The 72,089-nt window shown below is 41.0% G+C and overlaps 2 protein-coding genes across 3 annotated transcripts; both read right to left on the bottom strand.

The window, feature by feature from the left end:
• Positions 1 to 18,443: 18,443 nt before the first annotated feature.
• Positions 18,444 to 22,743, bottom strand: LOC133899590 (iron-sulfur assembly protein IscA-like 2, mitochondrial). 2 transcript variants are annotated; one of them, XR_009906376.1, is made up of 5 exons: positions 22,389 to 22,743; positions 21,702 to 21,832; positions 21,407 to 21,515; positions 20,392 to 20,468; positions 18,444 to 18,791 (listed from the first exon to the last, which is right to left on the bottom strand). XR_009906376.1 is itself a non-coding variant. In XM_062340590.1 (4 exons), exons 1-4 carry the CDS (start codon positions 22,557 to 22,559, stop codon positions 18,729 to 18,731), a joined length of 474 nt encoding a protein of 157 aa, XP_062196574.1. In that variant the 5' UTR covers positions 22,560 to 22,735; the 3' UTR covers positions 18,444 to 18,728. The 2 variants fall into 2 exon arrangements, 1 of the variants encoding a protein (XP_062196574.1); XM_062340590.1 differs by lacking the exon at positions 20,392 to 20,468 and having other exon boundaries at positions 22,389 to 22,735.
• A 12,980-nt stretch (positions 22,744 to 35,723) lies between these two features.
• On the bottom strand, positions 35,724 to 42,207 carry LOC133898806 (coatomer subunit delta-1). The gene is made up of 12 exons (XM_062339554.1): positions 42,049 to 42,207; positions 40,902 to 40,962; positions 40,687 to 40,726; positions 40,107 to 40,330; positions 39,411 to 39,653; positions 38,727 to 38,895; positions 37,598 to 37,902; positions 37,041 to 37,227; positions 36,817 to 36,970; positions 36,327 to 36,389; positions 36,132 to 36,228; positions 35,724 to 36,037 (listed from the first exon to the last, which is right to left on the bottom strand). The coding sequence occupies exons 2-12, from the start codon at positions 40,902 to 40,904 to the stop codon at positions 35,948 to 35,950; spliced, it is 1,575 nt and encodes a 524-aa protein (XP_062195538.1). The 5' UTR covers positions 40,905 to 40,962; positions 42,049 to 42,207; the 3' UTR covers positions 35,724 to 35,947.
• Positions 42,208 to 72,089: the final 29,882 nt, after the last annotated feature.

Here is a 72,089-nt window from a genome sequence, read left to right as displayed (position 1 = left end):
GAAATGTTCACTGAAATACCTCTATTTTATTAAATATGATATAACTTGTTAATCCATAATTAAATATTGAAATATCCAAAATTGGTCAATCAAACTTTGTTCAAGCATGAAATACTTATTTAGCGCCAATTCTTTTTTAATATTGATTAAGCCTTTTAAACTTGATTAATTTCTACAGATATTAATAAAAATCATAAAAATACCTTTTGCCATGTTGAGTACTTTCCTCATGTGAGTTTGTTTGAATTACCTCTTTTAATTTTAGATTTAAAAACAGCAAGCATGTAATTTGGTTAGTTAAGTGGGAAAATGAACTCCAATTCATGTGATTCTTCCTCTACATTCATAACCTCATGCACTACATCTCTACCAAATTTCATGTCATTTGGATCACAGCTCATGACATTTCATTCATTCTCATTTCGATGCACTTTATTGCTTTTAGAGAACAACATCGCAGAGTGTCACGAGATTGATCCCGAGGGTGAATGTGCTATTTAATTTTGATATGTTATCGCTAGATGTATGTCATGCATATAAGCGTTGAATAATTATGAAAAATTCTAGGGATGGAACCAATAAACACTCATTGTAAGCAGACATGAAAGCATATAAATGATGGCTACTCCAACCCGAGCCAATTGCCGATAGGAGATAGCGAGGTAATTTATTTGTTGGTAATTGCAAAATCTTCTAGATATTATGAATTTGGATTTACAATAATGATATAATTGTAGATGGATGTACGATGCGAGCCATGTGAGCGTAGAGTACAAGAACGGCGTGGAGTATTTCCTAGTAGTAGCTGTGGCGTACAAGTCAAATACACAGTCTTAATACATGTGATGTCCATGCGTCGATTGCGAGAACAAGAATCAGTTCTCCACTACTCAACAGATACACCCACTTAATGCCAAGGGGCTTTATGTTTGGCTATACCCGTTGGACCGAGCACGGTGAAGATGAGATCATACAGGAAAGGCATGCAATACATTGGAAGAGAAGATGAAGACTTGTGCACCAATATACCAGCTGACGAATACACCAATATGTCGTCTGCCAGAGATACGTTGGTCAATGATGATCTAGAGCAGATGTCGGTTGATGCCAGCAACGATGATCTGGAGCAGATGTGTGATGGGCAGGGAAACTTCACCAATGAAAGAGAGTTTCAAAAGTTTCAGCGTATGGTAGAGGAGTCTAAAATACCATTGTTCTCGAGCTGTGAGAAGGAGCACACAAAGTTGCATATCGTGCTTTCACTGCTACAATTGAAGGCAAACAACGGGTGGTCTAATACAAGCTTCACATAGTTGTTACTATTCTTAAAGAAAGTGCTTCCAAAGGGAAATGTGCTGCCAGAAAACATGTACCAAGCCAAGCAGGTTGTGTGCCCATTGAGGTTCGAAGTACATAAAATACATGCATGTCCAAATGATTGCATGTTGTATCGCGAAGACCCGTTGAGGTTCAAAGTACATAAAATACATGCATGTCCAAATGATTGCATGTTATACCGCAAAGAGCATGCAGACTTGAAAGCGTGTCTTGTCTATGGTGCAGCACGGTACAAGCGTGATGGTGATGATATTGATGGTGAAGGAAAGAAGAAAATGCCCCCCGTCAAGGTGATGTGGTATTTTCCTATAGTCCTCCATTTGAAGCATTTATTCGCGAACAAAAGGCATACCGAATTGATGCAATGGCACGCCCAGGAGCACAAGGATGATGGAATGCTGAGACACCCCGCTGATTCTACGCAGTGGAGAAACATCGATAGGAAATATAAGAATCCCTTTGTAGAAGATGTGAGGAATATAAGATTTGGGTTGAGGAATATAGTCCTCCATTTGAAGCATTTATTCGCGAACAAAAGGCATACCAAATTGATGCAATGGCATGCCCAGGAGCACAAGGATGATGGAATGCTGAGACACCCCGCTGATTCTACGCAGTGGAGAAACATCGATAGGAAATATAAGAATCCCTTTGTAGAAGATGTGAGGAATATAAGATTTGGGTTGAGTACGGATGGGACGAATCCATTTGGCAACATGAGGAGTAGTCATAGCACTTGGCCTAGGACTCTATGTATGTACAACCTTCCTTCTTTGTTGTGTATGAAGCGGAAGTACATTATGATGCCGGTGCTGATACTAGGGCCGAGGCAACCTGGCAACGATATCGATGCCTACCTGAAACCATTAATAAAGGATCTTGTAATACTGTGAAATAATGGTCTGCAGGTATGAGATGAATACAAATGAGAGAACTTCACCCTACGTGTAATGTTGTTCGTAACAACCTAAGATTGGCCAGCCCTTGGTAACCTATTGGGCCAGATTGTCAAAGGCTACTATGCATGTGTGCATTGCTTGGATGAAGAACAACCAAAAAATGATGTACCTAGGTCATTGTAAATTTTTTCGCAAGGATCACCCATACTGCAGCAACAGGAGAGCTTTTGATGGGAAAATATAGACTCGATCACCTCATAAGTATTGCACTGGGAGACAGGCATATGAGATGGTAAAAGGACTTAGGGTTATCCTTGGAAAGGGACGGAGGAGTACACCGGTTCTAAAATCTAATCTTAGAGCTCCTATGTTAAAAAAATCTGTTTTTTATAACTTAGCTTATTGGCCAGATATGGTGGTTAGACACTCAAGTGATGTCATGCACATTGAGAAGAATGTGTGTGATAGCTTGGTTGGTACGTTACTAGACATACCTAGCAAAACAAAGGATACACTCCAAGCATTAAATGACCTAAAACATTTGAAACTCAGACAGGATCTAAATCCCAAAGATATGGAAGAATGTGACAAATATCTTGGTCTCGCTAGCTACAATTTGAGCAAGGCAGAGAAAATTGCAATGTGCAAGTGCTTGCATGAAATCAAAGTTCCATCTAGTTACTTTGCCAACATAAAGAGACTAGTAAACATAAAAGATTTAAAATTAACTGGCATGAAGTCTCATGATTGTCATGTGATGATAACACATATGCTTCCAATTACAATTAGAGGTATTCTACCACTAAAGATCTGAAACCTAATTATAAAGTTGTGTTCATTCTTCAACGCGACACCACAGAAGGCCATCAATCCAACCAAGATAGATAAGCTGCGGAAAGACGTGGTCAAGACTCTATCCCAGCTTGAGGCGTGTTTCCCTTCATCATTTTTTTGATATCATGGCACATCTCATTGTTCACATTGTGAAAGAGATAATGATTCTTGGCCCCATGTTTCTGCATCAGATGTATCCTTTCGAGAGGTTCATGGGAATTCTGAAGAAATATGTTCATAACCGAAATTGACAAGAAAGGCTGAATGGCCGAGGGCTGGGCAACCGAGGAGGTCATTGATTTCTGCGTCAACTACATTAATCTCAAATCGATTGGTGTGTCTGTATCTCTCCATGAGGGGAGGTTACAGGGGAAAGGGACGATAGGTTCAAACTCATTCTACACTAACGACCCCATTTTATTCACACAAGCAGATTTCACAATTCTAGAATAATCAGTTGTAGTGAACCTGTATATTGAAGAACACCAGAAGATTCTACGCACCAATAACCCAAGGAAGTTCGATGTTTGGATCACACGAGAGCACTGAGATCATTTTGGTGCCTGGTTATGTAGACATGTGATGGATAAGCAGATAGGGTGTGTTCAGTTAAATGTGTTGGCTCACAGACCATTAACTACAACCCTCACATTCCATTGATATGACATAAATTGCTATACATTATATATGAGAGCTTAGGATAATAAGAGCGCCAACCAAAATAGGGGTATCCGAATAGATGCCTATGACTGCATTGAAAATAGGAAGATCTACTACAGATTCATAGAGGAGATCTGGGAGCTCGACTATGGAGTGTTAAATGTTCCTCTTTTCTAGTGTCAATGGGTCAGACTCCCAATGGGCGTGAAGATCGACAAGTACGGTATAACTATAGTGGACCAAAAACTCATTAGATATAGAGAAGAACCACACGTACCTGCAAAAGATGTTATGCAAGTCTTCTATGTAAAGGACCCAAACCCGGCTAACAAGGAGGAGCGCCATGTGGTTCTTCAAGGAAAAAGAATGATTGTCGGAGTGGAGAATGTCATCGACGAGGAAGACTACAATCAATTCAACGCGCTACCTCCTTTCGGAGAGGACGTCAACCTAGGTCCCATGGAATACACCGATGAACCTCCCTATGTACGTCGTGATCATAATGAAGGGCGAATCATTAGAACAAATTAAGTAGCTTTATTTACATATTAATGAAGGATATTAATTACTATGCATGAATTTTTTTTAGATGCAATTGTACCTCACTTATGTTATGAGCTTCAATTTGTAGCTTATGGTGGAAGATGTCTTTATTATTGAGCATATTGATTTTTCATTTTTAATGAATAATAGCACAAGCACTATTTCTATGTATTACTATGTACTAATGAAGGTATCTTTACTATTGATTTACATTAGCTATAGTTATGAGCATATTTCTTTTCAATTTTTAATGATTTAAAATATTTATCTATAAAATTAAGATATATAGGAAGCTCCAATTATATTTTTTAAATTAATTAGCAAGCTCCAACAATACTTACTTTCCATTTTTATTGAATTACAAAAGTTAATCATGAAATTTAGGTATATAACAAACTTAATTTTGGTATATAGCAAGTTCAAAGTAAAATAAATATGTATTAGGATTAGAGGTCAAAAGAAATGTTAATAAATGCAGATAGTACAGTCACAATCGGATACACTTGAGTACCGTAGCGGTTAGTTTGTTTGGACCTAGGGCCACAGGTCGCAGGTTCGATGCTTATTCTTATCACCAAAAAAATTTGCTTCACTGCGCGCCAAGGGGGGCATTTCACTGCTAGCTGACTTCATGGGCCGGTAGTGAAGGTGGGGTTTTCACTATCGCTGACGTTATGGGCCGGCAATGAATCACACCTTCACTGCAAGCTCATCCTATGAGCCAGCAGTGAAGCAACCCCCTATATAACTGATGCGTCACCTCCACTCTCCGAACTTAGAAAAATTTGCCCCCTTCCGCCGAATTGCCTCCCGCGCCATCCCAAAGTGCCGTTGCCTCCACCTTGTCCTCGCCCACACTGTTGGAGGACCACAATGCCCTCCTCGATGTCGTCGTCCTCCTCCTCGACGTCGTCGTCATCCTCCTCCCGGACGTTGTTCCCGTCCTCCTCGATGCTAACCCTATCCATCTCCCAGAGGTCTTCGCCGAGGAGTAGCACCCTGTCACCACTGTGTCCTCCCCCTCCATCATCATCACCCGTGCCGATGACCCTACTGTCCTATCCCCCTCAGTCTCCTCCCCCTCGGTCTCAGTACACCGCCACATCCTTGTAATCTGAGCTCAGGGTACTGAGATATGGTTTAGTTTGGTTGGGTTTCATCTCCCTAACACTGTCATTTTGTTCCTGCGGTACTATAAGAATAGATGATATGCAAATTGATTTGATTTTCAAGTAAATTGAGAATGCTCGATGATGAACTAATTGTTTGAGATGCTCAATGATGAACTGTTAGCTTGAGATTCTCAATGATGAACTGTTAATTGGAGATGCTCGATGATGAACTATTAGTTTGAAACCGGGCTCTAAGCTAGTAATGCAACAAATATTGCACTGTCTGCTGCTTTTGTCCGGCCTATATATTGTCCAAGATTTTACTGTTTGTCACCTTGAAGATGATGTACATGCTCTGAGCTAGTAACTAAGATCGCAAAGTAGTGCTTATATATAGGAAAAGTTTATGATATATTTGGGGATCACTATATTTTGTCAATTTTTCAGTCATTTTCGTTGGAAGCATTCCATGCAGATGCTACTCAGTGTTGTCCACATCTGCCTTATTGGGCCTAGCTGCTATTATCAATTCTATTTCAATCATGCATGGTTTCATGGGCCACTGTGATTCTCATTATAGAGTAACCAACCACTTGTTAGGAATATAGTAGTACTAGTATGCATGCTGGATGATTGAGATTCTCCTATAAAGTCAACAATCAACATAGCTTGTAAATAATTGGTGACATCTGCCTCTACATGCATGTCATCTGTTTTATTTGGTACTTCTTGATTGCATTATTAGGGGATGGTTATTACACATGCACCTTGCACGTCTTTTCACTATCCTAGTCGAGCTTGCAGTCGTATATAATTATCTCCATAATCTGATTTGGATCAATCAAATAATGGACTCTTTGTTGGATGGTGGTTGCATATGATGGTGGTGACTGATTTTTGTTTTGTTTGTTGCTACTGCACATTGGTTTGAGTTTGCTTTCTACTGTTTGATAGCCATATCCATAAAATCATAAATTAGCTCTATTTCTGGACTAGCCGGTAGAATCGATTTTCCTTTATGTATGCTTATATGTATTTACATGTCATTCCTGACTGAACTGTTGATGAAAGAAAAAAGGCATTTGCATTTTCTTCCATTAGCAACCATGATACCTCTGCAATCATTTTTGCATATTTTTTTAAACTTAGGACTGCTATGACATGGTATGTTGTCCATCGTAATCAGGAAAGTAGAGTGTTCTCTAGTTGGAAGGCATGCCACGCACAAGTTAATGGATTAAAAGGAGCATGTTACAAAGGATACATGTCCAAACATGAAGCGGTTGCGGCATATAACAATCAAGTCATCCAAACCAAGCTAAAATTGGCTAACTTTAAAAATAAGGAGAAGAAATGTGATTTCACGTGTAAAGATGTCGTAATCATAGTTCCGGTTATAATCATCATTAATTTGCTATGTAAGATGATGCGACTTGTAAAATCAATGTGTCACTTGTCAGTATCTTTGTGTATATTTGTGCCTATTTTGCTATGTAAGATGTGTTTTTTTGTTAAATGTGGTTATAATGTACTCAATTACAATATTGTATGTGAATGCTTTCTATCTATCGACTTCTTCCTAATTATCTCACTCTTTCGAGAGGCTCTCTCCCTCCCTCTTCGTCTTTCTCTCTATCTCCCTCCTTCCTCAACTCTCTATATGTAGAATACTCAACCGCTCGTCATCATCGTATGTAGAACTCTCACGAAGGGATGGCACCACCAACCACCGATCCAGCCCAGGTACCAGAAGGAGATGTAGTGCCACCGTCAAACATTGAAGAATGTAGCCCGAGCCACTACCTCAACATGGACCAAACAGACGGCTATGGAGGCGATGTGGTAATTCATAAGTAGATGAATGCATCTGTTGTACCTATTATTGTATAAGTTCTCAATAATTTTTTCGCTTATGTGTAGATGCTTGATGTTCCAGAGGGTCATGAGTATTTCCATGAGTGGCATCATGTCCGAGGTCCCTCGAAGGTGCCTACGGGACGATTTGTCATCACGGAGGTCTCACCAGCTGGGGAGCCAACTACACCAGAGAAAGTTCTGGAGCTGTACAAGTTAGCTTGTGGAATAGCTGTTAAGGATCACGTACCTATCAGCTACAAATTGTGAACTGGCGAACGAGGTGAGTCGCATGTGGTTCCTGATTCAATCAAGAATGACATCTTGTGGCCTAAAATATTGGAGAAGTTCTAGTTCCCTAAAGACACAAATATGTAAGTAGTTAAGCATAAGATGTTAATGATCATGGGCCTTTCATTTAAGAATTAGAAGGGCACACTGAAGAAAACCTATGTACAGAAAGGCACAACACCAGATTTCAAAAAAATGGCCACAACTGAAAGATCATTGGCAAGCCCTTGTGGAGTACAAGTTGTCAGAAGAAGCATAGAAGGAGTGAGGTGAACAAAGCAAACTCGAAGAAGAACCTTTACCCTCACAAAATTAGCAATCGTGGGTACGTGAGAAAAGAATAGCGGTGGCAACAAGAGCTAAATGAACTACGAGAGAGAGGTGCCACACCTAAGATGAAGGACTGCAGCGAACGATCAACGCACTTCCTTCGTGAGAGAGGTGCTTTTTACTTGTCTGATGGAAGTTTATACTTTACAACCTCCAATGACCAAGAAGTAATACAAACTCTTGCAAAAAGGCTTATGAAAGCCCATGTGTAGTCTTCACAAGGTTCTTTCAAGCCAGATAGGGATAGGGACAAGCTCACCTTGGCACTGGGAAACAAGGAGCATGATCGTCACACATGAGGCATTGAGGTGATGGGTCAAAAGAGATCCCAAGCAAAGCAAGATGCAGAACAAGAGGCAGAACGAGTTAGGATGATGCACATGCTTGAACTTACGCTACAACATGAGTGGTAACACACAGACAAAAAAAATAAGACAAGCAATACAGGAAGCCATCATGCATGAACGGGGCACCATTGGCAGCGTCTCCTAATGTTATGCGCTCTAGCCCCGGTGGTCATTGGAGTAGCTATGTGTCCACGAGAGTTCTGAGAGCTGAGTTCATCATTTATCTCATGGACCACATCACAGCACGGACACCATGTGAACCACACATTGGTGCTAAGAACATTACCATCAAGATGGCTTCTGGCGTGGCTTATCCCCGAGGCTCCCATGAATTTTTGCACGGATGTCCGATACTGAAGGGTTACACCCTGGTCAAAGCAGACGAGGCAGTTAATCATTACCGTCTTATCGAGGTGTACTATCCCGCAAAGGAGGGGGCAAACTCTATAGGAGAGAACGAGCACACATTCATCGTATGGGAGAAGGCCTACATAGTGTTTCCACCAGGGATAGCCCCCGAGAATCTCTACTCTCCACTAAACCTCATGTCATCATCGCCTCATAGATCTCCCTCTCCTCAGCCATCTCCTAGAATAAGTCCATCTCCCCAGCCTTCTCCTAGAAGAAATCCACCGCTCAAGAAGCTGGCAATCATCTTAGAAAACACGATTAGGTTCCGCAGCATCAAAGCATACAACATCATTTAAGAAGTCAGTGCGATCTGAGAAGTTGGTGGAACCCACGGATGTCTATTCACTTAATCCCGAGGAAATCAAAAAGATTGTGGACACCAGTGTTGCTCATTTCCATCTTCTAGCACCTTCACCGAAGACTGTTGTGCCTGAACATAGCTTGAATTTTTTTATGATTATAGCCAAAGTTAAACCGACGGGGACGGCTTCACATAAGCCACCAACTAACTACAAACGCATCAACAAGAAGCAGGCTAAGAGCAAATCAGGTCCAATCGTTTAGGATGCTCTAGGCATTGGGGACTTCCTAGCAGATTCAAGATTAACAGTAGAAGAACTAGCATAGCTTACTGCGAGAGAAGATATCCCAAAGTTGGATATTACATGGCCATTTGAGTTGATCAAACCTTTGGTCAAACTAGATATAGAAAGAAACCTTACAACTCAAATGCACTGATTATATCAATGGTACTTGGAGCAGTCCAGGATGCAGGGTTTTGAGGCATTTCTTGTAAGATACAGAGATGAATATTTCCTCAATAGGGACGGCTTCTTCTGGGTGAAATTCAAGTACTTGTATGAACTGTACAAGGAAGATGCCTTCGACGTGGCTATAGTCAGAGCATGGACTATGTAAGTGACTTATGCATATAATTCATGTTATATGATCTTGTAACTTCAAGTTGCATGGCTAACTTCTCTCTTTCGTAGAATGGAGATCCACGCATACATATAAGAATTAGATAATAAAGTAGGATTCATCGATTCTTAGCTTATCAATGAGGAACTTGTAAGGGAGAGTCCTGACTTTACGGAGAACTACTTATTGAAGTGTCTGCTTTACCACCAATACAAGAAATTCATACTCTTACCCTATATCTTTGAGTATGTGTTTGTGTGCTAGGGCATTCTCCTTTTATGGGCAAGATTCTAGTACTAATTTGCTATGATGACATATTCCTGTAGTTTTCATTGGATCCTCCCTGTCATCTATCCAGACTTAAGCAAGATCATTGTCTTGAACTCACAAAAGAGATATAAGAAGATTTATCAAGATACTGCAAAAAGAGTGTTACATACGTTCCATTCAAGAAGCAGTATGATGTAAAAACTGAATTTCTGGTACACTAGGGAATATTCATGACTTGCATTTCCTACTAAATAAAAAGGTTCAATTCATTCCACTGATGAATCATTTCCTCTTGAGTGCATGAGGCAGCCACCAGGCAACAATCTTTGCGGGTTATATGTTCTTACTTTCATGCATGCATTCAGCGGAGATGAAGACGCTGTCAAGTTTAATGATGTTGAGGTATGAAATTACATATCGATGTCTTCTTTTCAATTTCTATGTGTTCAAGGACTAATTCTTTTGATTCTTTAAATGTAGCGCTTCAAACAACGCACAAGTGTGATACTACCGGCAGAAATACAAGACATTCAAGAACAGATTGATAGGTTCTTCATCGGATATGTTATCAACCCAAATGGTGAGTTTTATGAACAGATCATGCCGTCGACGCGTGAGATATCTTCATATAATACCATACTCTAGTAGAGAGTATGCAACAAGGAGGACGTCTACCAAGGGGCTTGACAATGTATATATCATCAAATGACACCATATTAATGAATGAAATGAATTACTATGTATTAATGAAGGACATGAATTACTATGTATTAATGAAATTGTCTTCATTATTGATTTACATTAAATATGGCCTCATTGTATGTATGTATTGATTACTGCCAACCAAAATCACCAGCCGGCAGTGATACCCAGAGCATCACTGCCGGCTGAAGCCTTCAACCAGCAGTGATAACCCCCTTCACTGCCGATCATTCGGGCCGACAGTGATAGTTGGGGGCTATCACTGCACATTATCCATTGCCGACACCAAAACCAACAGTAAAGATGGTTTTGGAGTCGACGCTGATAAGAGTTTTTTATGTAGTGCAACAAACTATTCTCTTATTGGTTGCATGGCCAAAATAAGGCAGTCTTAGAAGCGCATGCTAGCAACAAGGCTGTCAAATTGTCATTGGATATGAACACTCAGACGGCGGTGTTTTGCAACTGATTTCTTTGAGGTGACTAAGCACTTGGAAGGAGTGAACTGCTACAGGTATTTCACCTCTTCAGGAGGTAAGGATGAAATAGGCGAATGTTGAGATTTATGCTTTAGGCATCAAGGCAGGAGTAGCAAGCAGAATTAACAAATTTGTCACTACCGCTCGAAATTCGTGGTAATCAAACTTACTGCTCTTCTCCGATAATATAAACCGATTGTTTACCGAATTTGAATTTAAAAAATTAAAACAAATAAAAAATAAAACAAATCAGAAAAATCCTAAAAAAACTAGAGACAATTCTAAGAACTTATGTGAAAAAGATTTTCAAAAATAATGTTGTTTGCATCATATTCTATAGGGAGGAAGTTTGAAGAAAAAAAGAAAAAAGTTGAAGCACGCAGCTCATTTATTAACTCATGTTAAGGAAAATCTTAACATACAAACACATATTTTTCTTATTTAGGGTGTATCGTAAGAGGATCTCTAAAATTAGTTTCACTTCAATTAGATTTTTATTAATTTCTCCACAATTTTTACAAAGCTCAGAAGCATAAAGTGAATATGCTAAGAAACAGCACTTTAATTAACTTTTTCATATCTATCATTATTTTCCTACATAAAGCATAGTATAAGTAAACTAATAAAAGTGGCTTCACTAATTTTGGAGGTGTGATAGGTTAGTTATGAATTAATCTATTTGCAACACATTTATACGATCCTGCATGTTACAATAACTATTTCATGAGTTCATGTATTATTAAAAGACATAAGATCATGTAAGAAGACTAACAAAATTGGTTTCATGATTTTTGGATTAGCAAAGAGTAAACTATGCATTTAACTTGGTTTAACAAATACATTTTCTCACAGAAAATATTCAACTTTTTTATGAGTATAAATATTTTTATCATATAGATCATATTACAAGGAAACCAATAAATTTATTTCACTTGATTTGAAACTCAGATGAATTAGTTATTGATTTTACAAGGTTCAGCTATTTTTTTAGTTTTTTTTTGTTGAACATCACTGAAATTCAAGAAAACCGCTCGATAAATCGCTAAAACCGAATGTTTACCGAATGGTTACCGATAAAATCGAGCGGTTACCGATAATGCGGAAAATGCGCTCGATAAATCGGTAAAACTGCTCAGTAACTGGTGAAGACCGAGCGGTTACCATTCGGTTGATTCGATCCGAATTCTCACCGAATTTCAAATTTGATCGATTGAATTTGAGCGAATTATCGCCAAGTTTCGAGCGGTTATCGCGATAACTGGAATTTTTCAATTACCGTCGGGTCTTGGTTTTCTTGCTCCAAACGGTTTTGTAAACTTTGGTAGCAAGAAGCGCACAATTAGGCCAAGGCAGTTTCCATGCTTGTCCTCGGCGGCTGTGTGTGGTTCTCTAATCCTGCGGATTACTCTATTGTACCTTTAAGCACAATAAAGAATCTACTTACCTATAAGCAAAAGCTAAAATAAGGCACTTCAAAACACCAACATATTTCATATTTTGAGCAACTGTCATAGAGAAAGTGGTGTAACCACGATAGTAACACCTCACAAACAGCTCGACAAGCTTGTAGTTAAGATAAAACACACATGCTACATCAATAGCGTGGTCTGCCAGTGACCTGAGAGATGTGGCAACACGGGACAAACAAATGACACAAGTCAAAAGTGCAAACAACAACAGTAGAACTTTAAGATCAGTCAAGTGCTCTAAAAGATCTCTTTAAATAATTTAGAATATGGCAACAATCACTACTAAAAAAAGTTCATCACTGTTGGTTCAAAAATTGCATTACTATCGGTTAAAAACCGACAGTGATTGTACATATTACTACCGATTCGTAACACAAACCTGCTGTGATATGTCGGTTCTTGAGCTTATTCTAACGATTTGTATACTTATCACTATTGGTTTCAGCTATGAACCGGCAGTGATACTCAATCTAGGACAAAAAAAAATAAAAATTAAGCATTCGGGGCATTAATTTAACTAAGATTAATATTACTAATCACCATAATAATAAAGTTTATATCACACTAATCTATTACTGTATACCAAAAGCTAATGTCATGCACGGCCACACGCAACTACCGACATGATACTCAATCCAAGACTTAAAGTTGTTGTTATCGTCGTCGTCACCGACCTCCTCCTCCTCCTCCTCTGGATCCTCCTCCTCCGATGAGCTCGACCAGGGCTTCTTCACCGAGTCACTGGAGTCCGAGGTTGTCGGCAGCTCGTCCGACGACTGCGCCAGCAGAGCCTTCTCCTCCTCCCCGGATGATGGTGCGAGTGTGGGAGGCATGGCTGGAGGCGGCAGTGGAGTTTGTAGCGGCGGCGGAGGCAGTAGCAAGGGAGAGGGTGAGAGCGAGAGAGATAATCGAGTGTGAAGACGAGCAGTGAACATTTGAAGGCACTAGGAGAAGCCGAGCAGGCGCGCATGTGGATCTCCATATCTTTAGTGGTGTGGTAAACGATTTCTACTTGTAGTGAAGGGCCTTCAACTTTATCATGAGGAACTTCATACGAGGTAGAGGCATCAAGTGGGATCTTCAAGAGAATCCTTCTCAGCGAAGCAACCAGGATGACTAAAACTTTTGAAAGGGAGAGTGTTAGAAATTGTTTGAACAAAATGAATTTTCATAGGCAAGTAAGGAGAGAAGATGAGAGGTCAGAAAAGCTCAGTGGTGGGTTTTTCAAAATAGGCTTTTAAAATATGACCTTATGATACGACCATTCTTTCTAGGCTTACGGTCCTATAGTCAATATAGCTCTAATACCACATTTGTCACACCCGGTTTCAACGACCAAAATCAGATGCGGCTTATATGTGCTCAAGATGTTCAACACACATAAGGACGTGACAGGTGAAGTAACAAAAGCAATACTTTTATTAAATAAACGTTAACTCTTACAGTAATTGACATATATTATCTTCTATGAAGATATTTGTAGCGGAACAGAAACACTGGTGCCCAACAACACCGCAGGCAACCGACCGGGAGACACGGGCCTAGAACGTCACAACCTCATCCTGATAGTCTTCAACATCTTCACTCACTAAGAAGCATCACACATGTCGCATGGCATAGGAAAAATAGCAAGTGTGAATACATGACACGCTCAGTAAGTGTCTAAGAGAATAATGATATGCAAGCTTATAATTGAATAGGCTAACACACGGGTTTATTTGCATAAATGCGAATAAGGTAAACAATTGAACTTTAAAAGTATTGAACAATTATTAAGTAAATGTAACCCAATTAAACTTACCAATAACCCACTCACAAAAGTAATTATCATGTTAACCATATTCACCTTGTACCACCGGTATCACCAAACCATAACCAAAACCAGAACCATAACCCAAACCATCTAATCATATGAGGATCCAAGTCTCCTATAACCGTGGGCATGGCTGTTCTAACAGTTTTACACTCTGCAGAGGTTCTCCAACTTTTAGCCACGAGTCGTGATATCCTTGTTGTCTTGTTTGCAAGACACTTAACACACACCAGTGGTGTGCTGCCAGCGGAATCACCATGAAGTATGGTCCATCAATCAGGTCCTGGTACTCCAATGAATACCAGTTAGGTGCCTAATCAATATGCTAAGCCTTATGCATATTGGCCTCATGTTTGGTACGGTATTTCTTGGGTTGTCGCTCCACGAACCAGTCCTTACATGCGACACTTGGGAAAAGACTACTCAACAGGGAGATAACCATCGTAAAGCAAGGGGGAGGGAAAACAGATGTCACAACCAACCTAACCAAGAGAATCTATCTGCCTAGAACATATCCACAAGCCCACTGTATTTACCATTAAATACACTTACCATTACCATCCTACCATTCTTTGCACAAGTCCTAGGGTTTCATATTACTATATCAAGTTCACCATCATTATTGCATATGTCCAATAATCATGTATAAGACACTTTCCAACATCTTGACAGCATGGCCAAGCAAATCTACCCATAAACGACACCTAACCATACCCCACTTAGGCTTCAAGGGATGGTAAGGGAAAAACTATATAAACCCTAACATAAGTGACTAACCATCATATTAACAGACACTGCATGCAATTTGTAAAATAAAATATTTAAAAACATAGGCTCAAGATGATCAAGGAGTACACTTGCCTTTTACCCAGTAATGCTCAATGTTGTCGAAATCTTAGTCTTGAGATCCGTCGAACAGATCTGAAGCGTTATCGACTAATCGCGGATTCTACCGACAAATAAAAATAGCATCGAATAAATACCAAATAAACTCCAAATTGCAAAAATAATAGGATCTTTGTTTAGGCTGAACAAGGAGAACATAATTTGACTGAAGTTTTTACAGGGAAGGATAAGGTTGTAGGGATCCAGATGTTACTAAGGGAAAACTATTGTAAACATATGTGAATTCGTACTTGAAATTAGCAAGGTTGGATAGATCATTTTTTTTAGGAAAATTTGAGCACAAGAATCACTCAAATCGACGCTAAAACAAAGAAGATACGAAGGATCAAAGTTCCGGGAGTTTTTCTATAAAATCACTGATTTATTGGAATTTCTAGAATTATATTTGTACTGGAAAACTTGGGATTACTGATTGGGCAAACATTGATGACTTGGCAGGACTATTGGACATGGCATGTAGGCCGATTGGCTGATGTGGCGATGACTTGGCCGAACTATGTGGCAAGCAGTGCTGACTGGGTTTATGTGGACACATGGCAAATTCTGGTTGGCTGCCGAAAGGATGTGGCTCAGATCTAATCTCAACATTTGATCTTGGATCGGATGGCTGGTGAGCTTGGGCGGCTGACTAACGACACAGAAGGGCGGTGACGGGCAAGGCACAGTGGCTCTCGATCGAGAGCACACCAGATCAGCACTCTGGCTCATCGGCTATGTCAGTGTGCAGAGGAACTCGATGAGGGGAACTCGACGATCTTACCTCAAGTGTCGGTGGTTTCGAGGAGGCAGAGAGTTGGTCTAGCAACAACGTGCGACGGTGGTGACTCATTGGCATCGGTGGAGGAGGCATTTCGGTGCACAATGGTCGACTGCAAGCGGCGATACAGAGACACGGAGGCTCAATCAACTCGTGTGCAGTGTCGACGAGGGCAGCAGACCACCAGGACGGCCTGGCAACAAGCGGTGGGGAGTTCGAGCAGCCAAGCAACGCGGAGAGGGTGCTACGACATCGAGCTCGAATCTGTGAGCTGCGGAAAAGGGGCGGCGTGATCTGGGGAGGGCATAGGGCCATCTATTTATAGGCGGGGCTAGAGAGGGCCTGGTTCGAGGTCAGTTAGGATACGTCAACAGCGGCGGCTTCCACCCAAACTTTATATCTTCGTTTGAACCTGGTTCGGTTGGGGATAAGGCGGCAGCAGGTCACGGGAACCACACGGCTTCGATTTGGCAAGTTTCAGGAAGACCTCCCATCCAGCTTTGGCGCAGAATCGACGGGCTTCGACGGCCTACGCATCGATCTTCTGGTTGAAGACGGATCTGACAGGTGGGTCCCACGCGTTAGCAGCACTGAGTGAAGACAGGAAACTGGTTGGCGCGTTTGGCTGGCTAGGCCTGCGGCATGCTCGCGCTAGAGAGAGAGAGGGGCGAGGAGCGGGCTGAGCAGGCTGGGTGAGGGAGAGAGGGTTGGGCCGGGGTTGGGGTTAGGCTAGGGTTTTTATTTGTTTAGGAATTTCCACAAAAGGAAGATAGCAAATGAAATTCAAATAAAACTTCAAATGAAGCCTAAAAATTCTAGAAAATTTCAACAAGCTTTTGAAAACATTTTAGAAGCTAATAAAAACATTTTAGACTTACGAAAGCATTTTGATATTTTGAAAGTTAAAATTCAACTCAGAAGAATTCAAATAAATTCCAGAGGAGCTGAAATAAAATCCAGAAAAAACCAACAACCCAAAATAAAGCCTAAATGCCTATTTTAGCATGAATGCATTCAACCAACTATAACCTAATTCAAATTTGAATTTGAATTTAGAAAATAGGATTTTTCCTATTCTAAGTATTTATTCTATTACTATTTTTAAAAAAATTTAGAAATTCGAGAAATCTGTGTGTGACACGACACCCAACAAACAGCAGCCGCCAACTGACGCCCTCCGCATGTAGACAGCAGCCAGCCAGCCGACGCCCTCCCAGGCCCTAGCTGACGCCCGATGCCTCGCCTAAGCCTTCGGCGACGCCCTCCACGGCTCCACCTCGCCTGATCTGGTGAGTTGTTGCCGGTTTGTTGCACCTCTCTTATTTGCTTGCCGCACCTCGCCTGATCTGTATATGCAATGCAATAGCTGTCGGCTGAATGGCTGTCGGCTCCTTGTTTGCAATGCAATATCTGTATATGCAATAGCTCTCTTATTTGCTTGCCGCACCTCTCTTATTTGAAGTTGCCGCACCTTGCCTAGTGCCTCCTGAATGGCTGTCGACTGAATGCAATAGCTCATTAGCTCCTACCTGATCTTCTTATTTGTATATTCAATAGCTCGTAGCTCCTGTCCGATTGCTGAATTCCTGCTGAATGTGTATTGTGTATTGTATAGTACAATGTGTCTAGGCTAGCTCTTGATGGCAACTTTAAGTAGAACATGCTACCTCATTATTATGTCTTCTAATATATTCTAAATTGAGACTTTTAAATATGTTATGTAATAAAACTCAAGTAGATCATAGTGCTTGCAATAATTGCTGTATTTTTTAAAAAAATTGAACATATCTATGTATTAGGTTTTGTTGATAAAAGTCGTATCTCTGTACGGGTATCAGCCCGATACCGATACCTGTATCCGTATTGGTGTTGTATAGTTCCCAAGTAACTTTGGGCCAAAACTAACAAAGATGGAAAAAAGATGGCAGTGACCTTATTTGCTAAGAGCTGATTAAGTAAATCAGCTATAGTCAAGGGTGTTACCTCATTCTTGGCTTTCGCCATTAGATAAAGTTGGTTAAGAGTAATGGTAAGTGAGAAACAAATAAACACAGCCACAGATTTGAAAAAGAAACAGTTTCTGAAATGAACACTGGTAGTCTCACAAGATGTCAAGCTGAAGGTGTGACTTGTGCTCAACTCTGTCATGCAATCCACATCAACAATAATATTAGCAACATATAAAAATGAAATGCTATTATACTAGTGTGCCATATAATCACAACTTGGTATAGTGTTACAAAGAAATTAATGGTACCAATAACTTTAGAATGGCATAATTAACTACAAGGCACATCCCAGCATCAGACAAGGAAAAGTCTGAATAGGAATAAAAAGAGAATGCTCCTGGTTTCCATAGGAACACAAACCACACTGAACATATATTATTAGGGAAGGGTATCAATGGCATTACAATTTCTCAATCAAACATGTGGAAATGTATTGTTACATGCAGAGATAGAACTATTGAGGATTGATACTAAAAAATTCCCAAAATATCAGTCATATCAGTACAACAAAAGACTGTTCTTATTTAGAATTTTGGAAGAAGCAACAAGATCAATGTTAAAGGCCCGAGGATCACATGTACATAAATTTGTCATCACAAGATTAGAGCGATACATATAGGAACAGAATGTTTGTGATGATATTTTTAACAAATAACAAAATTCAGAAAGAAACATCTTCAGAACTACCAAAAATACCAATTGTACACCCAGTATCTAAAAGGTATATTTTGCTACAGAACACTATTTCCAGTTACCCATCTCTTCAAGATAATAAAGTTGAAGCTATTTGACCATAAAAGAACTCTTGCAGCTGCAGCCCCCAACAGCACTAGGATTTGTTGAGACCTGGATATAGTAAAGGCACATATAAGTCATAATAAACTTACAGAATACAAAATGTTCCCGAGTTGAAGTTTACAATAGGCATGCTGGGGTTTTTTTTTTTAAAAAACAACAGTCATGCAGAATGTGTAGCATGAAATTAACAAAAGTGGCATGGTAGACAAGCGAAGAACTATGTGTCCCTAACAACCAAAACCCAGCCCTCCACAAACCGCCAACCTCCCGGCAAAGGGTAATTGTGTGCACATTCAAAATGATCAACTTTAAAAGCAATGAGAAATGGAACCACATAAAATATCTGTGCTGGGAAAGTTGAGTCAAACATGAAAGCACTAAAAATTGAAACAGCTCATTCATTTCAGAACTCTGTATGATAGACCTCAAGGATTGAAAATAGACTCAGACGATAGCTATTGGTAGTCTTGTTCCAGAATTTTTGTCCACATCAGAGCAAACACCACTATTCTAATGACATCATTTACAGGCAGCAGCATCATATGACTGGAAAACCACAATCACAACAATCACAACGAGAGCCATATACTACAGCAGCCAGCCAATGAAGAAACAGCCTGCCTGATCAGAAGCAAAGCAGAGGCAGATGGAGGTGACACCTCCACAAACGAAAGGAACATCCAGCCCCACACCACCCCACGGCGGTGGGGGAAGCCTCCCATGGAAACAAACCAGCCTCTTCTTTCCTCTCCGTTCCAACCCCCCCCCCCCCACCCCCAACCCAAAAAAAAACCCCAACCTCTCGTATGCAGATGTGTGTTCTCTCTAGCAGATCTGGTCCCGTAGTACCGCCCCCCCCCCCCCCCCCCTCCTGATGTTAAAAGAAGAGGAAAAGGAAGAAAACAGAAAGAAAGATGAGGTAGCCTGCCCATCCAGCCCACCTAAAGCACTTGCCCAAACCCTCCTCTATTCTCACACTAAGGCACGCAGTCCCCATCTCTCTTTCCTCCCCACTTTCTCTCTTTCTGCTCCAACGCAAAGCAGCACCGCCGGCCAGCATCACACACCAACGACTAGCAAATCGATTGCCTATGGACTGCTTTTTTCTCCAATACAATCAGTTTTGCTGGAGACCACCTAATTTGCTTTGTATGCTATTGCGCCCAACTCCGCATGGTCTGTTCGGTACCAGTGGCAGATAGTCCTCTTCAACACAAGCCCCCTCCCAGATCTTAGCAACGGCAAACTCCTCCATCTCCGCCTCCTCTCCTCTCACGTCCCCATTCCTCAATACATCCTGTTCCATGGTATGTCCATGTGGCAACTGGGGAGAGACCCAACCAGCAATGGGACAGCGACCCCATTTACTTTTGACTTAGTCATTCCAGTGTTGTGGAACGCAAATTCAAACTCATGTGACTGTTCTCGGTGGCACCTAGTCAAGTACAGGTGAGCCTGTGAGCACAGTGGCATGGGTGTCAGCAATTAATGCTGCTGAACTTTGAGCAGCGAGCTAGACCCCTTGGCCTCTTGCACGAATTGGTTAGCTTTGTCATTTGATAGCCACACACGGAATGGGTGATTTTTGTGCCTGGTGAGTGTTTCCTTGAGTGGTTCTGTCACCCATGTTAAGCCAGGTTAGCAATACCTTCAATCCACACCTTCTCCCGAATCTTTTTGTTCTCATTCTTCCCCTCACTTTGAAAGGTCTCAAACGAGTAGCAACTAGACAACCAGAACATAATACAGTGAGTTGTGCAATGTGACAGAGTGTCACAGGTCAATAAACTGCTATGTGCAACGGCTAGATGAAAATAGGTGACAATGACTATAACTATCCAGTGCATGTCAGAAAGCAAAGTTGCTTGTTGGCAGATGCTGTACTGTGAACAGTCTAATGTGGCAAAGCTAAAGCAAGATCCAGCCTGGGTAAGATTCAAATTTGAAATTTAAATGAAGGTTGTCCTTTAAGAGACTATAGTTTTCTATTTCTTTGTTTCCTATCTTGTTCCCTTGCTTTCTACCACCTACAAGGCATAGCCTTGTGTTCTTGACTTCTTGTAACATAACAAGTTTTGAAGCAATACAAGATGTTCTGGTGAGCTAAAATTCCACCATTAAGTCATCAAGGGGGAAAAAAAAGGAAGAGTCATATAACTGTTCTTTGTAGTACAGATCATGGAGAAATGAGAAACAAACACAGAACTTTGACTATATATAGTTTACTTTTAACAAAAATGAAAGATGTATTTTTAGGTCCTTGGAAAGGTACCAAGAGGTGTTATAACTTGGGAGGTACCAATTTCCGGTACCTTCTAAGTTATAATTAGTGGTACCTCTCCAAGGATGGTAAAAAAGCTCAAAATGAAAAGATCAAGTCAACAGAATTTCCAAATCCATCTTTAGGTGGCTGGTAGTTCAGTTGAGCATTCTTCCAAGTTTACTATTTTCTACTGCATCAACTATCAAAGAAATATGCAAATGAGCTGAAAGGTGTTCCTGAATGATAATTTATTAAAATTAAAATAGAAGCTATAAGAACCTTCAAGATTCAGCAAGTTTTGAGCTAACTAGTCTAATATGCAGAAAAAAAAAATCTGAATTAAGGTGCCCTTGATAAAACGTTGCAACTAATGAAATGAAGAGCCAAGCTTCAAACTAACCACGAATGCTGAACGTATAAGTTCTTCCTCATAATCCACAGTTGCACCTTTCACAAAGTCATATGAGATGTCATCCACGACTAATTTAACACCATCAGTCTCAAAGACCCTACAAGTAAATTACACAATTGTTGAGGGAAAAAGAAAAGAAAACTCCAATTTATTGAGGAGAACTACAGATTAGTCACAATTGCGATGCATATTAAATTCATAGGCTCCCAGTGAAGCTTAAAGGAATGATTGAATGAATAAAAAATCTAGAAAAACAGTCAGAAACTCAGGATAAATGACTTACCTGTCATCTGAATTTTTCTTGTCATCGAGACAGAAAGAATATTGGAACCCAGAACATCCACCAGCTTCAACGCTTAACCGCAGCATCTTACCATCAGCGGATGGTTCTTTAGCATGTAATTCTTTTAATCTCTGCAAAGTGTTAAATTGCTAAGTGCAATGAAAATAGGAAACTACTACGGATAATAAAGGGGGAAGCATGACAGGAATGTATTCGCTTTCTAGAACATCAAAAGCACATTTTAAGTCAACTTGGTAGAAAGTACCTCATAGAAATGGAAGAGTCCGAAATTTAGCAATTCACAACTCAATTCGTCATAATATATCATCGCAAATTTAATTCAGTTTGCAAACACATATCATGAGTCTTACGTGGTACTATTCTGTATTGGTAGCTCGGGATGAACCAGGACAATTTTCTTTTGTTGGATCCACCCTCCATCGCAAGAGCAACAAAATTAACACTAGGCATTACGGATCGGAACCAATTTAAGCTGGCACCAAAAACTACACAACTATTATATAGAATGCAATTGTAAATCTGAAACAGAAACCGCAACTTCTCTATATTGCACGGTCTCTAACCCAAGACTAATCTTCATCATACCAAGAAACTTAGAAACAAGCCTTCAGATTTGTAAAACTGCAGCGAAATGGCCTATGGTTAGGTAGTAGGGGGGAGACGTACCCGAACGCAACCCTCCGTCATGCGCACGACCTCCGGCTCCCCCGGCGACCGCGACGCCCGCTCGGCAGAGACGGCGGCGGGGGAGGAGGAGAGCAAGCGGTGGTTGGCACGGACGCGGCCGCTGGCCAGAGCCGCGAGGCGGCGGAGCAGGGGCCGCGACGACGACGCCATCGCCGCTGCCTACGCGGCGGCGGTGGGGGTAGCGGAGCGAGGCGAGGCGGTGCGGGGCGGAAGGGGAAATCGGGGTTGGCTTGTGGCGGAAGTTGTGGGCCCCACGCGAGTTCTTTCTTTTCTAGCGTTGCAATGCTAGTTTGCTACCTTCCGGTTAACGGTGATTGCTGAAAGGACAAGTGGATTCAGGCAGCTAAAGGTGATCTCTTTTTTCTCCAGGAAGCTGGTCACCGAAGTCATGGATTGGATGCAGATGCTCCAGTAGACCAGTAGTGCTGGTCCCGTAGGCCGTAAGTTAAGAGTCGATGACTTGTTGTGGTAAGTATTTCATGGCTATATTTCTAAGTTGTGAGAATATATATATTAAGTGATTTATGATGAAAACATATATACCAATAGCAATGGCTTAACATATGTAATTTAGAAATGTGCTTAGAATATGATTGTCGGAGGATTTAAGTCTAGTCGTAGGGATCCCGAGAGACTCCTTTTTAGAGATTCGGCCGGAGATGATCCTGAGTATGTTCGTCGGAGAAATAAATAGGAATGAATACAACTGCCGGTGGTGGTGGAATGACCTAGTGCAAAAAGAAGTAAATGCACCGGAATTTAGATAGGTTCGGGCCGTACGGGGACGTAACACCCTACTCCTGTATGGATACTATAAATGCCCTGAGGAAGTCCCTCAAGGATGTTGCTGGTTACAAGAATGTTGGTCTATCTTAGAGCCTGGGGCTTTTTGTTCTTTGGCCTGTCTCGTGCTGCTCACTTCTCAGCCGTGTTTCTCTTGTGCTGTGTTCTTATCTATGCTTGTGCGCCCTCTCTTTTTTCCATACTTTTCCAGGATGCATTCAGCTATACTTGCTTCTGTGCCGACGACTGCTCTAAATACCCGCCGGCAGCAACGTGCCCTGGACGGGAGGGAGGGCACAAGTTTCGAGACACCATAAATGGAAAGGGCATCATCATTTCCTCTGGGCGAAGTGACCGGGGGTGGAAAATGCGGCACACGCCCGGTCATCCGTTACCATAAATGGCCTGGCGACGGGCGCCGTGGAGGGGGCCCACCGGGCAGCCGCAGAGCGGCCCGGCGTGCCTGCCCTGTCTTGTTCCCCTGTCACAGCAGCGCGGCAGACGAAACGCCTCGGCCCTCACGACGTTATCATGAGACGGGCCGGATGGCACGGGACGGGACTCGTGCAATTAATAACCCCACGCCTCTCTGCCAGAACGTGGCAGGAACTGACGCTGAGCGCGGCAGGAGCAGTTGGAGGTTACAGGCCACGCACGCTCTTTAAATGCGGCATCAGGCCTTTGACTGGCTGACACCTCATCGGTGGGCCCCTCGGGGGCCTCTGCCAGGGGGCTTTCTGGGTCGTCGGGGTACCGAGAGCTCGGGGTACTGTTCACCTCCCCGAGCACTCTCTCCCGAAAATGCTCTTTCTTGTCCTCGGGGAACCGAGTGCTCGGGGTACTGTTCACCTCCGCGAGCACTCTCTCCCGGGCACACTTGTACGGATCCTCAGGGAACCGAGTGCTCGGGGGTTGCTGCACGCAGCCCCGAGCACTCTCTCCTGGAACTTCCTTCGGTGGGTCCTCGGGATACTTGGGTGCCCAGGGCCACCGCCGGCGGCCCCGGGCACGTTTCTCCTATACTTAGCTCTCCTGGTCGTCAGGGGACTATGGTGCTCGGGGGCCACCGTACACCTTCCCGAGCATTTTCTTCCCGGTACTTAGATTTCGTGGATCATCGGGGAACTGGGGTACTCGGGGGCCACGGACTGCAGCCCCGAGTGCCTTCACCCAGGACTTGATCTTTTCTCACCTTGCGGGAGAGACTCCGCGGGATGGCGCCATGTGGCGGATGGCTGGCCTGGCCTCGGAATTCGGGGACCCCCGGTTCCTGATACACCGACAATGATAATAGAAATGGACAGCGTTCTTGTTGATCTATCAGGAAATCAGGCATGTAAACATTAGAGACCTCACTAATTTTAAAATATATCAGAGAGCTTAGTAGGAGTTGTTCTTTTTTTCAATTGATATACTCTAGCTCATCATGACCAGAGGATTTTGTCGCGCCGACATTGCTGGGATCGATAGTATATTGGTAGCCGAAGTGTGTATCGCCATCGCTAGGACTTACATCATGGAGAAATTGTGCACGCTGGAGCATCCAACAAGTCGAGGTTTAAGTGTTCTACACGTCGGATGGTCTGGTGCTAGAAATTGTGCACGTCAAAGGTTCACCGGAGTATTTTCTAAAAGATTCCTTCAGTTCAATGGAAGATGAAATTATACATGCCGGACGGTTAACAACGGGATGATCTGGGCTAAACGAGATGCTTAGTGCCAAACGATCAAGGAGGGCCGGATAGAATCAAGGATGATCCTAGATGTATACATGGAGAGCCAGCAAAGCGTGAAAAGATAGATGAAGATGGCGTGTTAAGAAAGTCAAGCGAAAGTAATACCGGTGCAAGTGATAAGGTGTTTCGAGGGATCAAGAACGAGAGAAACTTACCAATGATCGAGATGGCAAGAGGAAGTACACATGTTATCATAAAAAAGGTTACTTAGGAGGGAAAAAAGCTAGGTTACTTTAGGAGCAAGAAATGTAGATTACTTGAGGGGGTAAGGAATATAGGAAACTTGGTATCCAAGGAAGCTCTCATGGCCTACAAATACGAGGGAGGACTGTGAGAGCCTCTTTGAGCTAGCCATCTGAGAGTTGTGTGCTAGGATTCTAGAAGAGAGAGAAAAGTGCTTAGCCTATGGTTTAGTTGAGAGATGTGTATCCTAAAAGACTTTATAATCTGCCGAAAATAGGGTATTCCTTTGCAAAAAAATAAATATTTTATTTACTCTTACGCTTGTGTTTATCTTCTTCTATCCTCTTAGCTCTCTCGCATGATTGCAAGTTTTTTGATTTTGTTGTGATTATTTGAGAATTGAATTTTTGCATCGTGTTGAAGTTATTCTTCTTGTTGCTAGAGGGATAATAATCTTCTATAAGTTGGTCTTGACCCATTATTTACCCCTAGATCCATCACCTTGGAGAATTTTTTGACCCGGTGTCTAGTTCTTTGGGTCTAAGTATTTCTTCTTTCAGGTGCAAGTTTGTTTGAGCTATGATACTTAGAATAGTTTTATATGAAACACAGGGTTCAAATCCATCCATTGGAGCTATATTTTTTTACAGAGATTTTTGGTGTGATTTATTCTTATTTTCTCCTGGTTTCAGCTTCCGCGTTTTGATTTGAGACGTGTTAGGTAAAAGATTAGGATAAACCATCTAAAAATTTGATGAGATTCCTATCCACCTCCTCTAATCACGTTCCTCAATCCTTAAAAAGGAAAGAAAATGCCTTGTCAGCCTCGCTCCCGTTCTCCCTAGTCTCCACTTTCCCCTCCCTGATACTACTACTACCACACGAACAAAAACGAAGTCGTCAGCTCATGTTGTGGCGGAGGACCACACGATTGTGGTGGCACAACTCCTGCCGCTCGCATCCCCAGCGCCCTGTTGCTGCCGTCGAATTGTTGCTCAATCTTGTTCTTGTGTCCATGTTGTGGTGGGAAGGGTGGTACCAACCCGAGTAGTCGAAGTTACATTCTCTTAGAAAAAAAGAGCACTCTCTCCAACGCTCCCTCTGCTACAATGCTAAAAAGGTGATTTCATCGGAGCTCTCCACCACAGGCTAGATCCGGTCCCTCTCCTCCTTCTTCGACTTGTTTCTGGCGTTGGTGAGAGTGAGGGACCCATCCTCTTGTACAAAAGTAGTTCTTAGGTTTAGTTTTTGTTAAATAAGCTGAGATCAAGCTGGTCGCCGTTCATCGCCGTGCTCATGCAAGGTGATTTGTCTCTTCTACGATGCTGGTGAGGATATACTTTCGTTTGTCTTTGTTTTCTCTAGTTGTGTTGCCATGATGGTTTCTGTCCCCGTCGATTTCCTCCCCAATGGGCATCCCCTCCCCCCTTTCTTCTTCTTCTTTATTTCTCTAGTCAAGGTACAACAGCGATGTTCTCGCTGCTGCGTTGTTGCTATTGTGTCTTGCCATGGATGTTGGGTTCCTGGTTTGGGTTGATCGCTGCAAGCTCATCCCCACGGGAACTTCCCTTCGGTCGAATCCAGTGATGCTCCCTCTAGATCTACGACTGTGACCCTCATTACCTCAATGAGCGATGCTCGATCTAAGGCGACGGCTGGGAGGACCGCCAGCCAGTCAATCTACCAGCACCGAGAGGCAGTTTCCCATCTACAATGCGGTGGTTACTCGGTCTACCGGTCACACCGCGAGGTCCCGTTGTGGATGGAGGCGTCCATGGTTGATGTCCAGTATCTGCAACCTAAGTGGAGTCCATCTTTGTGCTTGGAGCTTCACGATAGTGGTGAGCAGTTGCCTTCGTCATCGTTAACAATGCTCTCAGAAGGACTGCAATAAAAATTATCTATTTTTTTTATGTCCTTCTTGCCTGCCTACATGGCTTCTTTGTAATTTCTACTTTGGGCAAGAGCCCTCTTGTAAAAAGGTAGTGTACCTTCCAGAGTAATGGATATCTTAGCCCTAAGGGGCATTTACCCTTCAAAAAAACAACCGAGTAATCCTCTCTTCCTCCCCCACCCCACCCCACACACCATTTTCCTTTATTTTTTTAATTCCCTCGACGCGAATGGAGTTTGTGATGCGATTTTCACCCTGTTTGGTTGCTCAGTGTTGAAATCGAGCCATACTCTCCTTTCTCTCTCCTGACGGTTTGGTTTCACACCACATTGGAGCTGCTCTTACACTTTTCACATGAATAAGTTCTTACACTTTTCACATGAATAAGTTCAAATTCCCGTAGGATTCCATTACTATGGTAATTCAAAATTTTGACTAGAAAAGGGAAAATTTCCTACGAAATGTGGTACACTGACAATATGGACGAAAATATGCTCTCCCGTTTCAGTTATCATTTCCTCCACCAATATCATTACTGCTATAGATGATTTTTCCACTCCCAATTTACTATTTCTTGTTTCCTACTGCATGGATCATCGGTCCTTTGGGAATTTCCATCAGACTTTTTGCCAAACTTTCTGGGTCATGGGCAGAGTTTACAAATACGTTTGACTTCCAAAAACCGGCCCACAACGATTACCGTGAAAACCGCGGTAACCGCACAGTAATTCGGTAGAATTCGGTATAAACCCAGTCGAATTTTATCAAATTTTTTGAATTTTGAATTTGAACTTAACCGAAAACCGATCGATTTATGAATACGGTGCAGACTAAATTGGTCGATAACCACGACAACCGAGTGGTTACTGAAGATTTTATGAACCCTAGTCATGGGAGGGAAAAATATGGTCAGGCAATAGAAGCGGGAATCACTCACCGGCAAAAACTAGATTGATATGCGTCATAGGTGAGGTGGTGGTGTTGATCGGGACTAATCATTACTAATCAAATAGCAATAGATTATACCAGTTGGCTCATTAAAAGCTGATAGTGATGATTTATTGTAGTCGATTTTTAAAAGGAACCGATTGTCAGTTTTTCGAAAAACCAACAATAATAATGCAACTACCAGCTTACTATCGATTTTAATAAAAACCTGGTAGTGATAATGGATTGTCACCTTCAGTTCAACTTTGTAGCTTGTGTTTAAAAATCTATAACTTTTTCGTATGGAGTCAGATGGAAACAATATTTATATGAAAATTATAGTTATAAATGAGATCTACAACTTTGTAGTTGATAACTTTTTTATTTGATATAATCTAGGTGCCAAAATCTGGTTGAGAAACTATTTAGCATCTGTAACTTATCGGGGCTCGACTCATTTTCGTTGTGGTCCGCCCATGGAAGTACCTAGACTCCTAAACTATATGAAAAAGATAAAACTAATAATAACATAGTTAAATAAAAAACATATGCAATAATAAGTACTAAAAACTGTTAATATGTTGTATATATTAAATATACTCATCAAAGCTCTTCTGTGACTTTCATATGTGTCAACTCAGCTTCAAGATGGATGAAACATGAAATGATACAAAAATATATGTTAGATAAAGGATCAGGTATAAGGTAGTAATTACATAGTGAAATAATAATATATGTAATGGTTAAGTAAATAAATGATGTAGCCGGGAAAATAAGTGTCTGTTTTACATTTGTAGCGAGATATTCCGAAATTTATGACATATCATACAATGTTGGATGACGAAAATATTTATATGAAATTATAGTTTTTGAAGGAGAGAATCTACGATTTGCCATCGAATAACTACTGATTCTACAATCCGCCATCGAATAACTTCTGTTTACTTCTATACCATCGAATAAATGTTTCAGTTCCTTATATGCCATCGGCTTCCGATACTACCCTCCGTTACTGTTCATGAACAGTATGAACAGTACCCGAGAATAAAAAAAGTCACAAAAAATATGTCGATTTTTGTGCACGCTTTATAATTCATAATCAACCCGTTTTAACTGTATTCACCTAAAAATACTGTATAGAATTAAAACTAAAATTCTTCAAAATGTACTACTTTTGTAACTTCTTGCAATTTTTAAGCCTCATAAAAATTTACAAAAAATCTGAGAAAATTTACTAATATTCCTCTAATATGATGTAATAATTTCTAAAATTATCTCCCGCGATGAAAAAATTAGTTCTTTGTAATGCACAGTATTACAAAAGTAGCTCATTTTGAGAAATTTAAATTTAAATTTTATACAGTATTTTTAGGTGAATACAGTTAAAACGGGTTGATTATGAATTATAAAGCGTGCACAAAAATCGACATATTTTTTGTGACTTTTTTTATTCTCGGGTACTGTTCATACTGTTCATGAACAGTAACGGAGGGTAGTATCGGAAGCCGATGGCATATAAGGAACTGAAACATTTATTCGATGGTATAGAAGTAAACAGAAGTTATTCGATGGCGGATTGTAGAATCAGTAGTTATTCGATGGTAAATTGTAGATTCTCTCTTTTTGAAGAGATCTACAACATTGTACTTAATAATTTTTTATTTGAAGCTACCAACATATATAAATAATTGTCAAAAAGGTATGGACAACAAGGGTCAAAAGAAATATATATTCCATTGTAGTTTGCAATCACTACGAGGTGAGAGGGTTAGGTGAGTTCGCGTAGAGTTAGGAGATCAGGGGTTTGAGTCTATCACTGTCAGTTTTTAGATTTGATAGTGATAGATTTTTGTGTAGTAGTGAAGGCTCATCCTCATATTAGATCACCCCATGAAAGAAACTTTACAATGTCAGACTAGTTAGCAAGCTAGACTGGCTTAGGAAGAGAGGTGATTTGAAAATATACAGATTTACACATCAATGTGCACCAAATACATCAAAAGTGCGTATTTGGTTCTAGCAGTCAAATGCATGGAAATTACAGAAGCCTTCAGAATCTTATACCGTGACCTTAATTCGACTCACACAAGAAATCCCTACCGGGGGTGCCTTGCTGCCAACAGGAACTTCGAGAGCGTACTGACTTGACTCCTCAATGCTTCTACCCTCGGTAGTTGAATAGCTCACTGCCATTTGTTTCTCCTTATATATCTTTGTGCCCAAACTATGTACCATAACTTGCTGTAGAGATGCTTGAATGCTTTTCAGGGTCATCTCCACCTGGCTCAGGGTCGACCGGTCCTCTGCTTTCAGCTTGACACATACCGCGGCTTATGCAGTTATGCAGCTGCTTCTCCCACTTCTTCAGCTGAGTTTGAAATTCGTCCCTAGCATTTTCTACCATTTAACTGTAGAATTCACATGTTAAACTGCAAATCCTAAAAAAATACCTATATTAGGTTCATTTTATACGTTCCTAAATTTAATTTTAGCCAAAATATTTTAACCGATTTAGTATTTTGTCAGGACCACCAGTAATACCTATAAACTGGATTTTTCGGACCAATTTTTTCCCCTGATCATGGGGCCTCTGTTGGTTTGTTGGGGGAGGGGGTTTGTGGTGTTTTTTTTTTTTGTCAGGTTTTGATGAAGGCCTGAGAGATTTGGGCTGATTTGGAGGCGACTCATATTTTCTGGAGTTTTGATATTTTTACCAATATTTCGTTGGATTTGAGTTCACCAATTGTTGTGATCAGGCCATCTGGGGAATATGTTGCGTTTTGGGTTGAAATTGTTGAATTTCCAGGTGGGTTTTCTTTGAAATATTTGTGGGATTTGCAAAGTTTGGAAGGGCTTTATATGTAATCGGGCTGATTTTGTCCTACTGATTGACCCCAAGTCCATCATAATCTATATTTTTAAGTTTTTTTTTAAACTTGGTGTTTTTCGTGCTCTAGAGGTCTTTCTCGTTGAGAGCAAGTTTGCACTGTGCCAAACTACCGAGTCAGATATTAGCAAGCCTGTAGTCAATATGAACTATGTTTTTATGATTCAGGTGATCCTGGAGATGGAAGCGCAAATCTAGCACCCCAATTGGATCAAGGATTCAGGATTGTGGGTAATGGACAAACCACAGCAAATGCCTCTGGGTTCCAATGCTGGCAAGCCAGAGATTGCTACCACAGAAGCAGCGCTCTCCCGTGCTCTTGGGCCACCCCAACGCCTCCTCGCTGTCGGCCCTTACCGCAGAGCGTGCAGTCGTCGCTGCTGCTGTGGCCTCCGGTGATATGGCCTGCAGATGCTTCCTTCAAGCACCCTATGCCATTACTTACTCTCCCTCCAGCTAAGAAGTTGAAGGTGCTGCGGACTTCATCTGTACTGGCAAGAGCACTGCCAGTTCTGGAGACTTCGCGAAACCCTAGATCCCTAAATCTCTCCTTTCCCGAATCCTAATCACATACACCTAGGAAACAAGCATGAAGGTGAGATTTGAAGTTTACCCGACAGGCACCCATGACAGTTTCACCGTCTTCTTTAGGGAATCGACGCTGCGTAGGCACCCCACTCCAGGTTAGGGAGTCGGGGACCAATTCGACTCCATTAGGTTTTTGACTTGAGACGGTGGTCAACGCAACATTACAAGGAGGAGAAATCGCGGGAGGTCGGGTGGAGGGGAACGATGGTTACAGTAGAAATCACCGATGGTAGTAAGATGGAGTCGGTTGGATGGCGAATGGCAGCGTGAACATGGTCGGGACAACCAACTCGGCACACCAAGGGCAAAAACGTCTTTTCACCACCTCTCTCTCTTCTCTCAGGCCAGAAAAGATTATTTTAATACGGACGGTGTGTTGTAAACCAAGCCACGTTTTCACGGTGCGGCTGAAACAAAAACGAGGAGTGGGAGTGGGATGTGGTGTGGATAAAACCACGTTTTACCAGTGTCCTAAGACAAAAATCCCTTTTATTAACATCACAAATTTGGAATGCTACAATTTCACCACATTCTGGGATCCTGGTAGTCAGGCTTGAGCTACATACCAGCTTGTGCTGGACTCTAGACAGCATGGTAGTCCGCATGCCTTCTTGCATAAGTTTGATCACACGCTTACCGCTGTGGTGCTGTTTCTCTGTCTCGCACGGAAGCAAGGTCTCTATCTTCTATATAAACCAGCTCCTTATGGGGTGGGGTGTCAAGGTGGAAAAACTGTGCGCTGGCAGAGTAACAAATCCCGCTAGATGTAATAAGGATTTTCTACATCGAAGTGTAGATGCACACCAGTTGTCTCGATCATTCATATTACCTCGAGACTGGTACAAAATAAAAATGCAAATGCCCCGAAATTATCCTATACCGTACACATGTGGGCTTTCCTAGGGATGGAAACGGATTCAATACGTATGGAATCGAATTTGAATAGTATGATTTACTATATTTTAATCCGAATACGAATACGGATCCGAATATCCTCAAATACGAATATGAATCGGATAGTTCGAATACGAATCCGCATTCGGATATCTACTCGATCTTCGAAATTCAGGTCAGAAATTTAAATTTTTGAAAAAAATTGACTGAAATTTGATAAAATTTGACTGAAATTTGTCCTAATTTGATTGGGCCGGAATTTTAGAAATTTCGTTCAAAATTCATGTTGGAAATTTAAATTTTTGATCAAATTTAACTGAAATTTGATGAAATTTGACTGAAATTTGTTCCAATTTGATTGGGTTGGAATTTCGTTCATATCTGAAATTTCTAAAACTTTAGCAAAATTTGGTTCCCTAGTTGGCGGATACGGATACGAATCGGATATATCTCGAATTCGGATATCCACATTTGAATCCGAATCTCGAAAACGAATTCGGATATATCCATTTTAGTATCCATTTCAGAAACGAATACGGATACGGATATCCATATTTATATTTTAACAGATACGAAATCAGATAATTCGGATTTCCTGCCATCCATTTCCACCCCTAGGCTTTCCCGTAGGAGCGTGCTATCCCGTGCGTGAGCAGAGGAAGGTCATGTTTGGATTAGCTAGAGTTTATAGAAATTTGTTTTTAAAAGTTTTAGTTGATTCAAATAATTTAGTTTTTTATTCAACTAACAATAATCCAATCATCTAGCTAACAATAATCTCATAAGTTGGCTCTCCTCAGCTACTTTCAGCTAATGCATATCAAAAAGACCCTTTTGCCCTTTGCCCCTACGGCCTTATCCCCTCACCCGCACGTGTTCTTTCCGCTCACGCTCGCCTTCTCTCCCTCATAGACGCTGGGGTTGGGGTTCGGTAGCTGCTGCCACCGGCCGCGCGTAGCCTTGAATCTCGTTGATGGACCTTTTTGGGGAGCACTAGGACAACGACGCGTTCATGGATCCCATCACGCCGCCGCCCAATCCCGTCGCTAGGGACTTCTTCTCTGAGCCAGACACCTCCCTTGGCGGCCGTGGTGTTACTACTCGATGCGGATCCAGCGGAATGGAGGGGCTCGACCTCAATTTACAAGCCCCCAACTTCCCTAACCTGATGTCGTACCAGGAGATGCTGCTTTCTTCGTCGGTCGGAAACATTGGGGAGGTAGAGGTTGTAGGTGGGCGTCGGGGGCACTGACCCTTCTTGATCTGCCAGTGTAGGCGGTGCCACCACGATGACATGCACCAAATCGGGCGGATATCCTGTTGCCATGGCTGCGAGTCCATTTCGCGCTCCTCGAACGGTTGGAGCAGCTACCAGAGGCACACGTGGAACTCCTTAGGTTGCTGCCGCCGCAGTTGGGGGTGGTGGAACTCCTCGGGTCAACGCCGCCGCAGCTGGGGGTGGTGGCACTCCTCAGTTCGACGCACAGCGTAGGTGGGAGTGCTGGCATTCCTTGGCTGGCCGATGCAGCTGTTGGCCCAGAGGAAAAGGATGAAGGTTTTGGTCATGGATCATTAGCCGATGTAGCTGTTGCAAAACGCAGGATGCAGTCTGGCGCCAAAAAGACAAACCGGCAGCAGAAACTTGCCGTCTAACAGTAGGTGGGCAGAAACTTGCCGCTAAAAAAACAGTAATAAAGATAAGGGTATTATAGACAATTAACACCCAAAACTAACAATCCAACCACCTTATAAACCAGGGATCCAAATAGCCCCCAGCTTTTTATTTGCCAGCATTTAACAATCCATAAGCCATAAGCTAGCTTTCTATAAGCTCTAGCTGATCCAAACTAGGTCGAAATCACTCCAGATAGCTCAAAAACATTCCCTTTTTGAAAGTTTTTTCCACATTTTTCCTTTTCTGGAAAGTTTTTCAAAAAACCTTGTTTGGCTCGAAGTTTTGAGAAAAAAGTTATCGAAAAAAAGTTTTTTTAAGAAAAGTTATTAAGAAAAAGTTTTCTATAGGCTACGACATAGGTCGCCGATTGCACGCGAGTTCTGTGAGCCGCTCGCTCGGTTGCTCGCGAGTTAGGCTACTCACGTGCAACCGTGAAGCAGGAATTTCGCACGTAGAGATCCTGTTACACTCGTGACCGTGGGAGCCCAAGTCATAGATGACTGTAGCATGGGTTCCATATAATTTTTTTGAATTTTTTTTCTTCAAAACTTCTGAGAAAACTTATCTCTTTTTCTCAAAACTTATTTAAGTCAAAATTTTCTCATTAGACTTTTTTCGCAAAACTTTCAAGTCATACTTTTTTCGTACAACTTTTTTCTCAAAAATTTTTGAGGCAAACTTTTCTGGTGCAAATTTTTCCAAAAAGGAAAATACGATAAGGGAAAAAAAATTCCAAAAACAGAAAGGTGGAGGGCTGTCGGAGTGGTTCGCGCAGACGGCTGCTCGCACATGCGTGCTGATTAGCAGTGTCCCTCACATGCGGAAATTCATGTTTCACGCATGTCCACGAGTGGCCCAGCTCGCACACCACACGTGACCCATGTAACAACCTAAGTCTAGACCTATGGAAAACTTTTTCTTAATAACTCTTCTGAAAAACTTTTCTAGATAACCATTTCTAAAAAATTGTTTCTTAGTAATTTTTTATAAAAACATTTTCTTAGTAACTTTTTTTCGATAACTTTTCTCTCAAAACTTTTGAGCAAGAAAAAAACTTTCCAAGAAAAGATAGTCATGGGGGAGAAAACTTTCCCAAAACAGAAAGAAGTGGGGCTGTCGGGGGATTTGTGCGCTGGCTTCCCCGCACGCTGATTAGAGACCCCTTTCTGTATACCCCTTTGGCTTCTTACACACACTCATTCTCTCCCACACACACGCACACCCATTCTCTTGTATGCTCTCTCTCTCTGACCCTGACGGATAGCCGTATTTTCACTCTAATTTCCATCCAACTCACTCGGGTCGGACGGATGGTCGGGAAGTATTCGGTTCGTTAGGGTCACACCACCACAGCAATGGTACCAGCAAATCCAAAAGGAAAGTGATAGAAGAAACCGGTGCTCTTCCAGCTTTCACGCAACCACCATGCAGCGTGCGAAAGTCAGATATGAGGGTCAACGGAAATAGCTTCTCTATTTCTATCTTGAACGCCATTTCTCGTTTTCAAATGGTGCCCTACTTTTTCCGGTTGGATCATATGCCCAAAAGAAGAGATCGAGTGATGGGAGTAATGCCCCTTTCAAAACGGATAAGCTGCTTCAAATGAAATTCCTACATTCCACACAAGTCCTAAACGAGACAACTGCAAAGCTATATCATCACAACCCAAATAATCACCATACCCTGAAAGATACACAAACAGTGTTATCGCAAGGAAAAATCTAAAGTACAAATCTGCAGCCAAACATAGTGCAAGAACTCATGCGCTTATTTCTCTTGGTAGCATTACATCTCAACATTGATTTGTGAAACATGTGACACGTGAAAACTGCAAAAAGATAAAGACTTTCTAAATGCAAAATTATCCTCCCTGCCATGGCTTGCAACAATGTCATGGCAAAAATACATTATATCACAAATATGTGCCATTAAAGTATTCAAGTGAAATAACACCCAACCTTATTAAGAGCATTAAACTACTTGATAGTTAGCAGTGAGCAGACGAGACCTCTGTGAAAACTTGGGAGGGTTACCTTCCTTCAGAGGAAGGATTCCGTTCACCTGAGAAGTTTCCAATAAACAAAATTAACAAAAAGTGATGAATAGGGATATCACCAATCATGTGAACCCATTCAACCAATATGTGGGAACCAACCTTCAAATCACTGAAAGTATTCGATGCAGAAAATCCAACAGATATTGGGAAAAATGTTGATGGATCAGCTGGGGGAACAACGAATTCCATGGAACCACTTCAGAAGGTGAAAAAAAAGCAAGAGTTAGCTACGATAGATCAAACTACAAAATAGAATAACAAACATGATTTTAAATATTCAAATATTTCATGGACCTGCGGTTTGACTGGTCAATAAGAAGTATGGACCATTCCAACACAGAGTTTCTTGAGTCAAATCTGTATGCACAATGAGAAGTGAAATAATAAAAAGCTAAGACCACAAACATATGCAGCTCAATTGTATAAAACAGAAGTGCTTTCATGTAATGGTTTTAAGAAATGATAATAATGCAGTAAACACCGCAGCTTTTTCAGTACTATTTAGTGTACTAACATTTAGAATACAAATTTTAAGCTCTACACAATCCACCCCGTAACAGCTGTATATCCCAGTTATAACAACAAAAGGCTAGAATTTCTAGAATTTCATTTATCACATATTATTTGTTAAGATTAACACTAATGGGTCTAACAAAAATGAAAGACCAGAACTTAATAAGGTAAATGATATAGCAGGGTCATGCACTTGTCACAAACATTTTTTGCAAGATTCTTTGAGTAAAACAAAACAGACGAGTAAACTGAAGAGGCAAGGAAACATTACTTCCACTCTCCATCTATCTGTCTAACACTTGGAGCCTCCCGAAGTGCCGGCAGAGGTATAGAGATGACAACATTGTGCAGATCAAACATCTCAGAAGCTTCATATTCAATATTGACATAGGTTTCATTTCCAGATACCGATGGCCAGCAATTGACTGCATAGAGCAAAAGCAAGTTACTGAAAGTCCAAATTATTAGACAGTAGAAAATAGAGTGATTTTTCACCTGATAGAGGTAAAGATGACTCATCCATCCCCTGGATTCTCCATTTCACCAGAGGAGTTTCGTTTTGACCACTTGGGAAAGGCCTGTTTGGATCTTTTGCTCCCAAAATTTGCTGACTGTTAAACAATTCCTTGTTGATATTTGGGTGTGTTTTGAAGCTAAGTCCAGGTATATCTTGGTTTTCAATCTAATGCACCATACATTAGAAAAATCAGCTCTCACAAACAAATTCATATAAGTATGTAATAACGTGTGCTTATTGGCAATAAACACATGGCACAAGTATAAATGAATGCAAACGTCGTAGCATAGAATGATGTCATCATTCCATGGGACAAGAAAATAAGAACTGTACAAGAATCATCTCAGCTGGAAAGAAACTGCAACAGAAGGGATCATTCTACTTAAATAGAATACAGTATCAGTATAGGATCAGACATGACAAGCCAGATAAAAAGTTTGATACTATTTTCTACTGCTTCACAGTAAAAGCTTTTCATACAAAAATAAAAAGGGAAACCAGGTAGAATGCTAAAAGATACGGAAGGTGACAGTACCTGCAACTGGATGAATCCATCAGCATCATTAAGAACCTGAAGAGCAAGGGTTCCTTGAACATCAAAGTTATTAATACCTCCATCCCTTTTAACAGTAACATTGAGTTTCTCTTCAATAGTCACTGTGACAGGATCACTTGGTGGAAGGGGTGACGATCTTGAAGGAACTGAACTTGGTTGTACATCCTCCAAAATGACTTCTCCTTCAGCTTTCAATGATTCTAGGAATTGATTAGTCTTCTGTGTCTTGCCTAGTTTCATACCAAAACCTTTACTGGGTGCGGTAGCAGCTGCAGATGGACGACCTGTAGAAACATCACTTGCGGTAAGAATAAGATACATGTAGTATACCAGCCTGTACTGTCTACATTTAGATTAGAAACCAGGTAATGTTGTTGTGACAAATCTCCACAACATGAGAAACTGTTTTCGCAATATTGAGACATGAAAGATCTGAATAAAACTTCAGTAAAGGATGAAAAAAAATGAAGATTTATCAGTAATAAAAAAAAATGGAATACACAAACAGGAGAGGGATGCGAACAAAGTTATATTAGTTTTTAGAATGACATATAGCCAGTTTCAATTTGAAAAGCACCTTGAATCTAACCCACTATATGATAAAAATTAAATAGCTTAAGATAATAAGATCACAAATATAGCATGAAAGTAAGACACGGTATTGTGGTAGGTGAGCTGCTTTATTGACTATTGATATACAATATTACTGCTAACTCATTTTTAACATTTTCTCTAATAAACAAGAGGTTACAGAGTGTATGGGATTTATAAGCCTAACAAAAGCTAGGAGAATGCATGCTCCCTAGATATGATGAAAAGAAAAATTGTTAGTACATGTGGTATACATGATGAGAACATCAGGATATATTAGAACCTCTAGGAAACAATAAAAAAAGAAATGAGGAAAACATCTGGATATACAGGCAAACCAAGAAAATGGTAATACATTTCATAGATATGTGGAGAATGTCTGTCTTGATGAAACAAAATAACAGGCAAACCAAAAAAAGGGAAAAAAAATGTTAAACCCTCGACATAAATTGACACAGTAAATTCAGCTATTATTTCTCAAATACAAAATTGTCGAGAAATGCATAAGAGGCCTTACCACCCTTGGGCTTGCTAGCAAATGAGTCCATGTCAGAGCTTAGTCCACCCAATCCAGAACCACTTCCAAAGCCAGTACCAGTAATACTCATGTCACTGAAAGTTTTTTCAATCACACGTGGACCAGAGATTGAGGAGTATCCTCCTTTGTCAAGTTTGCCTCTTTCCATCTGCATGAACACCAACCACAAATGTTAACCACTTAGACATTGACAATTAATATCCAGAAATAGCACGACAGTACAATTCTAACCAATAAAATGCATACCAATTTGAAACAAATATTTCCATTATATACTTGGCAATATATTTCCTCTGTTGTCTTTCATTATCACATGAAATCTATCCATTGGGTTATATGAAAGGTCTGTTAGATGTACCTAAGTATCGTCTTTTCTCTAAATAGCTGACTCTCCTCTGATGTAAATTTTGATTAGGTAAACCTAACCAAAATTTCTCTGGAAAGGATTCAGTATTACATCTATCGTGTAGAGATGCCAAAGCCCAAAAAGTTATTTTATGAGAAACTGAAGTTGCCAAATATGTTCCAAATGTAAGCAGAAACTTAATTGGTACCAACTGAAAGAGTAAAAGTAAGGCCAGGTTGACAGCAAAATAACTAGATAACCCATAAAAACTAACAAGAACTACAATGTACTTATAATCTGGTAAGAGTAGTGCAGACCCTCATTTTGTCAAGCTCATTAGCTTTCTTCTTCATGATATCCTTGGTTTCATTGATTTTGGCTTGCATCATCAGCTTGTGTGCCTTCTCTTCATGGCTCTCCATTTCACAATATTGTTTGACTTGCTGCACTGTTACATTTTCTTTATTTCCAAGAGAGATGGCTTCATCGAAAGCAAATATAAGCTCAAATGCTGTTTTGCAGATACCCTCCTCATCCAGTGAAGGGGAGTACTCAGGCACCTTTCCAAATGTTAAGGAGACAGTGGTACTGGGTTATTTGCCGTGAAAGAACACAACGCAGAACAGTAGCATATAAGAGTGGATATATATACCCAACTCTCAGAAATGATATTCATATTTGCAAAAGTTGTGTATAGATTCCACCAAGGAATAGTGCTGGTTGCTTTTTATGTTGTCTATTGTCCTCAGTAATGTGTAAAATTCGCTATTTATGTTGTATATTTTCCTCAGTGATATGTATCTTAGAACTTCCATATTTTCCACCAGTACAATTGTCTGTTATTTAATTATTATGAACAAAAAGGTCACTAAGTTACTAACACCACCCCACCCCCAAAAAAAAAACAAGCCCCAGCCCATAGTTCTATCTGTTCCATTCATTAAGTAGGTAGGATCGTATCAATAAGAAAGATATCAGAGAATCGGAATATTAAATATATGAAAGTAGGATACAAGCTTGGAGAGTAGCCTCAAAGTGTCCAGATCTTCAAGAATATTGCTCTGCTTGTTTGTGATAAGTAGAAGATATAAGCCTTCAATAGGTTGATAAACATAACGCACATTTTCAGTCTCAACATAAGTGTGCTGCTTCCCAGTTCCAACCAGTTTTGGGAATGCTGCAAGTAATCCTTCAATTCTTATGCGAGACATGTCAACAAACTGTCTTGAAACAAGTGCTGCAATTATGAACAGAAAAAGAACAGCCTTCAGCTGAGTCCCTTAACTTCTTTTAAAGATACACTAAAAACTAGGGAGAAAAGATAGATAAATGTGTCACCACATAGTGGTTTCATATTATGTGAACCCATGGACTATACAACAACAACAAAGCCTTTTAGTTGTTGTATAAGTTAGCAATATGATAACGGGTAGTTCACAATTGCTGTTTCCAATTTGCGTGGAATGCTATCATACCCATGTAGCACATGGTGACCAGAAATAACAGAACAATTATATAAAATAAGAGAACAGTTTCATTGGGTATTGGCAATAATGAAGGGTCTGATTAACTGAAACTTTGAAAGCAACACACCTTTTCCCGACTTTGAAACAATGGAAGCTGCAAGAACCACCTGGGGTACACAAAAAAAAAATTAAAAAACTACTCTTCTGCAAGCAATTACTTATTAGGAGCAAAGGAATAAATGTCACAATGTTCCTTGAAATCAGTAAGTATAACTCGGTTTATAAGCACTAAATAAAGTGAGAATCAATAGTAAAATGACAGGATTGAACCAATAGCCATACCATTTTTAATAGATTTTGCTGATCACTGGAATTATTTTAATCAAGCCCACAAACTATGCACCTGCCACAGGAAAAACCAATCACTCAATCAGCAAAGGAACAACAAAGATAGTCCAACATGCTAATAATTATCAAAATTCAAGAAAAATAAGACTTCAATCTATTTATTTAAATAATGGACAATAGCTTTCAATAGCAAGAAAAAGAAAAACAGGTTAACAACTGAGACGGGATCTCAGTTAATGCCCTTCTACTGCAATAAGTTTACATACATAATCAACCGCATTACCTGGGTGTGAATCAGATGTATGACATATAGCAGGGGAGAAGATTCTTTGGATCATTTGGAATTTCAATTTAGATGTGTCACGGACATGGACAAAGAAACAAAATAAAGAGCTCGAACAACCATTCCTTGCACCACATCTAGCTCAATTGTTACGGACGCCATATCACGATTCAGGCGTACAGCTACCATTGGTGAAGAGCTTATGTGATTACCAGCATACAATAGGCATCAGATCGTTCAAGATCAAGAAACAAAATAAAGGTGGATCTGAGCTAAAGAAAGCCATCAAAAGGAACACTGCACCGAGGCATCATTCGCAATACCGCATTGCACTAGAACAGAACAACATATTGAGACGCAATATTCCAGATTCAGCCCGGATCCAGAGGAGGACAACAGCCCACGGACGCAAGGGTACCCGGGTCGGTAGAACTAGTACTCCACCACACAGAGAACATCTCAGCAACGAACCGGAGGGATCCAAAGAAAGATTCGGGCTTAAGTGTTCGCTGCAACGACCAGCTTGTGTAGAACAGAGCGAACAATCCGTACGAGAACGCAAAGGAAGAAATCAATCTAAGTGCAGACGGATCTACACTTCCACGACGACGAGAGAATGAAGAGATGCGGAGCGGCGGTTTGAAGGACGACTGGATCTGGACGGCGACGTGGTGCTCAGAGCGGCGCGAGGCAGCCTCGACCGGTGAGTGGTCCATGAACTCGGCAGATCACAACAAGAAGAGGATGGCTCGGAGAGAAAGGTTTGGATCTCGCTGGAAGAAGGGAACAAATCGCAGGATTGGTGGATCAAACAGCGCGTGATCAATTCAAGAAATCAAGGTTGGAGGATTTCCTTACCAGCGGAACGAATCAGCCCGGGGGGCGAGTGGATCTCAACTCCACTCCGCGCGCGTGTGGATCCAGTGGGGGGCGCGAGGAGGAGAGGAGTGATGGCTTCGGTGTGAGATCCGGGGGGTGGGGGGGATCTTGATGGTGGGACGGTGGTTGCGCACTGCGGTAGCGGTGCGACCTGTGGGATCGCGAGTCCGAACCGTTGATATGGGATGGACGCCCAGGATTTGGCAAAGGTCGAATAGTACGCTTCTTGATGAAGTATCCCTTGGACCAAATCTCTTACTAGTCTCAATCCCATCGAGAAAAAAAAATATGAGCCGTCGGATCAAGCCACAAAGGAAATCTGCAACGTTCGATTCTTAGTGTTCTCTTCGAATCGATCGAGCGTTGCGACGAGTCTTCACGATACTTCCCTATATCATTTCTCTCTCAATCATGCCGACCGTGTCCTGCACCCCCTCTCCGCCTTCATTGGCTCTCTGGCGGTGTCCCTCCTCCCATCTCATATCCCTCCTGAAAGTAAATTTTATAGGACCTTTCTATAAAGATCTCAGTGAGATTTTGATCAGCCACACATCATTTGATCCAACAGCTATGTTAAAAAGAAGAGACAGAAAAAACACGTGTCATCATAGAGAAAGAAATCTTTTATAATACTCAATCCTAAAGAATTTTAAGACTCCATGCCCCCTCTACGATGGTGCCGCCTCCTTCTCATTGCTCTTCCACTCTCTCCCTAGCCGACACGGCACCCGCTCCACGCCGCGGCAACTCCACACCTGCGTCGCATCCTCCTCTGTCTCCACCTCCACCACAGTCGCCCCGACATCGTCGTTGCCCCATTCACCATTTTTCTTTACCTACACGACTATGCCCATCTCTGCACACACCGTGTCGATGTCAAGTCGCGCTGCGCGCTTGCCGCCCACGCCTTCCTCTACTACACCGAGGTGCCGTGAGGTCCCCACGCTGCTCCATATTGTCGCCTCCCTCGACAACTCCATGGTAATCCCCACCGCTGTTCCACCTGGCTAAGCTCTCCCACATCAATGGTTATGATGAGGAGGATGTTCAAGCACACACAGGTGAGGTACTCGACAAAATGCCACTCCTGGCGCGACAGCGAGCTAGGGGTGTGAAGCCTCAAAGTTCTATGTGAGCTTCCTTAGCCTCTGCTCGCACCTCCCCTGGACATGACATCCCCACCGTCGCTCCACCCCACAGTGCCTCCACCACGGTGTGACGAGGATGAGCAGCAACTGAGGGGGATGAGAACGAATGGGATGCTAGCGAGTCAGCGTTGTGACGGCCAAGATTAGGTATCACTGAATCAATACCTCCTTCCCTGCTCCAACCTGCTTCTATGGGCATAAGCTATACTCTCAGTAATGGTTTGTGTTGTTTGACCTGACTCAAACTGCAAGCGTTTAGTGTAGGTTCTCTAGAATTGAAGTCATAAACTATTCGTACCTCACTGCGATATTATTTCTCTGTGATTACTGATGTAAATCCTCTGTGATGGATACTTCCTTTGCAAGATCTTGATGTAAATTTTGTGTTGGATGTAGAATAGCATTATAGCACTACCATATATGTGTGTGTCTATATATATGAGAACAATATTCTACACCTAGGGTGTAGAATACTATTCTATACTATGGACCTAACCCAACCAACCGGACTATATTCTATTCATAGGTTTCTTAAAATTCCATTTAGTTACTGAAATTATTTGAACCATTCCCAAAATTGTGATTTAGTGGATCGTATTCTATGCTTTGAATCAACGTTGTTGCTTACCTATTTGTGATTGCAACTACTCAAGATCGAATAAAAGCTAGGCGATGGGCCATATAGCGCGCCAACGACGCGCTATTCAGTGACTATATTTCTATGCATTGAAATATATTATTTGCATCTTTCGTAGTGCATGCTACAGCATGTGCATGACCATATGCATACTCCTTTCCTCCCTGCATTACAACTATCTTGAGTTACAAATCATTCTTTCACCTTCACTTAAGTAGGTCAATGTGACTACAACCATTAATTTATGATGCCAAACAAAAGGGCAGATGATCCTGTCATACCCTCTCAAGTTCCCTAAGCTTCAAAATGCACTGCGGCTGCAGAATCACGTAGGTACAATATAACTGGGAATTCCAAAGCTGCATAGTCTTATTCCCTTCTTATTACGTTGATAATGTAATATATTTGTGCACTCATTTTTAATCTCTTTAGATTCGTGTCAAAATGATTTAACCTATTGACCTAGCAATATTCGAACTTAGATAGTTTTGCCCTCATGAAAATTGTGAGTATGGTCCTATTGTCAAGATTATTCTAAAATGCGATGAGTTTTTTTTAGTACCTAAAATACGATGAGTTGGATGGTAATCCTATTGCTCTGCATTAGATTATGCCATCTGTTCGCTGAGGTTGAAAATTGTGAGTATACTCCTATTGTCAAGTTTATTCTAAAATACGTTGAGTTGGATGGTAATCCTATTGCTCTGAATCTAACCTGATCAGCAGAGCGCATGACCAACAGTTACTTCGATTCTTGGTAGGTGTTGCATGAGGTTACTACAGTGGTGCTGCTCCAATAACCAAAATTTATATTTGAGTGGTATTTTCCCCTTTGCAACCAAGTAAAAAGTCTGAAAAACAAATAATGGTTCTCTTGATGTACATGTTTCTCTTTTATAGGAATCTGATAATCAAAAGAGTCATATAGTTCATGTTGAGGAGACAATTCTGATCATTTGGTGTATTGAGTTGACCGTTGATGCCTGATCATTAAAACTTCTCGCCATTGTTTTGACAGCTAACTTTTGTTACTCTAACTAGCTTGTTTGGCTATCATAACCTCTGTAGAATGAGTACAACTATCTAGTTGGATTCAGGGTCTTCATGGAGCATGGTGAGCTGTCATGACATACCATTGGGCATGTACTATATTGTTTATACTTAAGTTTAGATTCGATGGATCTAGTTCTTTAGTTCTTTAGTACTGTCAAATACGTTGGGAGAATCAATTGCCTAACTTGCAAGATCTATTTGTCGAACCACCTTTTACATTCTTAAACAAGATGATAAGTAGGCTACACCAGTACATGTTAGAGATTTTATTTGATTGTTGATTTAAACATGAAAGGTTTTCCGCATTAAAGCTGTTAACAGTCTCTCCTACACATGTATAGTCACAATAAATGACATCGGCCTAGCAGACATTGTTTGAAGCCCACAATATGACTGCACGCCCCAATGGGGCGGGCTCAGCGGCGCGGCAATGCCGTGCATTTTTCTGTTAGTCTAAGATTTTGTGTCAGAAAATTGTCTCTATGTTATTTATTTTGATCTAATTTATAAATATTTGTCACAAAGTTTAGTATGATCTTATCCTTCGGGTTTCACTAGAAAAATCTTGAAGTGAAGCACCACTTAGGCTCTTATGAGGGATGGTGACATTTTAAGAGAGGAGTGAATTAGGACTCTTAAAATCTGATGGCTCTAAAAATTTTACAAGATAAAGCTATATTAATTTCTATCTAAATGTGCTCTAGGTTTATCTAGCGTGTCTACTCTACGATTCAAAAGGTTTGCAACCTACTCTAGGAAGGCAAATTGCGAGTATGTAAATACAAAAATGTAAATAAGATATAGAGAGCAAACTCGGTACAAGTGATTTTTATCCTATGGTATCGGTGGCACACAAACCACTCCTAGTCCACGTTGAAGCTCCACAAAAGATATGCTCTCGGTCATCAAGATTCTTCCGATCACGACTATTGAGCTATCAAGCCACCAAGGTAAAGCCTCAAGCACGATGACCAATTAAGTCACCAAGGCGAGGTCTCACCACTAACCTCTCTTTTGGTCATTTGTACGCTATCTTCACTTTAGAGTTTTAGCCACCTAGGCAACGGCCTCTGCGTCCCCGTACACACTTATTGTCGCCACTCCACACCAAGTCGGAGGGTCAACAAGCTTGAGCCATCAAGCCCCAAGTTGCCGGTGAGTCATTAAGACTCTAAAGCACCGACATACCTCTTTGTACAAGGTTGGATCACTCATTGATCTACTCTCTAAGTTGCAGCACCTAGCGACACTTCTCTCTAGGCCTATAATCACTAATCACTCTTTAATCTTATGTTTAATCACCTTAGATGATCACTTTTAGCACTTTGATGGTTTGGATGTCTTCTCAAGTGTATATGTGCTTCTTTAGACTCCAACACCTTCAAATGACTGAGTGGAGGGGTATTTATAGCCTTAACTCTGCGGACTAACGTTGCCCTAACAGCTCAAATTCTATGTATATACCGAATGTTCCGGTGTAGACAGATTGTACCCACCGGAACATCCGGTGTGTACACATTCTAAAAACTAGCTGTTGGAACTCCACTCAAAACCAATGTGCACACCGGATGTTCCGGCATGTTTATCAGCTCTATCGTTGGACCTTCTGGCATGTTCAACTGAGCCATCCCGCACCTTCCTCTATGCAAAATACTCCGGTGTTGTTTTGCTTCATCATCGGATCATCCGAAGTGTTAAAAAAAACCAAACCAGACTTTAACATCTTCTCTGTAATAAATGCTCTGGCGTACACACTTCAATCGTCGGACCTTCTGGTGTGTAGTCCTTCTGTCTTCCCACTGTTGCAATCCTTTCTATGACAATTGCTCCAGCGTATACTCCGACTTGCACAATACTGTTGCAATCTTTGAGCTTTAACTTAGAAATGCTCCGATGTTTATATCTCCACATCATCGGATTATCTGGCGTGTAAAAGCACTCGACAGGAAAACACTCCGGCATTCACAACTCCTCAGACTTCTGGTGTAGTCATTTTTCCTCTGACATCTCCAATTCAACCGAACTTTATCCCGGCTGCAGTGACTTCTTAATGTATTGCATCTATGAGACATACTAATATATATTGTTGACAAATATGTTAGTCTCCTTGAATATGTCGTTATTAATCACCAAAATCATAATCATAGTCTAATAGGATCATTTTTGCTACAATCTTCCCTTTTTTGGTGATTGATGACAACACAACCAAAACAAGTGGTAAGTAATAAATGATACAAATTGAAAAGAGTATAAAGTCTTACCATGTTGTTTGGATGCATGTTCTTATCACTTAGTCTCTCTTTGTTATGGTTCTCACTTTCTCTAAATGCCACTATCTCCCTTGATCGACCTATGCAAAACCTTCTCTCCTTTTGTCAAACTTCATGTATCTTGCACTTTCTTTGGTCATTCGCAATTCTCCCCTTTGCCAACAATCTCCCAAAAAGACTATAAACACATATTGAACTCAAGGGAAAAACATTCGAGCACATAAGATAGAGCTTCATAAACTATGATCCAATAAAGTGATACTACTTGTAGGAATTCAATTTAAAAGATATGTGAATATTAATCGAGATGAAAGTATATTGATCACAATTTATGAAACTCATATAATATAATCTAAACTCCCCCTATATATGATGAGAAAGAAATATATGTACAACTAGATAATATGTCACGATAGGAAGTTTAAGCTATATTATGCATGGAGGTAGCTTAAATGAACAAAAGATTTGATAAAAATACCAATTGAAGCCTCTAAGCATTGCATACCTCTAGGAACTTGTTAATTACTCCACGAGACTATAAAAAATATCACTTGAAGCACATGTTAGTCTTAAAATCACAACCTATAGGATATACTCCTTCTAAAAGTGTGCATACAAATGTTGAATACTTATGAGATATATGCAGTTGTTATTGATAATAATGAGGAGTGTACCCTATAGATTGAGTTCGTGATACATAAGGAATACCAATTATAAAACTAGTGCCATGTAAGGAACCTATAACTAATAAACCATGTAGGTTGCTCATAAGACAGAGAGAAACATAAACAACCTATCATATAAAAATCTACACTAAGTATTGCAATAATTTAAAATAAGTGTGTGCAATCCTAGATAAGGCAAAAGTACTCATTAATTGAAAGGATTTTGCATCTAGCACCATTACCTCTTTTACCTTTAGATGAGAATTTGGGTATATGATGATCATGAGCTTCATTAATACGTCCAATCTTGTACACTTCACTTTTTTGCTTGAACCTTCACTTCATCTTCTGTGCCAAGTCTGCGAAATCCCCATAGCTACCTCGAGTTTCAAGTCTTATTTAGAACCCAAACTGATTGAGGCCTCTTCATATTGGTGATGACTTCCTTGGGCACCCAAATGGATTGGTTCTACCTCCGGTCCTTTCTCCCAACCATGTGTGCAACCACCTTATCATTGTCCTTCTTATTGAGCTTGTAGTTGTTGCTCTTGGTCTTGATCTTAGAGTTGGGCTTGGTGTAGAGGTTGAAGGTTTTGTTGAAGATATTCATCACCTTCTTATTCTCATTGATCTCCTTCTTGACTTGCTTGCATCGGAAAGACTTGTGGCCTTCTTGATGGTATTTGAAGCATCTCACGGTTGACCCCTTCGTAAACTTATTCATCATGATAGCACGGTTATCTTGAGGAGGTTAGACATGTTATTTGCCCTTTCTCGCCAAGTCCTTCTTGAGCTTCTTCACTTTTTACTTGAGCTCATCATTCTCTTACGCAATGAGGTTATTAGATGGTTCTACAATAACACTCTCAACACAAATCTCATTGCAAATGGGTGAGCTAGATAAATCAATTAAATCATCACAAGAAGTGAAAATATCTACCTTAGAATTGAAATTAAATAGAGAGGTAGATTGCTTCAAAGGAACCTTAGTTTGAGAATCAATGCACTCAATTTTAGCCTTAAGCTCTTCATGCTCCTTGTTTAGTAAATTGAATTTGTTCAATAATTGTTTATAATTAGAATCAAATATAACATGATTATTGTTAAGTGCATTGAATTTCTTAAGCTCTTTTGATTATTTCTTTAAGGCCATTTGTTGATCATAGATCAATTCAAGAAGTTTTTCATGAGAGGGAGAATTCTCATCAGATTCATCATCACTTACATCGCTATATGTACATTTGGCCATAAGGCACTTGTGTGACGACTTATGTGATGATGATCTTGAGGAAGAGCTTTTCTTAGAGGAGTGGACGGTAAGGCTTTCATCACTTCAGTTTGACTCTTTATCTTAGCTCACCCATCTTCCTATGCCTGGCTTTTCCCCTTATCTCTCTTATTCTTGATATGATCAATTATGTTGACCAAATCTTTCATGGAGATTCGATGATCAATCTTGGTATTAATCCTCTTGATGTTCTTCTCTATTTGTGAGATGAGCTTGACGACTTGAGATCAATCTCTTCATAACTTGAGGTGCTTTTCTCATCTTCATCATCACTCTCTTCATCACCATCATCTTCGCTTGAGCTTGACTTTTGCTCTTGTCTTCTCATCTTTACCTTCATATGTGAGCATGGTGCTTACTTGTTTGTGAGAACAAGGTTCTTGGTATCAGATGAGGAAGAAGCTTCCATCTAGATGTTCATGGTCATCTCGTGAGCGGTGATCTTACCGAATACTTGGCTTGGAGTCATCTTTTTGATGTCTTTGTTATCGCAGATGATAAAGACTATCAACTAGTACTTTGGAAGAAGAGCTTGAAGTATTTTTCTTACTACTTGATCGTCTTCAATTGGCATCAAACCTAGCACATTAATCTCATTGACAAGAATATTCAAATGTGAGTACATGTCATTAGTATTTTCACGGGGAAGTTGTTTGATGCCATTAAACTTAGTGACTAGCACATGATATTTCTCATGCACATATCCTTTGTGCATTCATGTATTTCAATAAGATTAGTCTAAATATCATGTGCATTGGTGAGAGAATAAACACGATTAAATGCATCAACACATAAAGATCATAAAATGATGGTTTTTGCTAATACATTTTATTGCCTCTCCTTGTTGGTGACACATGGTCTCATCCCTTCTTCGGTGACTCTCCAAACATCTAAACCTTTAGCTTTCAAATAATAAGTCATTAGAATTTTTCATCCAGGAAAATTTGTGCCGTCGAAATGTGGAGCGATATGGGTATCCATCCTAACTCCGAATGTCACAACTCTAGGTGGCTAATCCTATCAAGAGCATGAGGCTCTGATACCAATTGTTAGGAACGGTGACGACCTAGAGGGGGTGTGAATTAGGACACTTAAATCTAATGGCTCTAAAAGCTTCACAAGATAAACATATATCAATTTCTATCTAAATGTGCTCTAAGTTTATCTAGTCTGTCTAATGTACTCTAAGTTTATCTAGTGTGTCTACTCTACCATTCAAAAGGTTTACAACCTACCGTAGGAACGTAAAGTATGTAAATGCGGAAATGTAAATAAGTTAAAGAGAGCAAACTCGGTACAAGGAATTTTTATCTTGTGGTATCGGTGGTACACAAGTCACTCCTATTCTATGTTGGAGCTCTACAAATGATATGCTCCTGGTTATTAAGACTTTTCTGGTCATAGCTCTTGAGCTACCAAGCCACCAAGGCAAGGCATCAAGCACGATAAGCAACTAAGCCAACAAGCGAGGCCTCAAGTACGTTGTCTTCACTTCGGAGTTTTAGCCACCAAAGCAAGGACCTCCACATCCCCGTACATATTTTTTGCTACCGCTCCACACTAAGTCGAAGGATCAACAAGCTTGAGTCACCAAGCTCCAAGTTGCCAGGGAGTCACCAAGACTCTAAGGCACTGGTATACCTCTCGATATAGGGTTGGATCACTCTTTGATCTACTCTCTAGGTTGCAGGACCTAGCAACACTTCTCTCTAGACCTATAAACATTAATCACTTTCTAATCTTGTGCTTAATCACCTTGGATGATCACTTTTAACACTTTGATATCTTGGATGTCTTCTCAAGTGTATATGTGCTTGTTTAGACTCCAGTAACTTCAAATGACTAAGTGCAGGGGTATTTATAGCATTAACCACGTGGACTAACCGTTGCCCCAGCAGCTCAAATTCTCTGTATACGCCGGATGTTTCGGTGTAGACATATTGTACCACCGGAACATCCGACATATATGTTAGGGAACGGGCAGGCTATGCTAGCCTAAAATAAAAAATTTTCTACCGCATTCACCCAGGAAATCATGCTAGTAGGAGATCATAGATCGTTACCGCTCGACACGCACTGCAACGGAAGAAGAGTTGCAGTAGACCGATCCAACGTCGTGCGTGTCAAATTCCTCGAGCAGCTTCTCGATTAGATCTGTGACCAGCCCCACGCAGGTGGTCATGCTCCTCGACCAACTCTGAGTAGGTGGTCGTCCTCTTCAACCAACTCCGAGCAGGTGGTCGTGCTCCTCGACCACGGTTAGCGATTAGTCCCAAACACGTCGTGTTCAACTCGCCGAGAAGATCAACGCCGCAATAGCAACAATACCTCTACGGTATCCACACATACTGGGCAGCAATGCCAAGTGTCAATGTGCTAGCATCGCACGCACGGCTAGGGTTTTGGGAGATCGTGTAGAAGGTTGCGGCTAGGGTTTCAGAGTGACTCAACCTTGGCATGCCCTACTCACGCCTCTCCTTATATAAAGCTCACCAATGGGCTCCCACGTTGGAAGCCCTTTAGGACTATAACTTCTCATGGATCACAATCCAATCAAAACCCATATACGAATCCAATTCGTATGTTTTGTTCCAACCTATTAAGTGTGTGACTTGTTACGTTCATATATAAACGGCTACAACTCGGAAACCCTTTCCAAACCAAAATCAATAGCGGTCCCCAGTAGGACATGTTGACTCCTAAGTACACATAAAAGATCATAACGGCTGAACCATGATATACACATGTATTGATCCCTTCGTCTTACGATACCAGTCAAGCTCAAGGCGAGATACGTGCCACCTTTGTGATAGCTCGACTATTCACTCGACCAATTAGTGGATTCATCATGACTAACTCTTTAATCATATTGGTATGGTCATGCACTTTCTCAATCCAACTACCTCGAGAGCCCTAGAGATATCTCTCCAGTTATCAAGAAGGGGCAAATTTCATCTTGATCGCTCATACCCCACGACATGTTTCATGATAAACCCAAAAACTACCTTTATGACTACCTAGTTACGGAATAGCGTTTGACAGCCTCAAAGTATGCCACTGCACATTCTGGGAATCAATGACCGATCTCAGGTCTGAGGATCCTTCAAGTACACCATTTGAGATAGCAACTAATGGCACATCATAAATAACAATTCTAGCAATATCTCAAGGTGAGTCTATCCAATATTATGTTCTCTAACATAAATATCCACATTATTGACATGATATCTCTATACCTATCATCCATGAAGTGTGATTATCAATCAAACATATGCTGGTCTCATGTATCATCACAATGATATGCGACCAATAGATTAACTAAGAATAACATCATGAAATAAATAAAGAGTTTCATGAACAAGTCACATACTTGCCAATCAATATAAACGATAGTCATTTTTGGATTAACACATTATTCGGTAGTACATGAACATGGACGTGTGATACAATCATTTCTATGATTGTCTCTAGCGCATAGCTCCTTCAATCTCCCACTGCACTAGAGTCAATCATGTAAGTATCTAATACCCATAGCTCTCATGTGTGACTCATGTTGGGCCGTGGGAGTGGCTTTGTCCATGAATCAAAAATATTAAAATCCGTGTGCACTTTGCATATCTTCAAATCCACCGCAGTATGTGCTTGGACTTCTGATGTGACCTAGGCTCTTTAGCTTGCACAATGGCTCCACTATTGTCACAATAGAGATCCATTAGACTAGAAGCACTATGCACCACACCTAACTCAAAAACAAACTTTTTGATCCAAACATCCTCCTTTGTAGCTTCAGAAGCTACGATATACTTAGCCTTCGTCGTGGAATCGGCCACCGTTTCTCGCTTGGAACTCTTCCAACTCACTGCTCCTCCATTAATGCAAAACACAAAACTAGATTGCGATCTTGAATCATCCTTGTTGGTTTGGAAGCTAGCAACAGTGTGACCATTTACAATGAGCTCCTCCTCACCTCCATAGACTAGGAACATATCCATAGTTTTTCTCAAGTGCTTGAAAATATTCTTTACTGTTACCCAGTTAGTTTCACTTGGGTTTGATTGGTATCTACTCGTAACACATAGAGCATAGGAGACATCTAGGCGTGTACGAAGCATGGCATACATGATGGACCCAATAGCGAAAGCATACGGGATCAACTCATCCTCTCGAGCTCATCAATGGTCGAAGGACACTGATTCTTGCTGAGAGTGATGCCATGTGACATTGGCAAAAAAACCTTTCTTGGAATCCTACATATTATGATGTATGTACTTTGGCTTAATCCGATCAGCCTTCTCGACCTATCTCTATAGATCTTTATGCCTAATATGTATGCTGTCTCTTCTAGATCTTTCATTGAAAAACTCTTTTGCAATGAACATTTGACAGCATCAAGCATCGGAATATCATTACCGATCAATAATATGCTACCTACATATAAGACCAGAAACACAAGTGCACTCCCACTAGCCCTTTTGTAAACACAAGACTCTTCTTCATTCTTGATGAAACCAAACCCTTTGATCACTTCATCAATATGAAGATTCCAACTCTGAGAAGCTTGCTTCAGCCCATAGATGGACTTTTGCAGCTTGCATATCTTTCTAGCATTTTTTGGATTGACAAAACCTTTAGGCTATGTTATGTACACATCCTCACTTAGGTTTCCATTAAGGAAAGTTGTTTTGATATCCATCTACCATATCTCATAGTCATAATATGTGACAATTGCTAGGATGATCCGGATAGACTTTAGCATTGCAACGGACGAAAATGTTTCATCATAATCAACACCTTGAATCTGTCTAAAACCTTTGCCACCAATCGTGCTTTATAGATGTCAACATTTCCATCAACGTCTATCTTTTTCTTAAAAACCCATTTGCACTCAATTGCTTTGACACCATTAGATGGATCAACCAAGTTCCAAACTTGATTATCGTGCATGGATTCTATCTCAGATCTCATGGCTCCAACCCATCTCTTAGAGTCCGGTCCCACTACCGCTTTCGAGTATGTCTTAGGTTCATCATTGTCCAACAGTAATATATAGCGCTGCTCCATGGTTAGGAACATAAACCTCTCAGGTACGCGACTGATCGTTTTCGATCGTCGTGGGGCTGGTGTATCAACAACATGTTCTGTAACATCCAATTGTGGTTCAATAGGAGCTGAAACACTTTCTGATGGTTCCTGAATAGCTTCGAGTTGCACCGCGCTCCCATTGATATTCCTTGATACAAACTCTTTCTCCAGAAAAATACCGTTTCGGGCGACAAACACTTTGACTTCTTCCCGATTATAAAAGTTATATCCTTTGGTTCCCCTAGGATACCCCACAAAGAAGCATTTATCTAATTTGGGAGTGAGCTTATCTGACGTCAAACATTTTACATAGGCCTCACAACCCCAAACCTTAAGGAAAGACAATTCGGGACACTTCCTAATCCATATCTCATATGGTGTCTTCTCTACACTTTAGATAGAACCCTATTTAAAGTGAACGCAATAGTTTCTAGAGCGTATCCCTGGAAGGATAATGGATGATCAGATTGGCTCATCGTGGACCGGACCATGTTCAACAAAGTCTGGTTACTCCGTTCGGACACTCCATTCCATTAAGGCGTCCTCGGTGGAGTCAACTATGGAACAATTCCACATTGCTTTAGATGATCACCAAACTCATGGCTCCAATATTCACCTCCACAATCAGATCGCATAAATTAATTGTCTTGCCAAGTTAATTTTGTACTTCATTCTGAACATTTCAAAGGACTCAGACTTGTGCCTCATTAGTAGATATAACCATATCTACTAAAGTCATCGGTAAAAGTAATGAAGTACTAAAAACTACCTTTAGCGATAGAGCTCATTGGCCCACATACATCAATATATACAAGGACCAACAACTCACTCGACCTCTCTCCTTGACGGGTGAAAGACGCCTTAGTCATCTTTCCAAGTAAACAAAATTCGCATGTACCAAATGATTCAAAATCAAATGAATCAAGAAGACCATCTTTATAGAGCCTCTGCATGCGTTTCTTATTTATATGACCTAAGCGACAATGCCAAATAAAAGTGGGATTCAAATAATTAAGCTAAGGCTTCTTCGTATTAATGTTATAGATAGGGACATCCTCAAGATCTAGAATATAAAATCCATTCATCAATGGACAATTGCCATGGAACATACTATTCAAATAAATCGAATAACACTTGTTCTTTATTATGAAATCATATCCTCTTCTTCCAAACATGAAAAAGAGATAATGTTTTTGCCAAAGGTAGGAATGTAATAAAAATTATTTAATTCCAAAACTAATCCTGAGGGTAGTGATAAGGAATAAACACCGATGGCCAACGCAGCAACTTTCGCACCATTGCCGACACGAGTATCCATCTCGCCTCTTGCACACTTCCTAGTCCTTTTCAGTCCCTGCAACGATTTGCAAGTATGAATCATCGATGGTATCAAATAATCATGAATCATTATGGCGGGTAGAAAGATTAATTTCAATAACATTTATACTTGAAGTGGAAGTCTTACTTCCCTTCTTCTTCTTAAGTTCTTCCTAGTATAGCTTCTAGTTCCTCCACCAATGGCCAGGCTTATAGCAGTGGTGGCATGCATCAGAAGCAGCAGGGCCAGCCTTGGACTTTCCAATAGGTTCAGGCTTTGACCTCGAGATCTCATCTAATGCTTTAGCGTTGGCCTTGCGCTTTATCTTTTTGCTATCTTTCTGAATCATCATCACATGACTAGAGCTTTTCTTAATGCTTTCCTCAGCAGTCTTAAGCATCCCATGCAATTCAGTCATGCTCTTCTCCATGCTATTCATATGAAAATTCAAAATGAATGGCTCGAAGCTCGTAGGGAGCGACTGGAGAATCACATCTATAGCTAACTCAGAACTAAGGGGAAAACCAAGTTTTTCTAGGCTCTCAATGTAACCAATCATCTTAATCACATGAGGACTAACTGGACTGCCTTCTGTCAACCTGCACGCAAACAAGGACTTGGAGGTGTTGAACCTCTCTACCCTAGCTTGTTTCTCAAACATGCCTCGGAGTCCCACAATCATATTGTGAGCATCTGCGTTCTCATATTACTTCTGAAGCTTAGAGGACACAGTGGCAAGCATGAGATAGCTAACATCGAGTGAATCGTTGATATGCTTCTCGTAAGCCCTCCGATCAGCGACAGATGCATTATTACCTGGTTCATCAGGATAGGAAACCTCTAGAACATATTCCTTTTTCTCTTATTTGAGAACAATTCTCAGATTTCTATACCAATCAATAACATAGTGGCAAGCATGAGATAGCTAACATCGAGTGAATCATTTGTATGCTTCTCGTAAGCCCTCCGATCAGCGACAGATGCATTATCAGCTGGTTCATCAGGATAGGGAATCTCTAGAATATACTTATTTTTCTCTTGTTTGAGAACAATTCTCAGATTTCTATACCAATCAATAAAGTTTGTTTCAGATAGCTTTTCTTTTTCAAGAATCCAACGCAAATTAAAACTAGAATTGCCATCAACAGTAGGTGCCATGATCTACAATAGAAATAAATATGCAAAGTTTAGCACTATGTCTATGTATACATTTCAGTAAACAATTTAATAAAAGATACTCCCACTATATGTTTTGAAACCGTTTCCCTCTAATGACATATAGTGGAACAAGATCCATATTCAACTAGGTTCTAGTGAGCTTTGGTATCACCGCTAGAAACTTAGGTGAGATAGGAAAGTAACATCTTGCTAATCATATCCCTATGTGACTCTTGTTTGTTGGGTGGCATCGAATGCCCTGGCCCCAACACTATGCCCCAAAGCCCAAAACCGTTTTGATAACTTTGTTAAGTAAACCAACACTACGCATGTGGATGTCCAACATCCACCCTAACTAGTTAAGATAAAAGATGGCACCTTACTTTGGCAGACCTACCAAACAATAATCAAAACCTAAGTAGGTGCATGTATTGGAAGGGCATCAATTATTCTTAATTTTTCTGAGAGAAGCTATTATAACATGTAAACATATCCATCTCATAGAAAATATGAATAAAATAACATGACATGAACATAAATAAACATCACAGAAAATTATATTACCTGTGATATAGTATGGCCCCTTCACATGGTGATCTCTATCGCCATGGTCCCTGTCCTCTAATTCATCATGCTTCGAGTCTTCATGGTTATGTATTAGTCTATTACACCTAATAGTATAAGACAAATTACATGAGAAATAGAAGCATCACAAGTCGGCACGCAGACTATTATACAATAACATGAAAGCCTTTGCCTGCAATTAACCATGACACGCAGACCATGAAAATTACAAACATGCATCACATATATAATAAGGCCATACTAGTCACAACATTATCTGCAAAAATGAGTTAAGCGTGGAATCAAATTCTAAAGTCGCAACGTTGACATGTTATCTTTATAAGACCTACGCTCGGACAGCACGGCGGTCCCGCTAGCCGGTTAGCAGGTGGGGGGTTGAGGGGGAAACCGCCCCCGTGGGTTTGAGAGCAGCGCCCTGAAAAACTTCTTAGAAATTCATAGATCGTATATATGAAATCGCTATAAAAATATCATCGGATTGATCATATCAAGCTGATTTCGAGTCATTCACAATGCCTCAATTTTCATTGGATCAATCATATTGATCGTCGCGTGAGGTTTTCTGGAAACGACAACAACACGTACAACCTCGATCTGCTGTTCTCCCGACCACTAAGCAGCACGAGCTGTCAGCCTTGATGGTTATTCCAGCTAGTAGGGGCAAGTCGCACGCGAGGCCAGGTGGGAGATCGAGCTAATCTTTTTGGTCGTATGGTTACATTGACTCGCACCTCATCCGATCCTAATTACACCGAACCGTGCAGTGGCCGATCCATCACATGAACCAATCACTAAAAAATTAAATCCAATCTATTACTACCACATATCACATATATGTGACTGATCCAGATTAAAAAACTACGCAAGATGGCTCTGATAGCACTGTTGGGGAACGGGCAGGCTACACTAGCTTAAAACAAAAAATTTCTACCGCATTCATCCAGGAAATCATGCAAGTTGGAGATCATATATCATTACCGCTCGATGCGTAGTGCAGCGGAAGAAGAGTTGGAGTAGACTGCGTCTTGTGCGTCAAACTCCTCGAGTAGCTTCTCGATCAGATCCGCGACCAGCCCCACGCAAGTGGTCATGCTCCTCGACCAACTCTGAGCAATTGGTCGTGCTCCTCGACCAACTCCGAGTAGGTGATCATCCTCCTCGACCATTGTTGGCGATCAGTCCTAAACACGTTGCGTTCAACTCACCGAGAAGATCAGCGCCGCAATAACAGCAACACATCTACGGTATCCACGCGTATTGGGCAGAAACGTCGAGCGCCGATGTGCTAGTACCGCACGCACGGCTAGGGTTTTGGGAGATTGTGTGGAAGGTTATGGCTAGGGTTTCGGAGTGGCTCAACCTTGGCACGCCCTACCCACACCTCTCCTTATATAGAGCTCGCCAATGTGCTCCCACGTTGGAAACCCTTTAGGATTCTAACTTCTCATGGATTACAATCCAATCAAAACTCATATATGAATCCAATTCGTATGTTTTGTTCCAACCCATTAAGTGTGTGACCCATTAAGTTCATATACAAACAGCTATGACTCGAAAATTGTTTCCAAATATACACATGCACTGATCCCTTCGCCTCATGATTAAAGCTCAAGGCGAGATACGTGCCACCCTTGTGATAGCTCGACCATTCACTCGACTAAGTAGTGAATTCATCATGACTAACTCTTTAATCATATTAGCATGGCCATACACTTTCTCAATCCAACTACCTCGAGGGCCCCAAATATATCTCTCCTGTTATAAGGAGGGGCAGATTCCATCTTGATCGCTCATGACTCATGACATGTTTCATGACAAACTCGAAAACTACCTTTATGACTACCCAGTTACGAAATAGTGTTTGGCAGCCTCAAAGTATGCCACTACACATTCTGGGGATCAATGATGATCTCAGGTCTGAGGATCCTGCAGGTACACTATTTGAGATAACAACTAATAGCACATCATAAATAACAATCCCAGCAATATCTCAAGGTGGGTCTATCGAATATTATGTTCTCTAACATAAATGTCCACATTATTGACCTGATATCTCTATACCTATGATCCGCGAATTGTGAACATCAATCAATACATGAGCTAGTCTTATGTATCATCACAATGATATGCGACTAGGGATCGACTAAGAATAACATCATGGAAGAAACAAGAGTTTCAGGAACAAGTCACAAACTTGTCAATCAATGTAAACGATAGTCATTTTTGGAATAACACATTATTCGGTAGTACATAAACATTGACGTGTGGTACAATCATCTCTATGATTACCTCTAGGGAATATCACCTTCAATATACACCTTTCAAAAGCTAGTCGTTGGAACTCTACTCAAAACCAATGTGAACACCAGATATTCCGGCGTGTTTACTAGCTCCATCACTGTACCTTCTGGCGTGTTCAACTGAGCCATGCCACACCTTCCTCAGTGCAAAATATTTCGGTGGTCCTTTGCTTCAACGCCAGACTATCTGGCGTGTTAAACAACACCAAACTGGACTTTGACATCTTCTATGCAACAAATGCTCCAGCATATACTCTGGCATGCACACTTCAATCATCGGACCTTCCGGCGTATAGTCCTATGGTCTTCCCACTGTTGCAATCATCTCTCCAACAATTGCTCCGACACATTCTCCGGCATGCACAATATCGATCTCCGGACCTTTCGGCGTGTACCATCCATGAGCTTCAACTTAGAAATGCTCCGGTGTTCATATCTCCGCGTCGTCGGATCATCTGGTGTGTAAAAATACTTAGCAACAAGACAAACTGGTGTTCATAGTTCCTCTGCGCCGGACCTTCCGATGTAGTCATTTTTCCTGGGACTTCTCCAATTCAACCAAATATTCTAGTTGTGGTGACTTCTTAATGTATTGCATCTATAAGACCTACTAATATATATTCTTGATAAACATGTTAGTCTCATTGACTATGTTATCATTAATCACCAAAATCATAATTATAACCTAATAGAGCCATTTTCGCTATATACCCTTTCCTCACAACCTCTAAAGCAGCCAGCTAGCCTCCAACCACTCATATTCTCCCTACCACGCAATTTTCTCTTCAATCTTTGTTATTGTCCTCCACTCCTTTAATCACATACCCAACACCCACCCCATAGCAGCCACATGTAAGTTTCCTCCATTCTCGCAAAACCCTTAACGTTGCATGCCAGGAAAGCTCAATGGCATCGATCCATCGACTTTTACCCTAATTTCAACAACTAAAGATCAATCCATGTGTCTTCTCCCTTAGTTCTAGCACCAACATCGTCCATTCGCCACCTTCGAATCTTGGTTTTAGCGCCGCCAAGGTCATGATGGTTGAAAATGGGTAGAAGAACCAGGTCAAATTAATTAGATTTTACAACACAATTTCTAATTTCGACTCTTAAAGTTCCTTGAATATGGAACTTGAAAAGGTGAAGTGTTTTTAGTTCAAAGTTGCAGCCCTTCATAGAACATTTGCAAAATCTACCGATTGGCGTACCCATGATGTGGGCAAGTGGTTATGTACTCACTACTGTAGATACCCTCATCAGTGTCGGTTCAAAATCGCCATCAGTGGAGGGTTTCGAACCGACACTGATTACCCGGCACTGATAGTCACAGACTATTAGTGCCGGGTATAGAATTGGCACTGAAATCATTATCAGTGCCGGTTTGTTTTTACCAACCAGCACTGATAGGTATTTTCCACCCTTTTCTAGATGTGACAGTTGCCACCAATACTATGTCATTTTCAAATTTTGGTCGTTGTCGGCAATAGTATACGATATATTTGTAGACACGCACATATAAATTTAATTTACGAGACATCAAGTTTTATCGCAGCATATATACACAAGCACATATAAATTTCATTTTTGAAATATCATGTCTCATCACAATATATATACACCACATACATGTGAGGTTTCATTACAACAATGAAAAAGAGTATAAGGTTTCTTGCTAATCGAAGGATCTAAACTTTGCTTTTCTTGTTGGATGAAGGTAACGAGAGAGAGGAGCCAAATTCATGGAACTCGCTAGTTGGACTGATGACTTGGTCATTGATGAACCCGACAAGTTGTTCTTGAAGTGCGTTGATTTCAATGGCTATGAGTCGATCTCTGGACAGCGCGAGGAGCTGCAATTTCAAGAATTGAAGAAATCAATCCTTATGAACATGTGTTGGACCTGAAAATTAGTCATCAAGATGTATGTCGCATACCTCAACATCGACCAACTAGTATGACGTGTCTCCGTTTAATCCGTACATGAATTCCATTACATAAAAACCATATAAATTATTACTTGGACCCTCCTTCCTACAAGGGAAGTCATGTCGGATAATCCATTCTTTTGCGAATGGTCAGTGTCTAACACTCTTCTTGATGTATAGTATGTACACTCTGTATTTGTGCGGTTATTACCATAAGTAGACTTATATTCAATCAAATCAAATATTACAAGAGCAATAATGAAATGGTCAGGTTTTACCTTTGTAGCAAGTCAATGACGGGTTGGTAGGTTTCTTTTGGATTATTTTGTAAGTTTAAGACAACGATCTTGCTATTGTCTGGCTTGATGACAAGGAGGATCCAATGATAATTGCGCATAGGTCACCATAGGTCAGTTGGTCCTAATTTCTAACTATGTATTGCTCAAAAAGAGTAGAACATTCATGAAGGGAAACACATACTCAAAGTGATAGGGCAAAAATATGTATTTCTTCAATTGTAGTTCCAGAATACACTTCAATGCATAGTCATCGGTTTCTTTTGGATCGGGTTGCATCATTGTCAGGTTTACATGATATGGGTCGATGAATCCCACATGGTAGATGTCATCTGTCCTGCATCTTTGTACCTCCATTCTACATAAGGAATAAGTTAAGACATTCAATCCAATGGTACATGAATATATACTGTGAATTATAGGTATACGACACTTACAAAGTCCAACAACTCAAGATAGATATGTCGAGAGCATCTTGCTGGTATAGTTGATACATTTCCTCAAATAATATATAAATAGAGCCATCCGCGTGGAGGAAATCTCGATTCTTGTATCCGGCCTCGAGCATTTCTCTACCATCCCATGACTCCATGTATCACGCATGGAATTTCCGAAGTTGATATGTCAGTTTGTCCCACATGTTTGGCGTGACCAAGAGTTTGCCCAACTTAAATTGACATCTCTTGACTACTTTTGGTGTCAAGTTCTCGTCTAGAAATTGCTCTTTTGTCATTTTAGCATCTTCAAAAAATCTTTCTAAATTTTGTTCTTGGCGTATCTATTCGATAGAAGACTCCTTCAAGTATTTCTTGCTTTTGATGCGCGTGTAGTCTGATTTACTCTTACGCTTAACAGGTTTGGCCATCTTCAAGAAAATTTCCATGTTTCTGCATGAATTGGTATTTCTTCTCAGGCTCTGGCTTTTGAAAGAATTTCTTGACACTGGTGTCAATTATCGCTCTGGTTTCCTCTAGTGTTTGTTCATAAGGCAACTTCTCAGGTACTGCCACCTCTTAGGTGCCCTTTGCTTCTGGGATGAAGCCGACTTCTGAGATGAACTCAAATTCTTAGACTATGCAACTGTTGTCAACTTCGGAGAGGGAGGAGTTGCCTCTCTTGGTGGTGGTGGTGCTGACTTCGGAGGTGGAGTAGTTGATTCTCTTGGTGGCACTGGTGCTGACTTCTGGGGGGGAGGAGTTGGCTCCCTTGATGCCGACTTGCGTAAGGGAGGAGTTGGCTCTCTACTGGGTGACGGTGGTGATGGCGGCGACTGTGGAGGAGTTGGCTCTCTTCTTTGTGATGGTGGTGGTGGCGGTGACCGTGGAGGAGTCGGAGAAATTCTATGTGGTGGGTCCGACTCCGCATCACACGACTTGTCTGTCTCATCTTCAAACACTATGTAGCGTTTGGGCCACAGAACGAAGCCACCCATGTTTGATCCGAGCCTCTAGGAACCCGTCTCTCCGGGGTAATCCATGTCAATCTTACGGTATGACCTTCGCACGGAGTCCACATGGACCTTGGCGTATCCCCGCGATAAGATCGTTGGAGAGAGCTCCTTCCACGCATTGATCGACCTGCCTCATAGCAACTGTGGTGGTAATGTTCAAGGTGGGCATGACAAACTTGCACACTTTTCTTTCTGGGATGTCATCCACGACGTAACAGGCTGATTCTTCTTTTGTAAACCCCATGGACGCGCAGCTGCTCTGACGACCACCAGGGCTCGCAACATTTTCTTCACCTTGCTAGTGCATGTTTCCTTGCTGAAGTGCTTCTTTGATTTTTGCGTCTATCATCTGATGCTCTTCTACAAGTTCTTATCGTACTAAAGCCAGTAGCTCTTCTCTTCCAGTTCTTCTCTCGTTCCCTTCCAACTTTGATAACTTTCAGCGACTTCTGGGAATCCCTCTTTCCAAGGCACCACACCCTTGCCTCTAGTGCAACCTGGGTGCTCCTTGGTTCCTAGTGCCAAGGTTAGCTGGTCTTTTTCTCCCTTTCTGGCCTGAAAGAGCCTTGGGAAGACTAGGTGTAGGCATCTGCAATTCTTTGTATCACTTCCTATTCTCTATTGCTTTTGAAGATTAGGATGCCATCGACAAAAGTCACCCCTCTCGCATACAGATAGTGCTTCGCTCGTTCAATCTAGTCGGCCGTCTGAGGTGTGGCACCACTATGGGTTACTTGTTCCTCCATCTCTTCCCACTCGTCGTATTTTCTCACGTACCCACGTGAGCCAGTTTTGTGGGGGTATGCGTTCTTATGAGAGTTGGCCTTGTTTACCTCACTTAGTCGTTGTGCTTCCTCTGACCGCCTGTACTTTATGAAATTGTTTCGAAATGGTTCCAACGTAGGATAATCATCCCATTTTGGTGTCCGACCCACCAAGTAATAATTTCTCCACAGCTTACCATTAGCTAGCATTTCCAACAGAGCATCGTTGGTATCCTTACCCATCATGTGTTGACGTAACCAGTTACCGAAATTATCTCTATGATCTCTTGTGATCCAATCATCTGACTTTGTTGGATTTATGGAACGTAGCATGCTCACGTGCATATTGACATATGGGCTCACTACAAGTAATTATTGCAGAACTGCAAAGTGTGCTTGAGTGAATGAAACATGATCTTTAATATGGATTGAAGTATGACCTATCGTCCGTTTCCCCTTTAGCCTCCCCTCATAGTGAGATATAGGTATATCAATTGCGTTCAGTTTCATGTAGTCAATGCAAAACTCAATGACCTCCTCTGTACTCCATCCTTGGGAAATGCAACCTTCCAGGTGACCTCGGTTACGAATATATTTTTTCGGAACCCCTATGAACCTTTTGAAAGGATACATCTGATGCAGAAACACGGAGCCAAGGCTCTTTATCTCACCCACAATGTCAAAAATTAGATGGAGCATTATATGAAAAAATGTTAGAGGGAAAATTGTCTCAAACTGACATATAGTATGGACCACGTTTTCTTGCAGCTTTGCCAGTTTGTTCGGATCAATGACCTTCTATGAAATTGCGTTGAAGAACGAATACAACTTTATGATTGGGTCTTGGACCTTACCGGCAGGATACCTCTAATTGCAATTGGAAGCATCTACATCATCATCACGTGACAATCATGAGACTTCGTACCAACTAACTTCTTATCTTTCATGTTTACTAAGCTCCTGATGTTGTAGGAGTAACCAGTCGGAGCTTTGACATCACGCAAGCAATCACACAGGCAGATCTTCTCTTCGTTGCTCATAGTGTAGCAATCTATGGGAAGTTTCTTTTTGCCGTTGTCTAATTGTATGTAATGTAGGTCCTTCCTTAGGTTCATTTCTCCTAGGTCCAGACATGCATTTAGTGTATCTTTTGTTTTTTCAGATATGTCTAATAAGGTACCAATCAAGTTATGAAACACATTCTTCTCCACATGCATGACGTCGATTGCATGTTGGACCATAAGATACTTACAATAAGGTAGCAACCAAAATATTGATATCTTTTTTCACATAGGAGCATGTTGCCCAGCCGGGATTTTTGTACTACATGGCCCTTTTCCAAGTACAACTCTAAGTGTCTTCACCATCTTAAATACCTGTACTCCAGTGTGAATCTTTGTAGCTTGACGATGCTCCACTATCCTGTCAAAAGCTCTTTTATTCTTACGATATGAGTGATCTGGACGAAGTAACCTATAGTGACCCATGAAGATCATTTTCTAACTGTTCGTCAGCCACCGCACCCCCGTTTCCTCCAAGCACTGAACACATCCATTATATTGTTTTACAGTCTGCCCAAATAGGTTACCACAAGCGGGCCAATCTAAGATCGTTATGAATAGTATTACGCGCAGGGTGAAATTCTCATATCTGTACTCATCGCATACCCGTACGCTATCTTTCCACAATACAAGAAGATCTTCAACAAATGGTTTGAGTTACACATCGATATCATTGCTTGGTTGATTCGGTCCACTAATCAGCAAAGGCATCATAAGGTACTTCTGCTTCATGCACATCCAAGGTGGAAGGTTGTAAATACAAAGAGTCACAGGCCAAGTGCTATGAATACTTCTCGTATTACCGAAAAGATTCATCCCATTCGTACTCAACCCGAACCTTATATTCCTCACTTCATCTCTGAATTTCTTGTATTTTGAATCGAATCTCCTCCATTGTATGCCATCAGCAGGGTGTCTAAGCATTCCATATTTTTTGCACTATTCGGCGTGCTATCGTATCAACTTGGCATTCGCTCTGTTAGCAAACAATCGCTTCAAATGGGAGATTATAGGGAAATACCAAACCACCTTAACAGGGGGTCTTTTCTTCTTTCTCTTCACCCCCACACCATCGCTTTCGATATCATCAACATGGCGCTTGTACCGTGGTGCATTGCAAACGCAACATGCTTCCAAGTCAGCATCGTCCCCGTGAAACAACATGTAGTTGTTTCCACATGCATATATTTTTTCTACTTCCAATCCCAACAGGCAGACAATCTGATTGGCATGGTACGTATTTTGACACAGCACATTATTTTGACGACACAAAATAATCCACCATGAATCTGGAGCTACCAAAACAAAGCTATCGTCCTTAGCTTTCCAACGCATCAAATAACACCTTATTTGGACTCCATATGAAGTAGTTATGGCTGTTTTAGTGCTGCGCTGTCTGCTGAATCCGAACCGAGTTTCGACTCCGACTTGAATTTGGCTTGAGCCCTGTCCGACTTGACTGTTCCATAGGTGCTTCTCCCATATTCCTAAGCATAAAAAATTCACAAAAATTGAGTAGCATCACATCTTTATAATTAGTAGTATGGACAGCGAGTAACGAATTCACCTCATGAGTTAAACAACATGCACAAGCCCGTATAATTGGTCCTTGTAATGGATCAATCACCGAAGGATCACTTGTAGCGCGTGTATCTAAATGAGTGATGTCCTCACCATCCTCCTCCTCTTGAATTGGAGTCATCCTCGACACAACTTCATCTTCCTCTCCAACATATGGTTTTAAATCCGAAATGTTAAATGTGGGACTAACCCCAAAATCTGCATACAACTCAAGCTTATATGCATTATCATTAATCTTCTCAAGAACTTTACGCAAGTGTAACCAAACAAGATCACCAGGTTCAAAGTTAAATGTTTTCTACCCTGGCTACCATAAGCTCTATATTTCTCATTCATTTTTTAATATTTTCTTTAGTTGTTTCATGCTTCTTTAGAATAAATTCAGCACGTTGTGTAGCATCCAAATTCAGAGTTTCAGAAGGAGGTAAAGGTAGTAAATCAATAGGAGCACGGGGATTGAAACCATACACTATCAGAAACGGACTTACCTTGGTAGTGGAGTGGACAGATCTGTTGTAAGCGAACTCAATATGAGACAAACACTCTTCCCACATCTTCAAATTCTTCTTTAAAATAGCCCGCAACATAGTAGATAATGTGCGATTAACAACCTCCATTTGTCCATCAATTTGGGGATGACATGTAGTAGAGAATAGCAGCTTTGTCCCCAATTTATTCCATAATGTCCTCCAAAAATGATTCAAAAACTTCGCATCACGATCAGAGACAATGGTATTTGGCACTCCATATAAGCGTATAATCTCCCTGAAAAATAAATCAGCTATATATGTAGCATCATCACTCTTGTGATAGGGTATAAAATGTGCCATTTTAGAAAAATGAATCACCACTACAAATATACTATCCCTCCCCCTTTTTGTCCTAGGCAATCCTAAAATAAAGTCCATAAAAATATCCTCCCGAGGTATACTAGAACAGAAAGAGGCATATAAAGATCATATGGATTCAAGCGAGACTTAGCTTTATTGCAAGTAGTGCAGCGTGACATGTAGCGCTCGACATCGCGTCTCATCTTTGGCCAAAAGAAATGAGTGGCAAGCACATCTTCAGTTTTCTTCACTCCAAAATGTCCCATCAAACCTCCTCCATGCGCCTCCTGTAAAAACAAAAGACGAACGGAGCTAACTGGAACGCATAGCTTATTAGCGCGATAAAGAAGTCCATCATTCGGCACATACTTATTCTAAGTTCTCCCTTCTTTACAATTTTGAAAAGCATCTTTAAAGTCCGAATCAGTTGCATACAACTCTTTTATTGTTTCTAAACCAAAGATTTTGTGATCTAGTTGGGACAACATGGTGTAACGTCTAGATAATGCATCCGCAATGACATTGTCTTTACCTTTCTCGTGTTTAATTATGTATAGAAAAGATTCTACGAACTCAACCCATTTAGCATGTCATTTATTCAGTTTAGCTTGACTTCTAATGTGCTTCAAAGATTCATGATCAGAATGAATAATAAACTCCTTAGGCCAAAGATAGTGTTGCCATGTTTCTAAAACTCGAACTAAAGTATACAACTCCTTATCATAAGTCAAATAATTCAGAGATGGCCCATTTAATTTATCACTAAAGTAAGCAACGGGTTTACCTTCTTGAAATAACACTCCTCCCATTCCAATTCCGCTAGCATCACATTCTAACTCAAAAGTCTTACCAAAGTCCGGAAGTTGGAGTAGAGGTGCATGTGTAAGCTTCTCTTTTAGCGTGTTAAAAGCTTCTTCTTGTGCTGGACCCCAATGGAATGGAACACCTTTTTTTGTCAACTCATTAAGGGGCGCAGCAATGGGGCTGAAATCTCTCACAAAACGCCGATAAAACCCTGCAAGACCATTAAAACTTCTCACCTGTGTAATAGTCTCCGGGGTCGGCCAACTCTTGATGGCTTCAATTTTTGATTCATCCAATTCAATTCCCTGTGGAGTAACAACATAGCCAAGAAAACCAACTCGATCGGTGTAAAAGGTGCACTTCTCAAGATTAGCAAACAAACGTGCCTCTCGCAAAGCATCAAAAACAACATGTAGATGATCAATATGTTGTGTATGTGACTTGCTATAGATCAAGATGTCATCGAAATAAACCACCACAAATTTACCAATGAAAGCACGTAGAACCTCATTCATCAATCTCGTAAACGTGCTAGGTGCATTAGTTAAACCAAAAGGCATCATTAACCACTCATATAAACCAAACTTTGTTTTAAAAGTAGTTTTCCATTCATCTCCCAATTTCATTCTTATTTGGTGGTAACCACTACGCAAGTCAATCTTTGTGAACACAATAGAACTACTTAACTCATCAAGCATGTCATCTAGTCTAGGGATAGGATGACGATATCTTATGGTAATGTTATTAATGGCTCTACAATCAACATATATGCACCAACTACCGTCTTTTTTTGGAACCAAAAGAACAGGAACAACACAAGGACTAAGGCTTTCTCGTACATACCCATAGTACAAAAGGTATTGGACTTGCCACTGAATTTCCTTAGTCTCCTCCAGATTGGTCCTATATGCTGCACGGTTTGGCAAAGTCACTCCCAGGATCAAATCAATTTGGTGCTCGATTCCTCTCAAAGGTGGCAGCCCTGGGGGTATCTCGGCTGGAAACACATCCTTATACTCCTACAAAAGGTTAGTGACAGCAGAAGGCAAAGAGGAAGGTATATCATCAAGTGAAAATAAAGCCTCTTTGCATACCAAAGCGTAGCAAGGAATATCATTGTTAACAATTTCAGCAAGATCTGATTTTGTAACAAGCATAACACCACCTTTTAATTTAATGCTTGTGGAACTAGAAGAAGGTGTTGGTTGCTCTTTCTTTGATGAAAAAACATGTTTAGCTACTTGCTCATTTTCAGATTGTAAATCTTGCTCTCTCTTCGCATTTTCAGCTATCGCTTTATCACATTGCACAATCTCACTCGGTGTTAAAGGAAGCAAGGTTATTTTCTTTCCTTTGTGCATAAGTGTGTATTTATTACTTCTACTATGGTGTGTAGCATTAGTATCAAACTCCCAAGGACAGCCTAACAAAAGGGAACATGCTTGCATAGGCACGACATCACAATATGCATAATCATTGTAGGAACCAATGGAAAAATGAACACGAACAGTGTGTGTTACCTTCGCCTTACCACTGTTATTGAGCCATTGAATGTGATATGGACAAGGGTGTGCGCGAGTGGCCAAGCAAAGCTTCTTGACAAAATCTGAACTCACCAAGTTATTGCAACTCCCACCATCAATTATAACTCGAACACGGTAGTCCTAGACAATGAGAAACATCTGAAATAAATTATGGCGTTGAAACTGCTCCGCTTGCTCCATTTGAGCACTCAAAACCCGTTGGATAACAAATGTTCTATTTTTGTAGTCCTCAGTGGCAGCGGCACCTAAAATCTCATCACCATCGCTATCGGTCTTATGATCACCTGCAAGGTTAGCGTGAAGCACAAATTCATCCTCAACATTACTAGTACTGATGTACCCATCGTCCTCGATTGCAACGTAAGCGCCTTGACTGGGGCAATCCTTAATGACATGGCCCTTGCCCTTGCAACGGCGGTACACAATACTCGCTGAACTACTCGTGGAGCCAGTTGAAGGAGTGGTCTTCGTCGCTGGTTGCTGCACAGAAACAGATTTGCTCACCTCGGTTGTATGTGGTGCTAGTGGTGATGGTGCTGTTGTACGCGCCCTATTATCAGTGGGGGCAGCAGACCGTGCTGGAGCGAACGAGGCTGATTTGGCTTTGCCCGATTGCGATCTGGAGGAAAATGAACTCCCAATGTTCCGCGACTTTGGGTAACGTCCCTACAATTCTTTCTCTGCCAACATAGCAAGATGGAACAACCTATCCATGGTATTATAATCTCTATAATCAACCAAGTTCTGAATTTCACGTCGTAACCCCGAATAAAAATGAATCATTGTATCCTCATCATTTTCTTGTATACCACAGCGAAGGACAGCAATGTATAGTTCATTATAGTATTCATTAACAGATCGACTACCTTGATTGAAGCGCTGCAATTTCTGTTTTAAATCTCGGTTGTACTCAGGGGGTATAAATCTACTATGCATGGCATGCTTTAATCTCTCCCAAGTAGTAGGTTCTAATCCAGCATTTACCAACCCATTCCACCAAATAATTGCATAATTAGTGAACTCACTAGTGGCTTGTCTAACTCTTTGTATGTCAGGAACCATGTGAGAATTAAACTTCTGCTCAACCGTCATTTCCCAATCTAAATAAGCATCAGCATCATATGAACCATCAAAAGAGGGTATCTTAAACTTGACCTTAGCGTAGTGATCATCATTACCTCGAACATTACCTCCCATGCGGTGGTTACGATTGTTGTTATTGTTGTTCAGTCGGTGCTGAAGTTGTGCCCTCCAATCTTGTCCCACAAAAACACCAGCATTATCATCTTCATGTCCAGCATTGGGATCATCATTGTCAGAAGCATCTTCTTCCTGTGGATCCCGCAGCTCAATGTCGTTCACCCGTGTGACTAGATTAGCAATGCTTGCTCTCACGTCGTTCATCCTTGTGACAATGTCGTTCAATGTTTGATTCTGTCTTACCATCATGTTGTTCAATGCTTGATTCTGTTGCTGAACGAGGGTGTTAAGTTCTCCCTTGGAGACACAGTCCTTGAAATACGTCGGATCATCTGCCATGGTTAGTAGAAAGCAAAGGACAAAACAAAATTATCCCTATCACTATTAGGCAGTGGAATCACACACACTCAAGCATCTTACCACGCTCTTACAAGTGTTCTTACCAACGCAACAGGTGGAACAATCAGATTGAACGTCCCTATCACTATTAGGTAGTGGCTCGACTTGTTGGTGGGGGTGGGGGTGATGGGAGAGCGGCACGACAAATAGCACGGGCGTTGAACTAAGACCAAGAACACTACTCTAGACCAGCAACAAGACTCGACCACGATGGACACAAACTCAACAACGTGATACCAAAAACGAAACTGCAAGGCCCAAAGGGTTGTAGGACAGTGAACAAGGGAAATATTTTTGGCTTTTTGTAGACTCTAGGTGATGAAAACATAACTAATCTAAGGGAAAAATGAAATTACCTAGCGGGCAACCTGAAAATCTGATACCAATTGATGAGAGGATTATGCCCAATATTCCGTTAGGTAATGGTAAGTCGATTGGTGGAGACTCGACGTTGACGATCCAAGGCTTCCGATCAGGACAGAACGCAACCCTTGCGATCGCTACACCACTGCTCTGTTGGTTATCAACCACGCGCAGCACGATTGACCTCGCCAAGAATGCTAATTCTTGCAAGCGAATCGAGAACGCAAGCAAGAACACGGAAGAACACAATCTGAAATTGCAAATATGATTAAGCTCACGAGTTGGAGTTTCACAAA

Source organism: Phragmites australis, chromosome 18 (genome assembly GCF_958298935.1).
Source record: "Phragmites australis chromosome 18, lpPhrAust1.1, whole genome shotgun sequence".
NCBI lineage: Eukaryota > Viridiplantae > Streptophyta > Magnoliopsida > Poales > Poaceae > Phragmites > Phragmites australis.
Note: the sequence above shows the minus strand (reverse complement) of the source record. Positions and strands in the feature narration are given on the sequence as shown.

What these genes read in the sequence shown, in the direction of transcription:
- LOC133899590 (XM_062340590.1), bottom strand. Translation starts at nt 22,559, where the DNA reads ATGGCGTCGTCGTCGCGGCCCCTGCTCCGCCGCCTCGCGGCTCTGGCC. An exon ending in AAGAAAAATTCAGATGACAG is followed by an intron (nt 21,516 to 21,701) that starts GTAAGTCATTTA and finishes ATTTACTTGTAG; the next exon opens with GGTCTTTGAGACTGATGGTG. An exon ending in TTATACGTTCAGCATTCGTG is followed by an intron (nt 18,792 to 21,406) that starts GTTAGTTTGAAG and finishes TACTATATCCAG; the next exon opens with GTCTCAACAAATCCTAGTGC.
- LOC133898806 (XM_062339554.1), bottom strand. An exon ending in TGTTTCAAAGTCGGGAAAAG is followed by an intron (nt 40,331 to 40,686) that starts GTGTGTTGCTTT and finishes TCATAATTGCAG; the next exon opens with CACTTGTTTCAAGACAGTTT. An exon ending in ATGGATTCATCCAGTTGCAG is followed by an intron (nt 37,228 to 37,597) that starts GTACTGTCACCT and finishes ATGGTGCATTAG; the next exon opens with ATTGAAAACCAAGATATACC.